General features: G+C 34.8%; 3 protein-coding genes and 1 long non-coding RNA gene across 4 annotated transcripts in view; 2 read left to right on the forward strand and 2 right to left on the reverse strand.

Annotated features, from left to right (window-relative positions):
- The window catches only part of LOC121773772 (serine/threonine-protein phosphatase 7 long form homolog), a 1,868-nt gene extending 1,101 nt beyond the window's left edge, over window positions 1–767 (forward strand). Inside the window, exons 4-5 of the mRNA XM_042170690.1 lie at window positions 1–628; window positions 704–767. The exon at window positions 1–628 is cut by the window's left edge and continues 100 nt beyond it. Of these exons, the coding sequence (XP_042026624.1) occupies window positions 1–617 (617 nt within the window). The 3' untranslated portion in view covers window positions 618–628; window positions 704–767. The remainder of the gene's footprint in view (window positions 629–703) is intronic.
- A 7,963-nt stretch (window positions 768–8,730) lies between these two features.
- On the forward strand, window positions 8,731–15,021 carry LOC121773637 (pre-mRNA-splicing factor ATP-dependent RNA helicase DEAH7-like). The gene is made up of 13 exons (XM_042170531.1): window positions 8,731–8,880; window positions 9,231–9,396; window positions 9,568–9,741; window positions 9,836–9,951; window positions 10,102–10,199; window positions 10,859–10,967; window positions 11,227–11,404; window positions 11,509–11,738; window positions 11,828–12,004; window positions 12,373–12,444; window positions 12,543–12,719; window positions 13,016–13,077; window positions 13,164–15,021. The coding sequence occupies exons 2-13, from the start codon at window positions 9,279–9,281 to the stop codon at window positions 14,914–14,916; spliced, it is 3,264 nt and encodes a 1,087-aa protein (XP_042026465.1). The 5' UTR covers window positions 8,731–8,880; window positions 9,231–9,278; the 3' UTR covers window positions 14,917–15,021.
- Window positions 15,022–25,203: 10,182 nt separating this feature from the next.
- Window positions 25,204–34,832, reverse strand: LOC121773928. The gene is made up of 5 exons (XR_006044883.1): window positions 33,938–34,832; window positions 32,840–32,926; window positions 28,018–31,534; window positions 26,918–27,004; window positions 25,204–25,590 (listed from the first exon to the last, which is right to left on the reverse strand). It is a non-coding gene; the product is annotated as an uncharacterized LOC121773928 (long non-coding RNA).
- Window positions 34,833–51,884: 17,052 nt separating this feature from the next.
- LOC121774244 lies at window positions 51,885–52,786 on the reverse strand. Its single transcript, XM_042171151.1, has 2 exons — window positions 52,408–52,786; window positions 51,885–52,165 (listed from the first exon to the last, which is right to left on the reverse strand). The coding sequence occupies exons 1-2, from the start codon at window positions 52,784–52,786 to the stop codon at window positions 51,885–51,887; spliced, it is 660 nt and encodes a 219-aa protein (XP_042027085.1).
- Window positions 52,787–72,089: the final 19,303 nt, after the last annotated feature.

Consider the following 72,089-nt stretch of genomic DNA (forward strand, 5'->3'; position numbering starts at 1 on the left):
CGAACAACACGGATGTCATGGAGTACCCCGCTTCTCAACATCAGGATGTGGTCATGCCTTATGAACCAGAAGTAGTTCCACGGCGTCGTGGAGTGCCTGGTGTTCGGACTGGGGGACACGGCTACACAAAGCAGTTCAGGATGTCCCAGCCGGTGCCCGATTATGTAGCACCAGAGACGCAGTATCAAGTGCATGACCCACCCCAGTGGTATTCATACCCGGCGCATGAGTCACAGTCACAGTGGGAGCGTCCCCAGTATTCTCCTAGCCAGCCTGAGCCCGATTGGCATCGTCGCCCATATTCACAAAGCCAGGACGCGCCGCAATGGAGTGGGGCCCGAGCCTCGGTCGATTCATTCTTCCAGAATTATCAGGTAGTGCCTCCTGTACAAGCTGAAGAAGAGGATGATGATGAAGGAGTAGAAGAAGATGACAACATTGTCGAGGCACATGAGGAAGAAGACGTTCAGAGCATCTGTATCCAACCTCGACCTGCTGCAGAGGGTTCATCACGAGGCGGGGTTGGGAAGCTCGTGAGCAAAGTGTACAAGAGATTGTCCTCCAGGAAGAATAAGGGGGTTGAACCGTCAAAATATACTCAATCAGCGTATAAGTAGCAATTTTTCAGGTACTTTGTTTATTTAAGTTTTCATATCTATGAATCTTCAATTGGTTACTAATTTCATTAGTATCTCCATTCCAGGAAGTCGGGCAGTGAAGAATGAGGGTGGAATTGTCCCAGGCATGATGGTGGAGTTGCTCGAATTGATGGAACTGATTGTGCATTTGTTGCATATAACATGATATTTGGATATGTATGTTATGGTTTGGTGCTCAAATTCATGTTATTTATGTTTATCTTATATTCTTCATCAAATGGAAATTATTTATATCAATTCCACTGAATAAAATAAAAATGGAGGTATAGTTGAAGTACCTCCCTTTCGTACTTCACCACATGAATTCTGACATGATCCAAAAACCACTCCCAGCTGTCGCCAGTTTCTTCATCAACAATAGCATATGCAATAGGCAGACATTTCTTGTTTGCATCAACACCACAAGCAACAAGCAGCTTACCTTTAAATCTTCCTCGGAGGTGAGTTCCGTCTATTGTCAAAACTGGTTGGCACTCCTGGAAAGCATGTATAGCAGGCCCAAGTGCCCAGAACACGTAATAGAAGACTTTAGTACGGCCCTGGCTCAACAACTCGTTATGCCTCCACTCAACAATGGTGCCTGGATTCCTATACTGCAGTTCAAGCATGTAGCTTGGCAAATCCCTAAATGACTCCTCCCATCCACCAAATACAATCTCTAAAGCCCTCCTCCGTGCATACCATGCCTTCTTATAACTGACTACCACATGAAATTTGTCATGAACAAAATTTCTTACGGCGGCGGCACTAAACTCAGCATTTTTTAGCAACTGATGGCGAATACACAAAGCAATCATTGGTGATGAAAAGTTAGCATGTCCTCTATCATTACGATGACCTTCACAACTATGGCGTCCCCGCCACTTCCTAATCTCCCACATCATCATGGGCCATGTGTGTAACAGACACTTCCCACCGACATTCATTCGCTTTGTCAGCGTCGGTCTCGCTGATAATAGCTGTCCCATCTTCTGTCCTCCCATTTGGATATTTGCACACGGCATGCCACCTTCTTAATTTACTCTCAACCACCCTAAATTGCCGGTGTTGCCTCAGACTCCACATATTAATAGCAGTCTTCACATGCAGCTTGCTATCAAATTTTGTTCCACCATTAATCCGATATGGGTGTTCTTCATCCCAGTACATGGTACTGCGTTCATTACCAACTTCAGGTACCTCAGTACGACCACTTGGCAGTTTGCGAGTGTGAACATATTCTGGAAGTGGTTGTTCACCTTGTACGACGGGTTTATACACTACCTCCTCATCACTAGAGTCAGCACCGGAATCATCACTTAAAATATCATCAGACGATGATGACGACAATTCTGGATCTGCAAGGTCTCCTCGTACAACATCAACATCAGCATGTTCTTGTACATTCTCTTGAGTATTCAATCCAACATCTGCAACGTCTGTTTGCTCATTCATACCGCAGTCGATGCTCATAGGTTCAAACCTCGTAGATGAACCAACACCATGATCAACAATTGGTGGGATTAAGGCATTTCCAACAGACGAATACTCAACAAATAATTCAATATGCCGAGTAGAATTTAGAGCCGCATTGAACATATAAAACACACTTTGATCACTGTCAACCGCAGTACATACATAACTCGTACCGGTACCCAAGAAACAATGCCTCCAAGATATTTCGATGAAGTGTTGGTTGGAATCTATTCTTATCTTAGCACATATCATTCCTACTAATTCAGATAATGAAACACATGAATCCAATACGATGGAAGCTCTCGCACGAGGAGGATCATAACAAATGCCCACATGAGGAAGTTGATATATTCTACCACCCCAATATAAACTCACGAATACTTGCATGATTTCTGCAAAAATAAATATACAAACCAACAACAATTAAAGATAAATTTTTTCAATAAACCCTAAAATAGTAAGTTTACATAAATTTTTCAAAAACCCTACTAATATGCAAATAAACAACAAATAATGGAGCAGTGTTGAAAGATTGAAGGAAACTTACCGAAATATGACGGGAGTCGCCAAGAAATCGCCAAGGAAATCGCAACCTTTGCTGTCTGCGTGCGTGAATGAGGAGCTACTGCCTTCGCAGCTGGTTTAATTCGAAGTAGAGACGCATGACGCTCATGCGTCTCTCTCTAAGACGCATGAGCATCATGCGTCTCCAGTCAAATTTTAAAAAAAAAAAGACGCATGATCGTCATGCGTCTGTTTCTAAGACGCATGATTCTCATGCGTCATCAAAATAAAACGGAAAAAAAATGAGAGACGCATGACCCTCATGCGTCTCTATAAAAGACGCATGACAGTCATGCGTTTCATTAAAAAGAGACGCATGAGGGTCATGCGTCTCTCCCAAATCCGGAACAAAAAAAAAACGCAGTACAAACGAGGAATGATTAATGTACTCTAGAACTAAAGAAGAAAAAAACCCAAATATTTGGGATTTACTCTAAATTCTTACTTAGTACTCCCTCCCCGGTGCCCTAAGCCATCCGCAACGACTTCTTGTCTAACTGTCTCATCTTTTTACTATTTATAGGCCACATGGTACTTTTCATCACTTCACTTAACGAGACAACACATGCAACCTCTCATCTTTTTACCGTCTTTTAACCATCTAATCCCTTAACTATTAAATAAAATAAATTTACAACTTAAAATTTTAAAATTTTTTAAAAAAACACATAATTAAAGTCCTAAAAAATATTCAAAATACATAATTTAATTTCTACTGCGCACTCTACTGATTGCCAAAATTTGTCCAAATATACTCCATCAGATCATCTTAGAGTTGGGCGTGGGCGGTAGAATAATGTGTCCTTGCCCAAATAGACAACCGATCTTGCATAGACGGATGCACTCCACTGCGAGGCGGACTACTTGTGGTAGATCTTCCGGGGGTTTCAGGGTCGAACCAATTTCCCGCCTCAAGTCCTTCGTCGGCGACAATCATGTTGTACAAGATTATGCACGTATACATGTCGACCATATTCTCCATAAACCATGTACGAGCCGGAGCTTTGATAATGTTGAAGCGAGCTTGGAGAATCCCGAACGCCCTCTCCACATCCTTGCGAGCAGCTTCTTGCTTCTGCGCAAAAAGAGCTTATTTTTCATTCACCGGCCTGTTGAACGTCTTCACGAAGGTTGGCCACTTCGGGTAGATGTCGTCGGCAAGATAGTACATCATTTTATACCGCCGGTTGTTAGCGATTAAGTTGATGGTCGGCGCTTTACAATTCAAAACTTCGGTGAAGAGGTCATATTGGTTGAGCACGTTGACGTCGTTATTCGATCCGGGGACCCTGAAATAAGCATGCCAAATTCATAGCCGATAGTTAGCAACGACCTCGAGTATAACGGTGGGGTGGGTGCCTTTGTGGCCGCGCGTGTATGACCCCCTCCAAGCCACAGGGCAATTATTCCATTGCCAATGCATGCAATCGACGCTGCCAATCATTCCGGGGAATCCGTGCACTTCTTTATGAAGTCGGAGCAGAAACTGACAATCAGCCGTGCTTGGCCTCCGGAGAAATTCGTCGGTGAAGGATGTCCGAACGCCTTTGCAGAAGTTTATCAAACACATTCTCCCAGTGCTTTCCCCAATGTGCATGTATTGCGTCAGCGTGACGACGCCCACTCGCAGGCCGGCGAATGGGCGTCACTCCTAGCGCCAGCGTGCGCCACATGGCGCTGGCGCGCCAACCGTCTCGCTGGGACAAGGCGCTCACCGAGACCGGGACAAGACGCGGGGCTGCAACGCAGTCTCGATGTCGTCTCGTCTCGCCGAGACGAGATAGAGATGACAATGACACGCGTTGCGGATGGCCTAAATGTACAATATTTGACCAGGTGGGTTTTAAGAAATAGTTTGATTTTGTAAGAGCATTCACAGTAGGACGGATGTCCCGGCGGACATTCCAAAGGACTTCCCAAAAACACCTCCTGCTACGTTATAAGGACATTTCACTGCACTGCCATGTCATAAGGACATCCCACTGCACAATGACAGACATCCTCAGGGACATCCCGATGGACATCCACAATAACAAAAATTCACAACTTTATTTTACTAATTAAATAGAGCATCTCATGGAGATGCCCTGCCATACGCATTCAGCCTCCAACCAATTCTCATCCACCTCATTATTCACTTTATTTTATACGTCAGATCACAACTTCGATTTTAAAAAATACAGTATTAAAAAATTTTTGAGTTAGGGTCTGGGTCCGGCTGAGGACCCGCAACACAGGGACGAGCCACAATCGGGGCGCGATCTGTGCTCTTGCAACTTAAGGCCGGAATGCAACTGGGCGCAGTCCTGGGCCTCCCCACCAGCCCCAGGCGAGTCCCAGACCTGTCCCAGACCACTGCGCGCGGCCCCGCGTCGAACCCCTTGGTGCGGCCCGACTCCATTTTTTCCACCTGTGCTGCAGATGGCCTAAGCTTGCTTTACATTTTGTACTTCTCTCTCCTATTTTAACCTCTCAAACTTCATGAATATTACTCCACAATATAAATTCTATTTAAGCTAATGAGATTGGTTTTGTAAATTAATCTTACTTAATAAATGATTTTGTGTGTAGGGATTGTAAATCCAATTCATATACTCGTCTCATTTAAGATGTCCATATTATTGAGTGACACGAGATTTTAAGAAGATTTATTAAGTGGAGTAAGTAGAGAGAAAAATATAGTTAAGTATTTTAATAATGAGAGAAGAGAGAGATTTATTTCCAAATATAGAAAGTGATCATTTTTAGTGTGACGGTCCCTCTATCCCACAAGAATATGCACTTTATTAGACATGAGTTTTAATGCATACTTAGAAAAATAGTATAGATAGAAAGGAGTATTAGATAATAATGAGTCCCACCTCAGTGAAGAGTTTTCAAAATTAGAAACTGTATATTATGAGACAGACTAAAAAGGAAAGACTATATACTCTAATGGGACGAAGGGACTAAACCGGATTGGTAACTTCATGAATTTAAGAAATAAGGAGATTGAATAAAAAAAATTAGAGCATATAAATTTTATTTAAATATATTATTTCTAAATAACATAAATTAATGGAACATGAGTCTCCATTCTACTACCATTTATAATAAAGTAAATTTCATATATGAACATGAATATAAGAAATAAGGAGATTGAATAAAAAAAATTAGAGCAGATAAATTTTATTTAAATATATTATTTCTAAATTTCATAAATTAATGGAACATAGAGGGAGATCGCCCAATCTGGCACTCAAGCTGGATATGGCAAAGGCGTATGATAGAGTCCAGTGGCCGTTTTTGCTCAAGGTCTTAGAAACGATGGTATTCTCAACAGCCTGGGTGAGTATGATTAGTAGATGCATCTCTTCATGCTGGTTCTCGGTCCTGGTGAACGGGGGTCCGGCGGGTTTCTTTCAGTCCTCAAGGGGGCTAAGACAAGGGGATCCCTTATCGCCCTCCCTCTTTGTGTTAGCGGCTAATTACCTTTCAAGATGTGTGGATAGGCTGATCAAGGGGGATAGAGAGATGATATACAGATGCCGGAAAAAGGCCCCCATTATCACTCATCTCTCCTACGCGGATGATATAATCATATTCTCGAGGGCACATAGAGAGGCAGTGGAAAGGTTGGTTGGATGTCTGGATCACTACATTGCTGTGTCTGGGCAGAAGGTGAATAATGGGAAGACACATTTCTTTTTGGCAACTGAGCACATGGAGTTTGCTAGCATTGTTGAGGAAGTTGGAGGCTTTCAGAGAGGGGTGATACCTTTCACATACCTTAGGGTACCGATCTTCAGAGGAGCAAGGAAGGCTGATCATCTTTTGCCCCTCAGGCAGAAACTCATGGATAGAATCCACAGTTGGTCCCATCGACACCTTGCTTTTGGGGGTCGGCTTGATTTGATTAAGAGCACCCTCACCGCCATCCCGCTTCACATCTTACAGGTCATGAACCCTCTGATTGGCTTTCTGGACGAGTTGGAGCAGATTCTGGCTAGATTTTTTTGGGGTACAGTTGGACAAAAGAGGAAGCTGCACTGGATTTCTTGGAGACAGATTTGCTTGCCTTTTGATGAGGGTGGCTTGGGTATTCGCCGCTTCAGGGAAGTGGCAGTGGCTTTTGGGTTCAAGCTGTGGTGGAGACTGCTAGCTCAGGATTCTCTTTGGGCCAAGTTCATGACCCAGAAGTACAATATCCTTCCTTGTCATTTGCATACATCTCCTTGTGGGTCGCATGATAGTCCTACTTGGCGTCGTTTGCGTCGTATTTGGTCATACATGCATGAGTATATTCGTTGGTCCTTGGGTGTGGGGAAGATCAGCTTCTGGGATGATGTATGGCTGGGGGCTAGCCCCATCCGGAGTCTGTGCGTCCCGGAAAATGATCCTCCTCAATCTCAGGCCGTTGCATCTTATTGGCATGATTATGCATGGGATGAGGATATGCTGCATAGTTTATCTTTCAGGTTTGGCGTACCTCCAGATGTGATAGACCAGATCAGAGCCACGCCGATCGAGTTGGGGCGAAGGATGATCGGCGGTGGAGTCTGACTAGCCATGGCGAGTTCTCTGTGACCTCAGCCTGGGAAAGCATCCAGACTAGATTCCCGAATAGAGAGATTTTCGGGCTTATCTGGAACCAAGGGTTGACCCCTACCATCTCGGTATTCATTTGGAGGTTGTTATTTGGTAGGTTGCCGGTGGATGAGAAGTTGCAGAGGAGGGAGATTGAGTTAGAGTCTAGATGTCAGTGTTGTCGGTCTCCTTCAATCGAGTCTCTTAGTCATGTCTTTTTCTTGAGTCAGTAGGCTTTTTCTGCATGGGAATATTTCGATGCCTGGTTTCCTTCCTCGCACACACCGATTCACACGAGTACTGATATTGCACTTAGACTAGGTCACTGGCAGAGGTCCTCTTTCTAGAGGGCTCCCGCCTTACATATTAGTTTTCTTGTACCCTGTTTGATTGCTTGGTTTCTTTGGACGGAGAGGAACGGCTGCAAGCATGACGGTCGTCCTTTTCGTCACTCTCATGTTATTTGGCAGGTAACTCACCACCTGCACGTGCTTGTCTTGGCCGGCAAGATCACCCCGATCCACTAGAGGGGATGTTCGCCGTCGGTTGATTTCATGCCTTCCTCCCCCAGACAGCGTGTTCTGCGGTAACTCATGGTCCTATGGCATCCCCCTGATGTCCCTTGGGTGAAGCTAAACACTGATGGTGCCTTCTCTACATCGACAATGGAGGCGGGGGAGGGAGGATTGGTTAGAGGCTCTGATGGAGGACTCCTGCGTGCCTTCTGTGCTCCGATAGCCGCATCATCGAGCTTTGAGGCGGAGCTGTTGGCTCTGATTCGGGGGTTCGAGATGACTATGGAGCTTTCGACACACATCTGGATTGAGCTTGACTCAGCGGCTCTGGTTACCTTGTTGTCATCTGGACAGCTTGGCGCTGCGGAGTTCAGACATCACATGGCTTTGATCCGGAGTATGACTTTTCAGCGGCATGTTCGGTTCTCACACATCTACAGAGAAGGAAACCGAGTTGCTGATTTTCTTGCAGGTAGGGGGGTTCAGACTCCTACCCTTACTTACTATGATCCAATATCTGCGCCTCGGTATCTAAAGGCGTTGGTTAGGATGGACCAGCTGAGATATCCTAACTTCCGTTTCCGACGTAGAGATGTGGGTTTATCTAGCTTCTTTGGTGGCTGGTTTTGATAATTTTTCGTTTCTCCCTCATATATATATTGTCAGTTCTTTTCCACTTGATAGTATGGAGGATCTCGACCCGTGGGACCTTTATTAGGCTTCTTCATGTTCTTGTTTAGATCCTAGTCACTTTGGGCTAAGATCATGTTGGTAGAACATTTTATTTTGATATTATTTACGGGTTGGAGGTCTGCCTAAACCTCCCGCCCACAAAGGGCATTTTTGATTAAAAAAAAAAAAATTCATATATGGAGATTAGGAAATAAAGCGTAGGAATATCGCACAGAAATAACGGATTCTTTTATTGAAATTGGAACGAAATAGAATAGGAAAATACTAGCAAAAAAAAAAGGAAAGAATTGAATTAGGGCAAGACTATTAGTAAAATCGAATGAAATTCTTTAATTGAGGGTTTTTTATAAACCTAAATAACTGCACCCAATCCGTGCGCTCCCGCCACCCTCCGGCGCCCCTGAATCCCTCGCCCCGGCCTGATTATGGTAATTAACTTTGCTTCTCATCTGTTCACGTTGATAGAATATACTTATCAGATTTTAATTCAGTTTACTTGCTCTAATCAGCTGGTTTAGTGCAAGATGAGTTAGTGATTGGGTCGCTGATGGTTGGACCTTGGGTAGAAGTTTCAGTTAGGGAGGGTTGTGCATTATGTTAAATTGATTCGAATAGAATCGAACTGAGAAAGTAGGATACTCAATGCTGAACCGGATTGGTTGATTTGGTTTCGATTTTAACCAAGCTTATGGAGTTCATATGAAATAGTTTTGAAATAGCTAGATGCCCATTAGTGTTATCCCTATGATTTATTTGATGAATGTTTGCTTTAATGCAGATAAGGTAATTAAGAGAGCCGTAGTCGGAAAAGTTCAACCAAGTAGATATGGGGGTTTGTGCTGACAGGAAAGGGAGAACCCCTAAAGAGTCATCTCAAGAAAAAGAGCACAATGGAGAGTATGGGAGAAAAAGAGGTAGATACAACAGGTCTACGAGAACACCTGGTATGCATTGTTATCTATTTTCACTGTTTATTGCATTTTAATATATTATATCCATTTTCTGAGACGTCTGAAATATAATCTAGTTCACTTCTTCAAATCCTTGCATCGAATTTAAAATGAACTATTTAAGACTAAGTTTTTTCCAACATAATGTGATGCATATCATTGTAGGCATGTCTGATTGGGATGATGGAAGATGGGAGTGGGAAGAATCCCCACGTCGTGATGGTCATGATTCTAGTAGCAGACATTGTCGGCCTTCTCCATCCCCTATGCTTGTTGGGGCCTCGCCTGATGCACGGCTTGTTTCTCCATGGTTGGGAGGGCGTACTCCCAATTCTTCAGGTAAGTCCTATAAACCTCTCATAACTCATATGCTGAAATTTGGAATCGTATTGTATAGTACTTGAGCTAACCTTTTCTGCATGCACTGCAACAGCTGCGTCTCCTTGGGATAGCTATGCTCCTTGCCCTACTCTAATTCGGGCACGTGGGGTGTGTTTTAGGTCTGCAAGTTCCCAATCTGGTGGGAGCTCCAATCAGGTTGACACTAAGGTATAAAGGCTCTCTTTCTTTTCCAACTCTTTCTTCCTATCTCTCTCTTTGAATTCTCTTGAACCCCCTCCTAACAGTTACAAGTTATTGTTTGCTGTAATTTCTTATTCTTACGTATTTCCATTTTCTATGTTTCTTTTCTTGTTTTAGGATGGAGAAAATGGTCCAGAAAGCACATCCGCAGACCAGAATCATGAGATAACAGAAAGTATGCGTTTAGAGATGGAATACAGTTCTGATCGTGCCTGGTAATTTAATCTGGACATTTTTTTATATTAGTGGTTTAAAGTATATGCTTGATTTAGTCCACTTTGTCTAGGATAGCCCTAGATGGCTATAATTGTATGTGTGTCGGCAAGAATGATGGACCATGGAAAGATATGAATTTGTGTTAATATTTTAATTTGAAGAAGGTAGTAGAAAAAGGGGAGGGTAGTGAACTCATATTTTGTTTATGTAATTACAGAAATAAGTTATCTATATCAGGAAGGTAGTGACAGAAATAAGTTATCTATATCAGGAAGATTTGTTTGGTCACATTCTTATTACTCCCTCCTTCCCAGAAGAATATGCACTCTGGACTATGCACGAGTTTTAATGAACAATTGGTAAAGTAAGAGAGAGGTAGAAAGAAAAAGTAATTAAAGTGTTGTTAGTGGATAAGCAGTCCCACCTTAATAGAGAGAAAAGAGTTTTCAAAATTAGAAAGTGCATATTCTTGTGATACGGACTAAAAAGGAAATAGTGCATATTCTTATGGGACGTAGGGAGTATAAATTACCATGAGAGCATTGTGTTTCCGCCTAGTAGTTTTTAGTTTGCCAATCGCTCTATGGGATTTTGTTGTTTTCAGGTTGCTTCATACATAATCTGGATGTTTCTCATAGCAAATGAATCATGTCTGCAGGTATGATCGAGAAGAAGGCAGCAGTGTTTATGACGCTGATGGCTCCTCTGCCTTTCTTGGTGACGAGGCATCTTTCAATAAAAAAGAAGCAGGGTTGGCTAAGAGACTGGTATAGTTCATAATGGCTTTGATCCTAAACATGTGAAAAGTTTTTTGGCTTTTGTGTGTGTGTATGTGTGGGTGTCTAATGTAACTCAATCCTTTTTGGCCTATGTTTTAAGGGCAATAAACTTGAAATCTAATTGCTTAAAATTGTACTATGTGCTCATGTAATGTGGAAAAGTTTAGAACTAGTATAAGTACTGATGTAGTTTTTTCTAATTTCTCATGCTTCTGTTAAATCCAACGGATTCTGCTTTGGATTGTAGGTGAGAAGAGATGGGACTAAGATGACTTTTGCACAGAGCAAAAAACTTTCGCAGCTCACTGCTGATAATGCTCAGTGGGAGGATAGACAACTTTTGAGATCAGGTGCTGTCAGAGGAACCGAGGTGCAGACTGAGTTTGATGATGAGGAAGAACGAAAGGTTATTCTTCTTGTGCATGGTATGCCTGAATCTTACACTTGGATGGTCTATGATGTCCTCATTTTCACTTTGAAGCAAAGCTGTTATATTTGTTATTCAGATTCTAAATATTTTGTTTAACAGATACAAAACCCCTTTTTCTCGATGGGAGGATTGCTTTCACGAATCAAGCTGAGCCAGTTGTGCCATTGAAAGACCCTACGTCAGATATGGCTATAATATCACGGAAGGGCTCCAATCTGGTTAAGGAAATTCGTGAAAAACAAAGCATGAACAAGTCCAGACAACGGTTTTGGGAGCTTGCTGGTTCTAATCTTGGCAATATTCTTGGTGTTGAGAAAACTGCAGATCAGGTATGCAACATTCAGAATTTAAATAATTTATTTCTTGGTCTTTTGGCATAACCATTGAAGCTCTGAACTCTTTTTGCATTGTTTACTAGATTGACGCAGATACTGCTAAAGTTGGCGATCAAGGTGAAATTGATTTCAAACAGGATGCAAAATTTGCACAACATTTGAAAAAAGGAGAGGGAGTCAGCAATTTTGCTAAATCAAAAACATTTGCCCAACAGCGACAATATTTGCCCATCTTCTCTATACGAGAAGAATTACTGCAGGTATGAGTTGTTTATTGAGCTCTTTTCTAATGCTTAATTGATTGATGTAGAAACATTAAAGCATTCCCCCAATACATGAAGCTTTGAATGGAAAATAAGATTGGTGTTCTGTAATTTTACTGGATTTTCAGTTTTGGCTCATAAACCATTTGTTCTGCAGTGACGTGGTAAATAGTTCTGACCCAAATTTACCCTAATTTCTTTCTTGCTTGTTTTTGGGTCCTTTGAGAAAGAGTTGTGCATTTCAGCATTTTCCAAATTTGATTTCCCTGCCAAGCATAATGGTATCATAATGGTTTTCTGGAGAAATCCACATTTTGATAGTTTTCGGAGTATTTGTTATTCAATCTCATCTTTTATAAATACAGGTAATCCGCGAAAATCAAGTGATCGTAGTGGTTGGTGAAACTGGTTCAGGAAAGACGACACAATTAACACAGGTATGTTCAGAGTCGTATTTATAAAATGATTTGTCGGAATTTGTGTCTGTATATCCTGAAGACATTGTTTGAATCATAAAAATACTTTCTCTGCACAGTATCTTCATGAAGATGGGTACACAAACAATGGCATTGTTGGCTGCACACAACCAAGGCGTGTGGCTGCCATGAGTGTTGCAAAAAGAGTGAGCGAAGAGATGGAAACTGAACTTGGTGATAAAGTTGGATATGCCATACGTTTTGAAGATGTCACTGGGCCTAACACTGTTATTAAGGTAGTGACTTCTTGTCCCATCCTCATTTGTACTCAATTTTATACTTTTGTTGATTTTCTTGGCTAATAGTATTTGTTTGATGTGAGAGTATATTCTCTACAAGTACTTCAATTTCTAGTTCACTTATGAACACCAGCTGCACTATGCACAAACTGCTGCAACTGGTGGTGCATATGAGTGGATTGTCCATCTATTGGCTTGATCTGCGAGTACATTTGTCTAGAAACTGGAATACTCAGTTCAAGTCTCTAATTCTCAGTTAACAGTTCTCAAACAAGCTATATGTTCTCTTGCAGTACATGACTGATGGTGTGTTGCTGAGGGAGACTCTAAAAGATTCTGACCTGGAAAAATATCGGTATGCATTTCTTGAATTTCAGGTTGTTCTGAGCAGTGCTTGTTGTGACAATAGTTGTGTTGACTCTTTTTATCTTCGTCATGTAGCATCATTGTGATGGATGAAGCACACGAGCGGTCCCTAAGCACAGATGTACTTTTTGGTATCCTCAAGAAAGTCGTGGCCAGACGTCGTGATTTCAAGCTCATTGTGACTTCTGCTACTCTCAATGCTCAAAAGTTTTCAGATTTTTTTGGAAACGTACCTATATTTCACATCCCTGGGAGGACATTCCCGGTTCAGACATTGTACAGTAAGACACCTTGTGAAGATTACGTCGAGGGTGCAGTAAAGCAGGCTATGGCGATTCACATCACTAGTGCTCCTGGCGACATCCTAATCTTCATGACTGGTCAAGATGAGATTGAGGCGACATGTTATGCTCTTCAAGAACGTATGGAACAACTCGCTTCCAAAAAGGAAGCTCCAAAGCTGTTAATCCTTCCCATATACTCCCAGCTTCCTGCTGACTTGCAAGCAAAGATTTTTGAGAATGCTGAAGATGGAGCTCGCAAGTGTATTGTTGCTACAAATATTGCTGAGACATCGTTGACTGTGGATGGGATCTTATATGTCATTGACACGGGTTATGGTAAGATAAAAGTCTATAACCCCCGTATGGGTTTGGATGCTCTCCAAGTGTTTCCAGTTAGTCGTGCTAATGCTGATCAGCGTGCTGGACGAGCTGGAAGAACTGGGCCGGGGACTTGCTACCGGCTTTATACAGAGAGCGCTTATCTGAACGAAATGCTACCCAGTCCAGTCCCAGAAATCCAGAGAAGCAACGTGGGAAATGTGGTTTTGCTGCTCAAGAGTTTAAAAGTCGACAACCTATTAGATTTTGACTTCATGGATCCTCCTCCACAAGAAAACATCCTCAACTCCATGTACCAGCTGTGGGTGTTGGGTGCTCTGAACAACGTTGGGGATCTGACAGATATAGGTTGGAAGATGGTTGAGTTTCCCTTGGATCCCCCATTGGCCAAGATGCTCCTAATGGGCAAGCAGCTCGGATGCATTGACGAGGTTCTAACAATTGTGTCCATGCTTTCAGTGCCCTCCGTTTTCTTTCGACCCAAGGACCGTGTGGAAGAGAGCGATGCCGCAAGGGAAAAGTTCTTTGTCCCGGAATCTGACCACCTCACGCTCCTAAACGTGTACCAACAATGGGAGTCTAACCACTGCCGGGGGGATTGGTGCAACGACCATTTCCTGCATGTGAAAGGTTTGCGCAAGGCTAGAGAGGTACGATCCCAGTTGCTCGACATTCTTCAGACACTCAGGATCCCACTCATGTCGTGTGGGCTCGACTGGGATGTAGTGAGGATGGCCATATGCTCCGCATACTTCCACAACTCGGCTCGCCTGAAGGGTGTCGGGGAGTATGTCAACTGCAGAAATGGGATGCCCTGCCACCTCCATCCTAGCAGTGCCTTGTATGGATTGGGGTACACTCCAGACTACGTCGTTTATCATGAGCTGATCCTCACAGCGAAAGAATACATGCAGTGTGCCACGGCTGTTGAGCCGCAGTGGCTGGCTGAGCTCGGACCCATGTTCTTCTCGGTGAAGGACTCGGATACGTCGATGATCTACCACAAGAAGAAGCAGAAGCAGGAGAAGACTGCCATGGAGGAGGAGATGGAGAGTTTGAGGAAGGTTCAAGAAGATAAGGAGAGAGAAAGGAGAGAGAATGAGAAAAAGAAGAGGCAGAAGGAGCAACAGCAAGTTTCCTTGCCTGGATTGAAGTTGAAGGAAGGGGCTTCAACGTATCTCAGACCCAAAAGGCTTGGGCTATAATTTCATTTTCGAGATTATAGATATTACTAATAATGTAATATTATACATTTGATATTGTGGTCCTAATTTAATATTTATGCTAGCTAACGATGCATGTAAAATCAAAATATCAATCTTCCTCACCTTTCCTTTCCAAATCTACAGTTAGTTCACTTTATATTATGTGAAAATATTTTTTATTAGAAGATAATTCATTAAATTTTAATGGGAGGCAGTGAATTGTAATTAATTAAATTTTGACAATTATTTACATGATTTTCTTTAACTTAAGTTTAAATACTAAAAGTTTCTTTATAAAAATATTTAACATTTTCTTGTACATAAGTAACACATCTTATTTTCCATTTCTGATCAGAAGAAGTATGAATATATTTTTTATTAGAAAATCATTAAATTTTAGTGGGAGGCTGTGGATCAGACTAATAATCAATTAAATTTGACAATTATTTGCACATTGTTTTTCAAAAAGTAGAAAAAGGTTATTGTGATTAGAATATTATAAAAAAAATATAGACATCTCCATAGTGGTTAAAATTTAATTGAATTTATTTTTTAATTATAACAGTGACATGATCATGCATCGGTAGACAAATAAAAAAAAACTAGTGACAAGTAATGATGGATATCGTACTTTTATCACGACCGCACTTTTTAAAAGTAGAATATATAATTGATTGTGACTAAGGAAGAGGATTAAAGAAGCGGATAGTAAAGGGAAAATGAAACAACTTGACTATATCTTGAATAAAATTAGAGTATCGTCTTGACAAGTACATAACATCGACTTTAATAATGTCTCATGTAGGGCTGACAATTTTTGGCAAGACACGAACCCGCACGAAATTAATGGGTATGCGTCAAAGCTTATTGGGTTCGTGTCCTTATCGTGTCGACACGACACGAAAATTTTGTGTCGTGTTCTTGTCGTGTTCGTGTTACAAGTTAAGAAATAATATTAGTATATTATAATAGTATTATTCTTTTATTTTTAAATTTTAAAATTTTAAAATTAAAATTTAAAATTTAATAATTAGAAATAATATTAATATATTATAATATTATTATTATAGTGTCGTTATTGTGTCGTGTCATATATGTGTTGTTATCGTGTTGACTCGAAGTGGTTCGTGTCGTGTTCGTGTTTGAGGGTAGCGGGGTCGTGTTCTTATTCGTGTTTGAAGTTTTCTTAACGGGTTGTGTTCGTGTTTGTTGTTATCGTGTCAACACGATAACGACACAACTCGCACGATTTGTCACCCCTAGTCTCATCAATATGTGAACTAAAAAGAAAATTATTATTTTAGTGGAAGCGTTCAAGAGCGAATAACATCATGTATGGAGACACAATATCCAAGCATTGTTTTATCAAAGACACGTATCATCTCTGCTCAACACCCTCCATCGTTGTTGCCATTCAACCTAAATATTTTTGAAAAGATGTGTAAGGATAAATACTTGATATACTCAGTGGACACATGCCAAAATATTTTCATAACAACTGGTTTTGTCAAGCCATCACCGAGTGAGCTAGGAGTTTTACCTTTAGAAAAACTCAAGTACACTAAAAACATTTTTTTAAAAACTGTGACTCCTCCGATCTATTTTCCTAAGCATCTACTACAATATTTGTCCTACTAGTTCAAGATCCGAAAAGTCGAGCCTCGGCCGCATTGAGATGAGAAAATGCCATATGGGAGGTTTGCCTGTTTCACAGAGGCACGGGCGGAGCCAGAAATTTATAGGAAAGGGGGCAAATTTTATCTATGAAGAAAATTTAAGAATTTGAGGAGGGGCATTTGTCAGAAAAATTAAAACAAATAAATTATATATATATATATATATATATATATATATATATATATATATATATATATATATAGGGTTTTGATCCATGCAAAAGCATTCTTAATACAAAAATGCAGAACCAAGCATACAAAAGTCATTTTTAGGTCATTGTAAGCTTATTTTTACGTCATTATAGTAAGGATGACATGAAATGGTCTTAACATGACCTCAAATCCAAAGTTTATAATATGACCTAAAACTGCTTTACAATGACCCTCCGTGTTTTAGTTTAATTATTGACCATTGGATTGTCAAATCTCATGGTCAGGATTTGGTCTGGATTTTGTATTGAGATCAAGTTTTGTATTGATCATTTTCCTATATATATATATATATATATATGGGAGCATTAATCTCCTTTTCATCTATTAGATCCTATTTTCTTCTTAATTTTATCCGTTAGATCTAATGCATTAACGGTTCAGATTGATTCTACAAATCTATATTCGTGTTGCATTATAGATGGTGGTTATATGCATTACAGGGGTAATGTAGACATTTGACGGAAACATGAACCGCCATATTTTGGTATATGCGAATTTTACGGAATTTGAAAACATCCGCATCTTCTTCTTTCCTCATTCACTCCCTCCACTACCGCAAACCACTCCATCCACTCCCTCCACTACCGCAAACCCTAGTTTTCACTCCTTGCCGCAGCGTTCGAAGAAATAGCAGCAGTGCACCAAAATTTCTGCGACAACAAGCTACCGGCGTTAACAGCTGCTCCTAAACACCGACTCCTATCGACAAGGTATGTTTCAAAAGGGATGTGGGCATGTTTTTTTCGCGATTTAGCATACCCAAATTGTTAAAATTGAAACTTTTAGTATGCGGAGGTGCAGAAATTTCTGAAATAACTTGTTCTTTGTTTATGTTTTTCTCTGAATCTGTAGTGTAGATATTGGGTTCGGTTCAATAAACATCAATTCCGGTATCTTATGTTTTTTTGGTGTCTGTAGATCCAAAATGACTAAGAGGGGTCGACCGCTCTCTCAAGCATCAGAGGCCGCAGGTAAAAATTGCATCGGGCTTAAACAATTCAGTATCTTATTTGTCGATTGTGTGAAAGGATATTAGCAACTCTGTTGAATCTGCATTATCCATGTTGTGTGGTGTGGTGACTACACACACGAAAGAGTTCATAAGTGCATATCTATTGAATGCATTGTGGAACTGTAATCATGCATTTTTTTGTAGTAATGGCTGCATTATTTATACAGTTTAATACATTGTGTGTGTCACACATGTACGTTTTCATTCTGGAGCATAATTTATATAGGCTATGGTTACCAAATTTTGTATTACACAGGGTATTTGCTTTGTCTTATGCATTATGGAGCAAGTTTTATGCATTACTTGTTCTGACTGGTGCATTATTTGTTGTGGTATATGTATTAATCCTCATTACTCTCAGTTCATGTTGCCTTTTGAATATGCAGTGCATTATGTAGCTGTATACTGGCATAATTTGCAGTATTTCATGCATTTTAGGGCCATGTGTAGGGTATTGTTTGTTTTAGATACTAAACTAAAAAAAAAATTTTATGTGCATTATTTAAACTGGACTGGGCATTATGTACAATGATGTATGCATTATGTTCAGTATATTAAGCATTATGTTCAGTATATTAAGCATTATTCATGGTATTACTTGTTGTTATTGGAATATACGTATGTGCATTATTTGGTTTAGGTAGTGCATTATGTAGCTGTTAATTGTCATTATCTCAGTATATTATGCATTATTAGAGGTATTGTGTGTATGGGTTAATCAACGCAGTGAAGATTACATATGTGCATTATTTGGTTTAGACATTGCATTATGTAGTATGTAATTGTCATTATGTGCAGTATATTATGCATTATGAGAGATATTGTGTATATGGGTTAATCAACTCAGTGAAGATTACGTATGTGCATTATTTGGTTTAGGTAGTGCATTATGTAGCTGTTAATTGTCATTATCTCAGTATATTATGCATTATTAGAGGTATTGTGTATATGTGTTAATCAACGCAGTGAAGATTACATATGTGCATTATTTGGTTTAGACAGTGCATTATGTAGTATCTAATTGTAATTATGTGCAGTACATTATGCATTATGAGAGATTTTGTGTATATGGTTAATCAACTCAGTGAAGGTTACATATGGACATTATTTGGTTTAAGCAGTGCATTATGTATTATCTAATTGTCATTATGTGCAGTACATTATGCATTATGAGAGATATTGTGTATATGGGTTAATCCTTATGAAGCTCATATCGTGTTATCTTTTGATTTAGTGATAATTTTCTGATGTGTTATGTTGTTTGTTCCATATCAGAGAAGCAGATTAGAGTCGACATAGACGATGCCCTCGACGTCGTTATTCCCGTTGCTCTGGCAAAAAATTCAGCGACAGGTTGCCCAAGATAGGCCCTAGTACGTTTGGAAATAAGGGGGAGCCGAAACACCAACAAGGGATAGCGGATCTGTTGTTTACTTAACTTCTTGAAGCAGTTGAATCCACGATAGAAAAGGGATAACAGATATGTTGTTTATTTTTTTTGTTAATTTCGTAATTTGGAGATTAGCCAACACTTTGCATATTTATGTTCTGTGATACATTGTTTGTCAAAAGTGGATGAAGCTAAGGGATATGGACATGTGCATTATTTCAATTAAACCTTTCATTATTCATCGAGAAATTATCATTATTCAGCAATATACAATGTGCATTACTTTTTTTAAGTTGTGCATTATGTGTTATTAAATTGTCATTATGTGCAATATACTATGCATTTTTAGAATTATGGTGTATATGAGTGAATTGGTTTGATATAAATTATCATGCGTGTGTATTATTGTTTCTTAAGTACATTTGTAATTAGACGATTAAAGTATTTAACTACCACTGTGATCATCAGATATGTGCATTTTTTGATTAAAACGTTACATTATTTATCGAGAAATTGTCATTATTTTGATTGTTGTAGGGCATACGAACTATCAACGGGCTGATGAGTACTTCAATGAGTTAACCTCACAGTTATTAGAGTAATTCAGTGTTATATAATCTAATAACGAACAAAAAATTCGGTACATTATTCGTATCAGTTTAAACGTTGTTATTATTGAGTGTGTACTACACCCTAACCCCTATACTTATTAAATCCTTATGGGTAACAAGAAACGTGTGGCAAACATCGAAACACGGCACATCTTATTCGTATACATTGCAGTTCAAATATAGTGCATTATATAGTCAATAAAACCCATTATTCGTTAACATTCGGTGCATTATTCGTATCAGTTCGTTTCCATTCGGTGCATTATTCGTATCGGTTTAAACGTTGTTATTAATGAGTACGTACCATACCATAGCCCATAGGCTTATTAAACCCTAAGGGGAAACAAGAAGCGTGTGCCAAACATCGAAACACGACACATCTTATTCGTATACATTGCAGTTCACATATGGTGCATTATATAGTCCACAATATCCATTACTCGTTACCATTCGGTGCATTATTCGTATCAGTTTAAACGTTGTTATTTATGTGTACGTACTATACCCTAGCCCCTAGACTTATTAAACCCTTAAGGGAAACAATAAACGTGTGCCAAACATTGAAACACAACACATCTTATTCGTATACATTGCAGTTCACATATGGTGCATTATATAGCCAATAATATCCATTGTTCGTTAACATTCAAAGCATTATTCGTATCGGTTTACAAATTGTTATTTATGTGTACTTACTATACCCTAGCCCCTAGACTTATTAAACCCTTAGGGGAAACAAGAAACGTGTGCCAAACATCGAAACACGACACATCTTATTCGTATACATTGCAGTTCACATATGGTGCATTATATAGCCAATAATATCCATTATTCGTTAACATTCATAGCATTATTCATATCGGTTTAAACATTGTTATTAATGTGTACGTACTATACCCTAGCTCCTAGACTTATTAAACCCTTAGGGGAAACAAGAAACGTGTGCCAAACATCGAAACACGACACATCTTATTCGTATACATTGTAGTTCACATATAGTGCATTATTTGTGATATGTAATGAACAATTATCCCGAGCCGTTTAATTTAAGTTGTGCCCGTGTTTCGATGTTTGGTTCACGTTTCTTGTTTTCCCTAAGGGTTTAGCAAGCCTAGGGGCTAGGGTGTATTATGTTCTTAGTCTAAAAAACATAATACCGAAATTAAATGGTGCATTTTGCCTCAAGCACTCATGACATACTGTTGGAAAATATGATTTTAGTGTAAGTGAACAAATAATTTATAGAAATCAATTATTCTAAGACATTTAATTTGTCTTAGATAATAGATACGCTAATACTAGGATACGAAATCTTCTTGATCCAATTAAATTTTTTTTGAAGATACCAAATATCAAATATTGAAGTGTGTAAAAAACCGATTAGTTTGGAAGAGAAAATCATGGGATTTTCCATAACTACCATCAACTTCAATTCCCTAAAATATCCTTTTCGCATTTTTTAATGAATTAATTTAACATAAGTTAGCATTATTTGGAGCCGTTAGATCTTTAGAATGAATGGCTGAGATCAAGAAGAAAATAGGAGAAAAGATGCAAAAAGGAAATGAATACATCCCTATATATATATATATATATATATATATATTGATGCCTTTGTGTATCGTTTGTGTATCATTTTTTCTATTGTTCTTTTTAATCATCCCCACGATTTTGTCATCCGACGGTTAGATTGATGCCACGTGTCATCTAATAATGCAGATTTTCAGTTGAATAATGCACACCGACTAATAATGCACACCGACTAATAATGCAGATTTTTCGCCAAATAATGTAGATCATTACAACCATCCAATTCAAGGATCCAAGGGCTGTGATTAAAAAGAACATTGGACTGAAAAGCTGTGAAGTACCTTAACACATTGGCCCGAAACAGTCAATTGAAACTTAAATCCGTAGGCTCATTAACAAATTTATGAAAGACCCAAATAATAAAATGTTTTAGCCCATTACTAGGAGACATGGCAGATTGATCTCCAAGTGCAGTTTAAAATAAAATTGAACTATGTGTGGCATCTCATTTGTAAGAAATCTTTCTAGTCCCCGGTCATTAATCCACGATCGGAGGTGAGCCCATTGATCTGAATATGAGACCAAAGAGCATTTTTACTTCGCCTTGTCCCCCTATATTTAAAGCCGTCCCATGGAATCAATCTAAGGCGGCGAAGAGAAAAGCCAAGGAAAAGAATCCGAGCACCGAAATCTCATTTGTGCACAATACTAGACCTAGATACGACATCGATGCCTGATCTTGTGCTGGAGACGCATAAAGAGGTGGTAGCTCAAGTGCTCAACTATACGAAGAATTAAGAAAAAAAGTAATTTAGAATTAATTAGTTTTGAGAATTTTAAAATACAAAATACTATTAATAAATATGAAATAATATTAATAATTCTAATAAAGCTAAAAAGAAAATAATACTGTCGGAAAGAAGGATATGAATTGAAGTATGAGGAGTATGGGATGCAATGGCAGAGCTAGGTGAGGTTGAGAGGGTTCGTCAACCCCACCATTGGCCCTAGTGTGCCACTGGTAAAGGTTTTCGATCAACCTCCGACCTCACAGCTTGCGCTCCTATGCCCTTCTCTAACCAGAGGTTGTTTTCCCTTTCGTACATGCGTATTAGAGATCACAAGAGCATTTCAAATTAGATTTATTGGGCTCAGTTTTTCTTACTACTCCATCTGTCCTAGTTTAGGAGTTCCGGTTGGGATAAGCTAATAAAAAATGCCTATAAAGTAAGTAAAAAAGTGTTAAAAGTGGGTTCCAACATCCACTACAACATTCATTTATTACACATTCAATTAAAAGTAGGTCCCAACATCTACTACAATATTTATTTATTACGCACTCAAACACTTTCTTAAAACATGTGTCCGATTTGACTTGGACTAATATGTTCTATCCTTTTATTCTTTCTTCCTAGTATATATAATTATGCAATTAAAATTTAAAATATATAGCAAAACTATTTATAAAAAAAGTTCAAATAAATCCATGTGGGATTCTAACTCATGATGAAGCAAGATACCACTAAATTCCTTCAACCAAAACACATGGACAAACGATCAATAGCATTTATTAGTCATATGTTTTTCGAAACATGTTAATTTAATCGTACTACTCGAATTGACGTTTTGAAGGACATCAATGCTTTGCATTGAAAAAAAATAGAAATGACAATCCGATGTATATAGGGGCGGATAAAAAAAATTGCACTAGGGGTTGCAATATATATATATATATATATATATATATATATATATATAGACGGTTGCGTTAAAGATAGAACCATTCTTAAGTGTAGAACCTAGAACTCTACATATTTTATTCATTGGATGAGGAAAAAATGATGGTCAAGATTAAAAATCATACATATTAGACTATGTTTTCACGACATTCAGGACTCAACATGTGAAAAAACTCACATGTTGATGGAAGAATGAATGAAACGAAGAAGAGTCCATGCATGCTTTATTTTTTCACTTATCTGCATTCACCCATTAATAATAGTTTTGGTTGTAATGGGAAGTTGTTGTGCAAATCAACACCATTGGATTAAAAGATCTAACGACCTCCGTTTGGCATTTGTTCTATGTTTAAGAATGGTTCTACGTTTAAGAATAGTTCTATCTTGATCACAATCCTATATATATATATATATATATATATATATATATATATATATATGGAGATGATCAAAATAAGTATGTGTTTAAATCCAGAAATGCAGACCAAATCTTGGCCCTAGGATTAGATGATCTAATGGTCAATAATCAACCAAAAACACGGAATGTCATAATTAAGCAATTTTAGGTCATATTATAATATTTGGGTTTAATGTCATGCTAAGATCGTTTTAGGTCATGCTTTGTTAGCATGACCTAAAAATTACCTAATTATGACCTAAAAGTGACCTAATTATGATATTGTTCTGCGTTTCTGTATTTAAATCTAGTTTTGCATAGATCAAAACCCTATATATATATATATATATATATAGAGGGGTGCATTATAATGATAATTCCAATTTGTGTGATAACCCTATAACTAAATCACCACCACACATTTTTAAAATATGCGGTCTTGATTTAATCTAACAAAACTATCATATTTCGGTTATATAAGGTCAAAATTATCATTTCGTTATAAAATTGGGCGCGTAGACGCTGCATTCAATTTCTCTCACACTCAAACCCTCCGAATCGCATTCAAACCCTTGCTTCTTCAGTTTCGAAGAAAAAACCATCCAAATTCTGGAATATGACGACGGAAAACGATCAAACATCATCGAAGAAAGGGTGGATGAAGTTTTTTACTTATTTCACTTTTGTTTTTTCTCGATTTTATCATTTTGCCAGCGATTCACGTTTTTTTAGATTCTATAGTTTTTTAGTGTAGATTTGGAGTTACATATCACAGCATGATGAATTTACTTTGAATTTACTACACACTTGGTTTTGTATCATCAATTCATACGTTATTCCATATTATTGTGTACAACAGTAATGCAGATTTGAAGCAGTTTATTTGAGTGCTGATTTTGTTAGTAGTGTTTTGTTCTACTTAAGTGACAGGTTATGCTCTCTCTGCTGTTTTGAACTCATTGAAATTTAGTAAATGATAGTTTCAGTGGATAAAATGATAGTTGCACTTGATAAAATGATGATTTCAGGGGATAAAATGATAGTTTCTGAAGGTAAAATGATAGTTTCAGTGGATAAAATGATAGTTGAATTTGATAAAATGATGGTTTCAGGGGATAAAATGACGGTTTTAGGGGATAAAATGATAGTTCAATCCTTTAAAAGTTTGGATTTGTCAACAATTCAATCCTTTCAAAAGTATCATTTTGCAGTAAACCTAACATTTAGAAGCAAAAACTATCATTTTATCAACTCAAAGTATCATTCTATCGGCAAAAGTATTATTTTATCAACTCAGAGTATCATTTTATCAAGCAAAACTATCATTTTATGCAGTAAATCTAACATTTATAGCAAAAACTATCATTTTATCAACTCAGAGTATCATTCTATCGGTAAAAGTATCATTTATCAACTCAGAGTATCATTGTATGGGGCAAAACTATCATTTTATCAACTCAGAGTATCATTCTATCCGGCAAAACTATCATTTTATCAACTCAGAGTATCATTCTATCGGCAAAAGTATTATTTTATCAACTCAGAGTATCATTCTATGCGGCAAAACTATCATTTTATGCAGTAAACCTAACATTTATAAGCCAAAAGTATCATTTTATTAACTCAGAGTATCATTCTATCCGGCAACAAGTATCATTTTATCAACTCAGTGAAGTAAATAGATACAACACAACAGTGAATTAAATAGTAAACAAGATATTAATGTACAATAAGAACTTGTTATTGAATTTAAATGAAGTTTTCTACAATAGTTCATGAACGCTTGAAGTTTACAATCATTTTTTCCACATCTATTTTGTAACACCCCCTACCCGATCGGCGGAGGGTCGAATAGGAAATGTCACAATTACGGTACCATAAATTATGGTCACTTAAAAACCAAACTTAATTCATTAACCTATCAGCAAAAATTCCAACACCATTTACAAACACAGCAGAAGCTATTACAAATATTCAAATACTATACATGCCACATCTAACAGAAATGGACACAAACGCAGCAAGCAGTGATCAGTGACCCACCGAGGATGCAGTGCTGGCGAAGAAACGAAAGAAATATCCAAAGGAATCCCCGATCCAATTAACCTGTAGCACACTCAACACTTCAGCCACAATTCTCTAACAATCAAATAATCATACAACTTAAATTCTTATTATTATATTTACCAATCATTACTTCATATATCATATTATTGTCTTATTAATTTCTAACATAAATTGGGCAGCGTCTCCTCTATAACCAACACATACCCAGAACCCAACAATAGGCAACATCAAACCCAGAATTTATCAACAGTCATCAACATTTATATGAAGCATCTAATATTCCAAATGATATCCATACATTAACATAGACAGATCACAGACGTCATCACACGTATCAACATACCCGTACCAGTAGTCAAATCTTCGCCCACGACTTCAAATTTCCAAACTATGTCATCAGAGGGATATAATAATACAAAACCTCACATATGTCATAAACTACATCTGTAAGTCTTAGATTTTCAATATTTATAACAAAACTCAACAGAACCATGTAACAGAATCCATTTTCACGTAAAAGATATTATGGTATCAAATTATAACAGATGTTTCACATAATATCATATTATAACTCATATGTTGTCATACACTTATTGTCACATATATCATCACGAATATTATGGTCAACACATCACAGAATTTCACACATGGCCCCTTAATGTGCTTGGTGACAGACTAGAGTACGCGGACCAGATCAGAATCAGATACAGACGCGGATTTTGTCCTCGAGAGGACTTCGCACAGATTACCCAATTAGGGTGCAGACAGATAATCAGACCATCCATTTTGGATGCAGACAGATAGTCCCGGGAACAGACCACCCATAGGGTGTAGATCAGACATATCAAATAACAGACGATCCTCGCTTCGGTTATCCAGAAGACGAGAGATCACAAATGATGCAGCGCTGCTGTCCTATGGCATGCCAATTGTACCCACAGAATACACTCAAGCACGGGGTGTAAACACCATCAAATCTACTCCTTTTCATCTCAATACATATTCTCAACTATTTCTAATATAACACATCAACAACTTATTTTCACACCATATCATATCGAATTTATAGATTAAATTCCGACATTCTCAAAACCATACCAGATTTCCAACAACACAGACACATCATACCTCATCACAGATAGATAGATCAGATCATGCATCATCACATTTATTTCCATCTCCTCAACGTATACTCTTTTCACATATTTCATTATCAAATCAATCAACAATCCATCATATTCTTATATTTTACTTCAAGAATATTTTATCACATAATTAATCATAAATTATTTAGACAATAAGTCACGTAATAATCCCGAAAAAAAAACGTAAGAGAATTAGGCCATTTAAGTGTTGAGCATGCTACCTGGATGACGTTATTTCCAAACCTTTCCATTCGACATTTCTTCTTTCGCCAATCCTTTATCCTTTCATTTGCTACATTTGGGTGTAGCTACCTCATAGAATTATAACACAAATTAATTTATCGAGAAATAACATTACTATAAGCTAAAAATTCTCCCCTTTATCCTCATCTAATATCCTACATGAAAGTAATTCCATGATCTACCAATTTACTTGTAATATGTCCATTACATTGGACTGTTTTCTTGTTAATGTTATGTAATCATTTAAAAGGCTTTAGAGGCGCAACTTAGTATTTTCAAATACCCTTGGAAGTCTAGTTTACAAAGCAACAAGATTCACTCGAAAATTCCTAATGGATCGAGAGATATTCTCCTTTCACCACAGACTACCAAAATCGAGCAGTTTCTGGCAATAGTTTCTACACAATTTTTATAAATAGTATTTGTACTCTTTAATTAATCACAAAATTCAGAGAACAACTAAACACCTTATAGTTAAATTAGAAAGTATGCAATCAAGTTTTCATCGACCTTAAATTCCCTGAATATTTCGGATAACACATACCAAAACATGACAAAGTACCAGAATTTTGACAGTTCGTAGCTGTGTTGTTATAACAATTTATACACATAGTAAACGAACTCCTAAATTCTCCATAAATTTCAGGGATCCTCTAGACTTATTATAGTATTTATAGAAATTGTTAAACCAAAGTTACCACTATTCTACTTATGCCAAACAATTCGGATCAGATCACTGAAAAACAGGGGATTAAACCTTGTTGAACAAATTCTATTTCAATTCATGTTAACTCAAATCTTAAATCATTTATTTCATCTATCATGAACATCTAACCACCAAACCATAAACCCTAAGGTATATTTCAGTCTCAACATCAAGTTCATACCATAGCAGTTTTACTTTGAAATTACCCATCAAAACGTGGCATACGACGTCCATACACTACGTATTCAACAATTAATCGAACATAAAACCATGTATCCATCAACTCCTATGGAGCTCGAAATTTTCAGATTTTTAACCTCAATATGAATTGAATTTCATGTTATAAAAATAGTATAGGAAGAAAGACCTTACTTGATTTGCTATGTTTTATACGATTAAATCCCCGATTTGCCGACGAACGAGCCAAATAAATGAGAAAGAAGGTTTTTGGCTATGGAGGTTGTGGGGAGCTGCTCATGGACGAAAATCATGAGGGAGAGAAGATAAGTCTTTGACTTTTAACTTTTATCCAACAACTTCTAGATTTTTCTTTAAAATTCTAATTATTTATTTAATTAAGTTAAATTTATTTCCTTGTACTAATTTATTTTCATGTCATACGATCCCATATCTATGAATTCTATATACCATCTCGTAGCACATTAATTCTAGTTTAATCTAAAACTATTCTCGTCCGACACCTTAAATGTTTCGACGATCGATTTTATGAAAAACCGAAATAATCGGCGATAAAAATTCTAATTACCCTCAAATGGCCCAAAATAATTCCTCACATTATTTACATACATTTTAGGTCATTTTCCATAATTTATAAAATTATTAGCCTGAAATTCTGATTTACGATTTCACGCGGGCAACGAAATCGTCGATAATCGGTTAAACGACTCCTCGTCTAAATTTTCTACCAAAGGGTCTGACTTAACTACTAATTCATTTCACATATCTAGAAATTTTGTTAAGCCCTACAATCCAGAATACTACACAAATCCTAAGAATTTCCCAATTTAGTCATCGAACAGCCTTAATCGACGACTTTTCTCAAGAACTCACCAAAACTCTTTAAAACTCAATTCTTCGCTCACATATCTTTTCTAACAATTATTTAAGACTTATATATCATTATTCCATGATTTATCGAATTATCAAAATTTATTTTGTTATTTATTTCGAATTATTCGCTGAAAACCCTAATTTCGACGATTTACAGCACCAGAAATTCACTTTTCCGTCTAGGGTGGATTTTGGGGCATTACAACTCATTCCCCCTAAAAAGAATTTCGTCCTCGAAATTCCTTCAGATTTTCTTACTCCTGAAGCGCCATGGTTTCTCTTATGTCATTTCATGGCATTACGTCATGCTTTTTAACTTGTCACAAAATCGCACTTATAATCACATAATCCAACTTCCACATATAATGCCACATAAGTTCATATTTCACCCTAATATATCATATTAAGATTATTAGTTCCATCATGTCACAGATTCAATAATACACATAAGCATACTTATCAAATTATATTGCATACTTCTTTACATTTTATTATCTGACAGAATTTCGCATACGTTCCAACGTGAAATCCATAGCTCTTATTTCAATAATCATTCATCAAATAGCATGTAAAATCACATAATCAGTAATTTCACATTTAGGTTCCTCATATCGCTCAATTTCAAACTCATATATTTATTTCATATATATTATAGCTCACTTAGAGCACCTATTTTCGTTTTCCATTTCATTTCTAAATCATCATTTAAATTTCCATATTCGCTTAGCTCGTCTTCGAGCGCACACATAGTTCTTACGGAGTTAACATTCTAATCTGATCACATTTTGTATCACATATCTTATATCATGTACAGTTACTTAGCTTATAATTTTATTGCATCACATCATATTTCCTGTTGCCCAATTCCGAGCACACATATAATCCATATAGAATTCATACTTCCATTCACATCACATAGTTCGATCTCGAGCGCACATACAGATTCAGATCCTGTCATTTATTTCTCATTTTTCCTATAAACAACAAGATGCAATGTTAATAATAAATTGTCAAATCAAACCAACAATTCACAACAAAGTTAAAATAACAAGCTAACATTCGTCAACAACCATATTTATTTTCAAATCCCATCATGTATCAATCATAAAAAATTTTGCATTCTCATAGCTCGTTTCAAGCATATAATTCATATGAATTTCTTACTTTCAATCATATCATATTTCATCTCATATGCCTTAACTTCGAACATGTTCCTTTATCACATGTAGCGCACGAATTTCTCATCATATCACATTATATGCTAATAGTTCATTTTTCATTTTTTTTTGCACCGTATAATCCATTTAGGGCACGCATTTACATATATCACTTCATCTGAAAACATCATATAATTCCATACATTCCTATGCATCCTTAAATATCATCAAATATAGCGATTACTAAATAACCCATCTACATTTAAGCTAATTTATTAAAGGTAACAAACATGGCCTAATAATTTCTACATAGGTCTCAATGAGCCATCCATCGCCTTCACTTGGGCACACATATCAATTATATCACATTTCTCATGCATATAGCTAGATCTCGAGCACACAAGTGCCCCGTTCAGAACATACGTATCCAACTCATATCACATCACATATTCATACACTTCATCTTCAAGTACACATAGCTCATTTAGAGCACACATATTCATCCATATCAGGTATCAATCAATTCACATGTTCACATTCAGATAGCCCGCTTTCGTCGTATAAAACTTAACATCATATATCCATACGATTTATCAAAATCAAATACAAAGGATAGATCTCATTCTTATCCATAACCAACACATTTACAGATCACAGAACACATGTTATTCGTAGGCTAATACGCATTATCATATACACATCATCACATATCACTTCCTCCCATCACACCAATCATCACATCATATTATTTCCTCCCATCACACCATATATCATATAGCAGTTCCACCAACGACACTATGTATCATATATCATAAATAATTTCTATACCCAATGTTAACGCATAAGCAAGGGCACAACACTTATATGACCATTCATTTATTATCCACATCACTGTCGTGTTCAACATATATCAAAATCAGATCTCAAATCATAATTAGCAAAAATTTACTTACTAATCATTTTACACTTTATAATCTTTTAGCTGGCATCATGAATCCCACAATGCCTATGTGCTCGTTACTTTCTCTTTATTAGAACACATTTCTTATCGACCTTTCTAAACTTAGTTCACTCGACTTATAAATTTTCTTGTCCGACAATGACGCTACCGAGATTCGAGTTATATGGGGTGGCCAGTCCCACATAACCACTTTCTCAGTCACATGGAAATTCATATCCCATCCTTTAGCGACCTCAAGACCATATAGTGTGTCAAATCCCCTTCTGACAACCTTCTGTATCAACATATGGTAGCAGCTGCATCGGGTCACTGATAGCGATAACGACTCAATGTCCTATATGACGTGTGTGCAACTAACTTTAACCCAATCAGAAACCTAGGAACGCCTAAACCTAGGCTCTGATACCAACTTGTAACACCCCCTACCCGATCGGCGGAGGGTCGAATAGGAAATGTCACAATTACGGTACCATAAATTATGGTCACTTAAAAACCAAACTTAATTCATTAACCTATCAGCAAAAATTCCAACACCATTTACAAACACAGCAGAAGCTATTACAAATATTCAAATACTATACATGCCACATCTAACAGAAATGGACACAAACGCAGCAAGCAGTGATCAGTGACCCACCGAGGATGCAGTGCTGGCGAAGAAACGAAAGAAATATCCAAAGGAATCCCCGATCCAATTAACCTGTAGCACACTCAACACTTCAGCCACAATTCTCTAACAATCAAATAATCATACAACTTAAATTCTTATTATTATATTTACCAATCATTACTTCATATATCATATTATTGTCTTATTAATTTCTAACATAAATTGGGCAGCGTCTCCTCTATAACCAACACATACCCAGAACCCAACAATAGGCAACATCAAACCCAGAATTTATCAACAGTCATCAACATTTATATGAAGCATCTAATATTCCAAATGATATCCATACATTAACATAGACAGATCACAGACGTCATCACACGTATCAACATACCCGTACCAGTAGTCAAATCTTCGCCCACGACTTCAAATTTCCAAACTATGTCATCAGAGGGATATAATAATACAAAACCTCACATATGTCATAAACTACATCTGTAAGTCTTAGATTTTCAATATTTATAACAAAACTCAACAGAACCATGTAACAGAATCCATTTTCACGTAAAAGATATTATGGTATCAAATTATAACAGATGTTTCACATAATATCATATTATAACTCATATGTTGTCATACACTTATTGTCACATATATCATCACGAATATTATGGTCAACACATCACAGAATTTCACACATGGCCCCTTAATGTGCTTGGTGACAGACTAGAGTACGCGGACCAGATCAGAATCAGATACAGACGCGGATTTTGTCCTCGAGAGGACTTCGCACAGATTACCCAATTAGGGTGCAGACAGATAATCAGACCATCCATTTTGGATGCAGACAGATAGTCCCGGGAACAGACCACCCATAGGGTGTAGATCAGACATATCAGATAACAGACGATCCTCGCTTCGGTTATCCAGAAGACGAGAGATCACAAATGATGCAGCGCTGCTGTCCTATGGCATGCCAATTGTACCCACAGAATACACTCAAGCACGGGGTGTAAACACCATCAAATCTACTCCTTTTCATCTCAATACATATTCTCAACTATTTCTAATATAACACATCAACAACTTATTTTCACACCATATCATATCGAATTTATAGATTAAATTCCGACATTCTCAAAACCATACCAGATTTCCAACAACACAGACACATCATACCCATCACAGATAGATAGATAGATCATGCATCATCACATTTATTTCCATCTCCTCAACGTATACTCTTTTCACATATTATCCATCATATTCTTATATTTTACTTCAAGAATATTTTATCACATAATTAATCATAAATTATTTAGACAATAAGTCACGTAATAATACCCGAAAAAAAAACGTAAGAGAATTAGGCCATTTAAGTGTTGAGCATGCTACCTGGATGACGTTATTTCCAAACCTTTCCATTCGACATTTCTTCTTTCGCCAATCCTTTATCCTTTCATTTGCTACATTTGGGTGTAGCTACCTCATAGAATTATAACACAAATTAATTTATCGAGAAATAACATTACTATAAGCTAAATTCTCCCCTTTATCCTCATCTAATATCCTACATGAAAGTAATTCCATGATCTACCAATTTACTTGTAATATGTCCATTACATTGGACTGTTTTCTTGTTAATGTTATGTAATCATTTAAAAGGCTTTAGAGGCGCAACTTAGTATTTTCAAATACCCTTGGAAGTCTAGTTTACAAAGCAACAAGATTCACTCGAAAATTCCTAATGGATCGAGAGATATTCTCCTTTCACCACAGACTACCAAAATCGAGCAGTTTCTGGCAATAGTTTCTACACAATTTTTATAAATAGTATTTGTACTCTTTAATTAATCACAAAATTCAGAGAACAACTAAACACCTTATAGTTAAATTAGAAAGTATGCAATCAAGTTTTCATCGACCTTAAATTCCCTGAATATTTCGGATAACACATACCAAAACATGACAAAGTACCAGAATTTTGACAGTTCGTAGCTGTGTTGTTATAACAATTTATACACATAGTAAACGAACTCCTAAATTCTCCATAAATTTCAGGGATCCTCTAGACTTATTATAGTATTTATAGAAATTGTTAAACCAAAGTTACCACTATTCTACTTATGCCAAACAATTCGGATCAGATCACTGAAAAACAGGGGATTAAACCTTGTTGAACAAATTCTATTTCAATTCATGTTAACTCAAATCTTAAATCATTTATTTCATCTATCATGAACATCTAACCACCAAACCATAAACCCTAAGGTATATTTCAGTCTCAACATCAAGTTCATACCATAGCAGTTTTACTTTGAAATTACCCATCAAAACGTGGCATACGACGTCCATACACTACGTATTCAACAATTAATCGAACATAAAACCATGTATCCATCAACTCCTATGGAGCTCGAAATTTTCAGATTTTTAACCTCAATATGAATTGAATTTCATGTTATAAAAATAGTATAGGAAGAAAGACCTTACTTGATTTGCTATGTTTTATACGATTAAATCCCCGATTTGCCGACGAACGAGCCAAATAAATGAGAAAGAAGGTTTTTGGCTATGGAGGTTGTGGGGAGCTGCTCATGGACGAAAATCATGAGGGAGAGAAGATAAGTCTTTGACTTTTAACTTTTATCCAACAACTTCTAGATTTTTCTTTAAAATTCTAATTATTTATTTAATTAAGTTAAATTTATTTCCTTGTACTAATTTATTTTCATGTCATACGATCCCATATCTATGAATTCTATATACCATCTCGTAGCACATTAATTCTAGTTTAATCTAAAACTATTCTCGTCCGACACCTTAAATGTTTCGACGATCGATTTTATGAAAAACCGAAATAATCGGCGATAAAAATTCTAATTACCCTCAAATGGCCCAAAATAATTCCTCACATTATTTACATACATTTTAGGTCATTTTCCATAATTTATAAAATTATTAGCCTGAAATTCTGATTTACGATTTCACGCGGGCAACGAAATCGTCGATAATCGGTTAAACGACTCCTCGTCTAAATTTTCTACCAAAGGGTCTGACTTAACTACTAATTCATTTCACATATCTAGAAATTTTGTTAAGCCCTACAATCCAGAATACTACACAAATCCTAAGAATTTCCCAATTTAGTCATCGAACAGCCTTAATCGACGACTTTTCTCAAGAACTCACCAAAACTCTTTAAAACTCAATTCTTCGCTCACATATCTTTTCTAACAATTATTTAAGACTTATATATCATTATTCCATGATTTATCGAATTATCAAAATTTATTTTGTTATTTATTTCGAATTATTCGCTGAAAACCCTAATTTCGACGATTTACAGCACCAGAAATTCACTTTTCCGTCTAGGGTGGATTTTGGGGCATTACATATTTTATTTGTTTTCCCATATTCTTCATAATGCTTTGATGCTAGTGACAAGATATTCAATGCCTCATGGTTGTTTTCCGACAATAATAATGCGCTGCAATACTTTGCTCTTAGTCTTTGGAGTATTTCCTTACTTCTTGCAGTTAATCCACACTTCCAATCTTGTTCACGCTCACCATAATAACATTCCAAATGTCGCATCAAAAAAACTCCACAATTTTCTACATTTGATGTTGTTCTCCAAGGCATTTTGACCCTTACTATGCTCACATCCTTTATTGATTTGCTTTGGTTGTGATACCCCATTTTTGTCAAATAATGACAAAAAAACAATATCTGCAATATATCATTATGAATATTAGATGTAGTTCAATATAAAGAGTACTATACTTCACTGTAATCACAAAAATACTTCACTATATATCATGTATACTTACCACATTTGCAGGGATGTTATCATATTTGATTAATACGTCCTCATCGTCAGCATTCTTCGAATTGTCAATCACCACTATACTTTTAGTACTAAATCTGAAGCATATGGTATAGTAATGTTCTGCAGCACATATTGGAAAGAACACCTACATAGATAATAATCATAATTTCAGAATTAAAACAATTAGTGAATATAACAAAGAAACAATTGAGTTAAGTATTTACCAAATCTACATCGCCCCATTTGAAATACGGAATTTGTTCAACCTCAGTTTGTAAATTGTCGCAGAATCTATCAATTAGAGTCATGAGGTCGACCCTATCAGGCCGGTCAACAATTGTATACAGCTGAAAGATGAGACCAGTCAAATCTGGATGGAAATAATTCACTTTGTGTCCTGTTTTATAGAACTAATGAACTGTGTATTGTGTACAATAGTGAAGTGAAATCAAAATAAGAGTGAAGTGTTTTGTAAATAAGAAATAAGAGTGAAGTGTTTTGTAAACAAGAATGAAGTAAAACCGAAGTAAGAGTGATGTGTTTTGTGAACAAGAGTGAAGTGAAATCGAAGTAAGAGTGATGTGTTCTGTGAACAAGAGTGATGTGTAAACAAGAGTGAAGTGTTTTCTGAACAAGAGTGAAGTGAAATCAGAATATAGTGCATATATACTTATGAAGTTTAAATATCATATAGTGAAATGAATATGACTAGTAGTGAAGTAAACATGCTTTATAATGAACATATACCATGCAATTAATTTTTCAAAATTTATATTATTCTTACGGATAGGTATGTTATGAAAAAGAGGCGCCTTGATGAAGATAGAGCCCTGTATTCTTCCATATTATTCTAATAAGAAGCCCATGCATTGATGACACCCACTTCTATTAGTGAACTTGGCAATAGTGAACTGAATTCTTTTTTTGTTACCATTATGACATTATCATCATACACTATGGCGTCCCTGTTCAAATATGTGTGTGTTAGCACATCTTTTGTATATTTTTCTTCTAAATCAGAACTATAATATAAATCTTACTCATTTGATTCATATGTTGTCATAATCCACAAAAAGATTTGTGATCCCTTCAAGGTAAACTTGGTTTTGGTCTGGAGCACCCTTTCATGGAATGGAGATTTCAATGAAGCTGATATTCTCTTCTCAGCTTTTGAACGCATGTCCATTTGTTCAATCCTAGCAGTTTCCTGTCAGGGCAAGAATGATATGAAAACTTCACTATATAAGACATATAGTTCACTTGATGTTTGTTAAAAGTGTTGGTGAATGGATGAGATATATCATTGCTTAACACTTACCATGTCTGGATTGTAAACTACTATTTCGGTTGAAGGATTTTTGCCAGATACATTCAAATCTGATTGAACACAATCATTTGTCTCCTGCAAATAGTGAAATGTGTTATAAAATAAGAATAAAAACTCAAAAAATAAATAAATTGTTTCCCAAATCTTCAACTTACTGGTTTATTTCCCAAGTTAATATCAGACAAAATTGATGTGCCTTCATTCATTAATTTGCATTTTTCATCATAAGCTTCCATCATTTTTTCCATAAGCTGAATCCATTCTGGATCATCTTCTTGATCCTCTTCCATAGCTTGTGTCATGTTTTCAATTGGCTTAGACACAGCTTGGTCCCCTTGATCAACCTCCACACCAACCATCTTTAGTGCATTTATAGCTGCAACTTTGAAGCAATTGGTGTTATTGGTATTTGCTGGAGCATCCTTTATATACCTCATCATTTTACTAATAGCATCTGCAGCCTCCCTAATTGAACTTTTAATTTCATCAGACGAAGGAACTTGATCAGTTGAAGGGGGGCTTCATCAGGTAAAGGAGCTTCATCAGTTGAAGGGTCAGAGGTAGTGACAGTTATTGAATCCTTGTTGGCATATAAAGATTCAATGGAGACAGGATCAATGATACTTTCTATGCATCCTCTTCCAATGGTGCCTCCATTATCGAATTCCATCTGTCCTCTCTCCTTAAGAATGGATTCTGTCCAGTTACGGACAGTTGGGAATCTTCTAACCACCAGTCTTGTTCTGTAGACAACCCTATCTACATAGCATGCCTGCAAAAACAGATCAATAATAAAATGCATTACAAGGACTTCACTCTTATTATGATTTTACTTCACTCTTGTTCACATAACACTTCACTCTTGTTCAGAAAACACTTCACTCTTGTTCACAGAACACATCACTCTTACTTCGATTTTACTTCACTCTTGTACACAAAACACTTCACTCTTATTCACATTGACTTCACTCTTGTTCACAAAACACATCACTCTTATTCTGATTTTACTTCACTCGTATAAAAAACACATCACTCTAACAATGCATTTACTACTTAACCGTGTAAAACATCACTCTAAATATGATTTTACTTCACTCTAAGCATGTTTTTACTTCACTATAAAGGAGTGGTTAAAATAGAAAACTCACCAAGAGGAAAGTGATTGGTCCAGTGAATGGGGTGGATTTGTTCTTGAGTTTCCAGCTATCATGTGCTGTGATTAGCGTATCCAACACGTAGCTACATTTGAAATATTGCCAATATCGTCCAAGATACGGCCAAGACATTTTCCGTTGGCAGTTGGTCAGATCAGAACATTGTCCAACAGAATAAGAAATATTTTCTTAAACCACTCACCACCTTCTAGATCACTATCAAGCTGCTCTTGCAAATCAGCTGGGGTTATTGCTTTGTTCTTCTTATCCTTGACAATGGTCTTCATCACATTATTCATTTCATGCTTCTTTTCTCTTTTAATCATCAACTCTCCTCTTGGCAGTCCCAATGTAGCATACACATCCTCCTCAGTGATGTGTAATGGTTGATCATCAATAAGTTTTATTCTGGAGCAGTTGTCATAATTAAAATTCTCAAGTAGTGAAAATGCCATGTCAGAAGGAATACATCGTATCTTCAAATGAACAAGCTGTCCAAAACCCATCTCTTCCAGAGAAGCTATTTGTTTGGAGTTCATTTTCTCAATGGCATCAACCAGAACTTTCACCCCTATCTTTACGACCAATTTAGGTCTTCTAATTTTACAACTCATATCTTTAACACTCTATCTTTTATCATGTTTCTTTCTGGCAAGCATTTCTTCTTTATCGTTGGTTTGTGACCTCCCACGCTTTGAGGCTGTAAGATATACAAAAAAGTGATCAAATTCATGAATAGACATTTAATATAGCTCAAAATTATTCACTGAGATAATTCTAAACATGCAAACATAATACAAAGGCTATACGATTTTCATAATCAGTTAACATCAGTGAAACAAGTATAAATCTAACCACAAAAACTATGGTTTTCATAATCACTTAACATTAGTCAAACAACTATAAATCTACAGAAACTACGGGTTTCATAAATCTAAACAAAGAAACTATCGTTTTATAATCTGAAACTATCATTTTACCTCTAAATATGAAACTGTCATATGTAACTCTAAATCTACACTAAAAAACTATAGAATCTAAAAAAATGAGAATCTAAAATCGAACAAAAACAAAAGTGAAATAAGTAAAAAACTTCATCCAACCATTCTTCGATGATACTAGAGCGTTTTCAGTCGTCATATTTCAGAAGTTGAATGGTTTTTCCTTCGAAACTGAAGAAACAAAGGTTTGAATACGATTCGGAGGGTTTGGATGCGATTCGAAGGGTCTGAGTGTGAGAGAAATTGAATTCAGCGTCTAGTTCACGTTTTCTTTCGAGGCGCCAATTTTATAACGAAATGACAATTTTACCTTTATATAAACTAATTATGATAATTTTATTTGATAAAATGATAGCTTTGTTTGATTAAAATGATACTCTGAGTTGATAAAATGATAGTTTTGCCAGATAGAATGATACTATGAGTTGATAAAATGATACTTTAACTGATTTGTAGGTATGTACATTCCTGCATATAATGATACTCTGAGTTGATAAAATGATAGTTTAGCCGTATAGAATGATAGTTTTGTTTGATTAAAATGATACTTCTGTCTGATAAAATGATAGTTTGCAGGAAAGAATGATACTTTGAGTTGATAAAATGACAGTTTTGTCGAATAGAATGATACTCTGAGTTGATAAAATGATAGTTTTATTTATTTGTAGGTATGTACATTCCCGCATACAATGATACTCTGAGTTGGTAAAATGATAGTTTTGCCGGATAGAATGTTACTCTCGGTTGATAAAATGATAGTTTCAGGGGATAAAATGATAATTTCAGGGGATAAAATGATAATTTCACAAGGTAAAATGATAGTTGCACTTGATAAAATGATAGTGTCAGTGTATAAAATGATAGTTTCACAGCATAAAATGATAGTTTTAGGGGATAAAATGATAGTTTTAGGGTACAAATTGATAGTTTCAAGGTATAAATGATAGTTTACAGGATAGAATGATACTCTGAGTTGATAAAATGATTGTTTTGTCGAATAGAATGATACTCTGAGTTGATAAAATGATATTTTTTGCCGGATAGAATAATACTATGGGTTAATAAAATGATACTATGCAGTAAACCTAACACTTGTAAGCCAAAAGTATCATTTTATTAACTCATAGTATCATTCTATCCGGCAAAAAGTATCATTTTATCAACTCAGAGTATCATTGCATGTAGGAATGTACATACCTACAAATCAGTAAAAGTATGATTTTATCAACTCATAGTATCATTCTATTCGGCAAAACTATCATTTTAGTGATGCAGTAAACCTAACATTTATAAGCCAAAACTATCATTTTATCAAGTGCAACTATCATTTTATCAAGTGTAACTATCATTTTACCTTCTGAAACTATCATTTTATCAAGTGCAACTATCATTTTTCCTTCTGTAACTATCATTTTACCTTCTGTAACTATCATTTTATCCCCTGAAACTATCATTTTATCCCCCTAAACCATTATTTTATCAAGTGCAACTATTATTTTACCCTCTGAAACTATATAAGCTGACAATTTAACCTGATAAAATGATATTCTAAGCGTATAAAATGACAGTAACCTTATAAAATGATATATAAGCTGAAGAAATGGCATATAAGCTGATAAAATGATACTTTAACGTGACAAAATGTGTTACAAGTTACTATTACAACTACTAGCTATCTTTAGGGGGTTCAAATTCTCTAATCATCTTTTAAACATCGATTGCCCCTTTTTTGCTATCATTCTGAAACTTCTGCTGTATCATTGAAAACGTCTGAAAAGCCTTCTTGTTAGTATCTTCAATAAGCAATGCTTCAGTATATTTGGCACGGAGTTTTATGAAAGCGCCTGTCCCTTTCTTCGTTAAACCTGAATTCCAGTTACGAACTGGACCACCCATGTAAGTCTCCATATGGCGCATCACATAAACTCCACAGTTAACTTTATTTGTATCGTTCTGCCATGGAAGAGTCATGTGTCTGATTTTTGACGTTTTGACAATTCTCTCCATTGATGGATTAACTCCATTTCCAAGATAAATTCGGAAGAAATGTTTCTATTCAAATAACACAAAACATACACGAGGTTGATTAAAAATGATATTATGTTTCGTACTAAATGATATTGAATGCATTTAACTAAACATACCAGCATACTTGGTGCAACTCCATATTTCTTCTTAATCAACTCTTCAGTAATCAGAGCATTGTCAATCACATCCATCATTTGCATTTTGAGATTGAAGCACATGATATAAAAATGTTCGTGCGCCCAGATCGGAAAGAATATCTAATTTTCAAAACATTATATACAAAAGTCATTTTCAAAAATATAGGTACGTTGTTGTGAGTTATGTGAGTTAATGTGATTAAGTTTCCAATGTGTGAATTAAATTAAGTGGGATAATGCATAATTATTCTAGTCATTTTATTGAAATTTTCGGCCCTCCTATTTATTGGAAATAATATTTTCTTTCTTAGATTTAATTAATTATTTAAATCCAAACCAAATTGTTCCTATTTTATTCTTCATGATTTTCGACTCCTTGTCCATCCCTTGAAATTTTCGAAATTCTCCTATTATTTAGGAGAATGAATTATTTTGTAGATTTAATTGGTACTTTGTTTATTTCCTTCCTTGAATTAAAATCCAATTAACTCTTACCATATCTTGCCAAATCTTTCCATATCCCATTCTAATTAGGATTTGACTCTTTCCTTCTTTGAGACCTCTATTTTATTCTTCCACAATTTTAATTGCTTTATTTAATTGTGGGATTTATCCTAAACTATAAATTAAAAGAACCCTAACCCTAGCCCTCATATTTTCGCCTCCCTCTTCTCTCCATACCACACGTCTCTCTCTTCCTCTCCTTCTCCACTAATCCTTCACCAATTCCTTGTTCTTGCATCATTGTGGATTTGGAAATTCAAGATTCATCGAAAAATCGCATCATTCGTCATTCCTACCTATTGTTTTTCTAGAGAAAGGTATACTTTGATTCATCTTTCTCCTTCTTACCATTGAATCCATGTTTCTTGATCCCCTCATGCATATAGTGAGTGTAGGAATCGTAGATCTCGGTTGGGAAGGATGCTTGCATGAGAAAGTATGTGTATGTGCGTGTATGTATGTGTGTGTGTGAGTTTGTGGATGATTCATTGGTGAATGCTATGTGTAAATAGGAGAACATGGCTGTGATATCATTTTTGAAGCATGAATATGTATGTGTGGATGAATGATAGACAAACCCTAGTTTGTAAATGTTGAGCATGAAAACTTTGGTGTTCGGACAGTAGGTCCCGATGAGTGTTTGGCCGACCAAATGATCTTATTTTGGCACGAATTTTTAACTGAGTGAAATTTTAAGTGTCTTCTGTGTTGTGTCAAAATTTCAGCCCCTTTTGACGAAAGATGAATTTTTAACAAAATTTTCAATTGAACTGCGCAGTCCTGTCAGAATTTGTATTCTCGTCCAGTGAGTTTCGTTTTTGTTTTGACCGACCTAATGATGTGATTTTGGTGTTGATTTTTAACTGGATGAACCGTGATGTGTCTACTGTGTGGTGACCGAATTTTAGCTTCAAATAATATCGGATGGATTTTTAATGATTTTTACAAAACGACTGCGCTGTTCTGCCAGATTCATGTCTTGATTGAAATAGTCTTGTTGGCAAGTTTTGAATGAAATACATGATACATGTGTGAGTAAGAACTTATCCTATGATGTGATTATGTGTTGCACGTTGATGTATGCCAAAGGGTTCGTTTCGTGTATGATGGTGAACATTGGGATGGGCACTATAAGAAAACGGTGAAAAGAACGATAGGGCATGCATGAGTAATGTGTTGATAGAAAACTGATTGTGTTGTATTATGTGGTTATGATGCTGATAAGGGTTGTTGTGCGTACGTGGGTACGAAGAGCAAGGATTTCAATAAAGTTGTGAACCGTGTTTGTAAGCAATCGAGGTGGGCTTTCTTTACTAAACTCTTTTACGTTTCAAAAATATGATTGTGGAGCTACAAGGGTGGTTTAAAGTGTTATGTCATGCCATGATATGTGTGATGTTGAGATTGTTTCCTGATGCCTAGTTCGTTTGAGCTTGCTCCGTTAGGCTATAGGGCTATGTGTGATGTTGAGATTGTTGCTTGATGCCTAGTTCGTTTGAGCTTGCTCCGTTAGGCTATAGGGCTTGTGTGATGTTGAGATTGTTGCCTGATGCCTAGTTCGTTTGAGCTTGCTTCGTTAGGCTATAGGGCTATGTGTGACGTTGAGATTGTTGCCTGATGCCTAGTTCGTTTGAGCTTGCTCCGCTAGGCTATAGGGCTATGTGTGATGTTGAGACTGTTGCCTGATGCCTAGTTCGTTTGAGCTTGCACCGTTAGGCTATAGGGCTATGTGTGAAACGAATTCGGATCTGAGTAGGGCCGCAACCCTATCAGGCTGTGTACACAGGTGGGATCGGGAGCTGTCCTTGCTAGTCGGCTGGTCTCGTGGGCGAATTGTGTGGCCACACTTTCGTCGCACTATGGTAAGAGGATGTGATTGATTGATTGATTGATGAGAAAGTGGGGAGGTTGTTTTGACTGGCCAGTCTACGAAAAATGTTTTGTGATACTCGATGATATTCTTTTCTAAAATGTTAAATCGAGTTCACTATGGTATGGATGACATAACGTTTATCAAATATTTTGGCGTGTGTCCACTGAGTATATTAAGTACTCATCCCTGCATTTCTTTTAAAATGTGCAGGTTGAGCAATGATGTTGCGGCGGATGTTGAGTCGAACCTTTAGATTTCCCGGATGCGTCATGTCTTCATACATGGGCGTCATCCTGTGACTCTCTATAGACAATTGATTTCCGCTGCCTTGTTGAAATTGCTTTCCTTCTAAAACTCTTTCGTTTTTCCCCACACTATGTTATGACATTATTCACCTTGAGACATTAATCCGCTGCTTAATTGTTTAATCGATTAAAACTTTTCTTTTGAAGCTTTGTTTAAGATGTCGTCTTTCATTGTTTTCCCCTTCTTCTTCCCCGCTCCTTAGTCCATTCCCTAGTCACTATTTCCCCGTCTTTACTATCCTTAGTGAGGGCGGTCGTGACAGGAACTCATTCCTATTTTTCAGTATAAATGTCCTCTCAGTAGCTTTAGTTAGCTCAATCATGATATCGATCCATTCAGGATCATCAATTTCATCGTTGATCATAGCATGTGACATTGTTTTCTGACTTTCTGTAACATTCTGCACACCTTCCTCTCTCAGTCCCATAGCATTTCTTGTTGTGTCACAGATTATCTTAAAGCTATTAAGGTTCCTGAGTTCATTCGGCGCTGCTTCAAGGACATCAAGCATCTTCGACATTGAGGCTTTACACTCCCTGGCAGCTTCCTTCCATTGATCTATGAAAGTCTTTTCTTGACTTCCACTGGTTGTCCCCTCTTCATCCTGATCATTCATCTTCAAAGCTTTTACATCTTCAGGATCATCATCTTCAGATTCAGATTCATCATCTTCATCGTTCTCTTCATGTGGTTGCTTTTTATATCGGTCATACTTATGACCGAGACCAAAATCTGAACCATACATTTCTGCTATTTGTCTTTCTTTCAGCAGTTCGACAGTCCATCCCTTAACTGTTGGATAGCATCTTGGCACCATTTTTTTTCAAACACAATTCAGTCGACATAACAAGCCTACATTAACAAAAACTAAATATTAGTTTTTCTGTAAATAGATTCATAGACAATGAAAAAAAAATATTCTTACCACTACAAAGATAACTGGTCCGGTAAATATCTTTGCTGTGTTTCTTTTCCATCTCTTTTGTGTTTCAAGCAATTTGGATATGACATAGCTACACAAATTGTATTCTTTGATCTCTCAACATCAGCTATGTAATCTAAATTTTGTGGGCTCAGATTTCCATCAGCAGGAGTGTTAATCAAGGCATACTCCACGAGAATCATAAAATTCCATTTGAACCACTCACCACCTTCTTCGTCGTTCATCATCTGCTCTACAACATACGCTGGAACCATATTTTTTTCTCCACCTTTACAGAATCTAGCAATTTGAGTTTTGATGTTGATATTTTTCTGAAATTTGATCCTACTCATAGGTGAAGATCCAATATGGAACCCAAGAGTTATATGAACATCTTCATCATATAAAAATAGTGATTCCCCGCTGCTCAATTTAATTGAACAACTTTTATGGTTAAAGTTGTAAATCAGATAATATGCCAATGATCTTGAGAAACTTCTTATTTTGAAGTTTAGGAGTGCTCCAAACCCAATCTCTCAAACAACTCTTTTTTTATTCTTGTTTAGAGATTCGAGCATGTTAACGAAGAAGTCAGTATTCCTTCTTCCTGCCAAAGTCGGTGACTGAATGGCTGTATCATCTTGAACAACTATTTTCTTGCCCTTCTTTGAAGCTGCCTTACTATTACTTGCATCATCATTCTTTCTTTTCTTGTTATTTCTTATACGTTCTATTTCATCTGCCAATAGTCTATCATCATCAGCAGCAGCAGCATCACCAATGTTTTTTCCTAATACACAAAAGATCCAGTGTGTTAAACGGTTTATGTCATTATATAAAGTCAAAGTATCATTTTATCCCCTGAAACTATCATTTTACCCACTGAAACTATCATTTTACCCACTGAAACTATCATTTTATACTCTGAAACTATCATTTTACCTTCTGAAACTATCATTTTATCCCCTGAAACCATCATTTTATCAAGTGTAACTATCATTTTACCTTCTGAAACCATCATTTTCAATTTAAAGATTTATCATTAATACACATGAGATTTATTATTTTACCTTCTGACACCATCATTAATTGTTTATCATCATCATCAGCAGAAGCATCACGAAAGTTCTTTCCTAATACACAAAAGATTTTAGTGTGTTAAACGGTTTATGTCATTATATAAAGTAAATTCATCATGCTGTCATATGTAACTCTAAATCTACACTAAAAAACTATAGAATCTAAAAAAAACGAGAATCGCAGGCAAAATGATAAAATCGAGCAAAAACAAAAGTGAAATAAGTAAAAAACATCATCCAACCATTCTTCGATGATACTAGAGCGTTTTCCGTCGTCATATTTCAGAAGTTGAATGGTTTTTCTTCAAAACTGAAGAAGCAAGGGTTTGAATGCGATTAGGAGGGTTTGGATGCGATTCGGAGGGTCTGAGTGAGAGAGAAATTGAATTCAGCGTCTAGTTCACGTTTTCTTTCGAGGCGCCAATTTTATAACGAAATGACAATTTTGCCCTTATATAAACTAAATATGATAATTTTATTTGATAAAATGATAGTTTTGTTTGACATACAATGTACTCTGAGTTGATAAAATGATAGTTTTTCCAGATAGAATGATACTATGAGTTGATAAAATGATACTTTAACTGATTTGTAGGTATGTACATTCTTGCATACAATGATACTCTGAGTGGATAAAATGATAGTTTAGCCGTATAGAATGATAGTTTTGTTTGATTAAAATGATACTTCTGTCTGATAAAATGATAGTTTGCAGGATAGAATGATACTTTGAGTTGATAAAATGATAGTTTTGTCGAATAAAATGATACTCTGAGTTGATAAAATGATAGTTTTATTTATTTGTAGGTATGTACATTCCCGCATACAATGATACTCTGAGTTGGTAAAATGATAGTTTTGCCGGATAGAATGTTACTCTGGGTTGATAAAATGATAGTTTCAGGGGATAAAATGATAATTTCAGGGGATAAAATGATAATTTCACAAGGTAAAATGATAGTTGCACTTGATAAAATGATAGTGTCAGTGTATAAAATGATAGTTTCACGGCATAAAATGATAGTTTTAGGGGATAAAATGATAGTTTGTTGAAAAAAGTTGTTCAAGATGATAAACCCATTCAGACACCGACTTTGGAAGGAAGAAGGAATTCTGACTTCATTTTGTCACGTGAAAGTATCAATTTATCACCTTATATGCCATTTCCTCAGCTTATATATCAATTTATAAGCCCAATGTATCATTTTATTAAACAAAAATGTCCTTTTATACACCAAAAATACCTATCATTTAATCTGCTAAAAGTATCATTTTATCGCCTGAAAGTGTCATTTTATATCAAATGGCTTCAATCCGCCTTCTCATTGAATCTACCACAATTTCTTGAATCATGACAACCCATCTCAACACATTTACCACACCGCCCATATTCTCAACACATCTATCCTTCAATCTAACGCAATTGCTCCTCACAAGGTTATCCTTACCTCGTCATTTCATCATTCCTTGGAATTCGCGCCTTTCTGCGCCCCATTCGCTCTTTCACATCGAACATGCTTCATTTCAAACTTTTGCCTTCTTTCGTGTTGAGCGCAGTGAGACGGAGTGTTGAGCTTTAAACGGATACTCTTTTAGTCTAGCGAAACAAGTCTAGACTAGATTGAATAAATGACTCTCGATCCAGAGCGGAAGGAAATAACCTGGCTCTGATACCATTCTGTCATGGCCACACTTCCTAAGGATAGGAAGCACGGGAAATCGTGACTAGTGAGGGAATTAAGAAGCTGGGAAGAAGGGGGAATAATACAATTCAAGGCAATACAACTTAACAATCAAAGATGAAATTCCATTTAAATTAACCAACGTTTCCAAACCGAAGTTTGCATAATGAGACAACAGAGTTTAGCAATAAAGAAAATAACAGAGTTGCTTAAGACATTGAATAGCGGAAGCAATTTGAGAGTTTAGCTACTACTATGTATGAAGACATAATAGTAACCGGACCAGTTCTTAAATCATCACTCAACATCCTCCGCCTCCCGACCTCGCTCAACCTGCACATAGAGAAAACATATGCAGGGGCTGAGTACTTGATGCACCCAGTGAACTCATGCCCGAAAACATTCATCGTTAAGATATGTCAAGCCATCATCGAGTGAATCCCGGGTTTTACTTTCAAAGGCCGAGAAACACTAAAGTACATTTCCTTAAAAAAAGTGTCCGCGCGGACTAACATCATCCTCCATCATATACCATATCTGAACCATCATGTGAAACGAGACTGTGGCCACAATCTCGATCACTGGACCGGCCGACCTAGGGGACGGCTCACGATCCCCATCAGTGCACTAGTCTAAGTAGGGCGTACACCCTAGTTAGACCCGAATTCGTTAACCATCAAAGTCTAGTAGAGTTTTATTATAGTAGACAATCAGATAGGCAGTTTCAAAACATAAACACGGCATGATGATGCGAAGCATATTTCCTATATTTTTCCCCTTAGACTACACATTTTTATGTAAACTATAACTCATCAAATCGTGCTTTTGTTGTAGTTTAGGATGTTAGAAGCTGGAAGTTCGTCGGAAGTGCTCACTTGAGGAGTCCAGAAAGTTCGCCCGGTCGGGCGATTCTTTACGACACAAAACGCCCGGTCGGGCGTTTCCCCGCGAACCATCCAGAGTCTTTCGCCCGGTCGGGCGATGTGCTCCTCTATTTTCGCCCGGTCGGGCGATTTCGTAATGCGTAGTGATTCCAGTTTCTTCGCCCGGTCGGGCGACTTTGTGTTTCTAATTCGCCCGGTCGGGCGTTTGGCCCCCCAACCGCAAATGGGCAGTTTTCTTGTCAGTTTTGCTGTGGAGTTGGGGGAATTAAAAGGAAAAGAGAAGGACGAGACGGGGGAGGACGGCTGATGAAGAAATAAGGAGAAGGAAGAAGAGGAAGGGAGGATCCATACTCCATCCCGGAGGAGATCATCCATCATCTAGAGTTGGAGAACACCACGGAGTTCACGGTTCACGGTTCTTTTGGTGTAATTCATTTTAGTATGTTTGGCTAGATTTCCTTCGTTGCTCCGAATATGTTGTAGGGTGAATTGTTGGATACTTAGATGATTATTATGGTTTGATTTACGTGTGATTCTTGTTTATGAATTGTTTAATTATTCTACTAATCTTGAGAGGTCTAGATAGGTAGAACTTTGTAGCCATTATTCTATTGCCTCTTTAGCATAGATTTTGGTTGTACTCATATGCAAGGAACTCGAGATTTGATACTTGTTCAGGGAGATAATCTCGAGTGGATCGATAGTTTTCTTCTATATTTTTGGTTTAGTGTCTGCTGCGCTTCCGCGTGGGCATTAAGTTAAAATGAGCTAATTATCGTGTTTGACAATCATAGAAGCTAAACTAAAGCTTACTGCGCGACCTAGCAAGAGTGATAGGTTAGTGACTAGAACTTGGGAGACGTGTTCAGCTTATCCTAGGTATACAATTCTCTTGAAGTGTTCAGCGGATAGGGAGCGTAAAACAAACTTAATCCCAATTCGTATGCCCAAGACATATAGGAGCAATGATTTCTTCTTATCCTATTTTCTAGTTTTGTATTTTATTTATCTTTGTTTGTTTTATCCTTTCTTTATTTTTATCTTTCTCTAATTAAATAACCTACGCCTCCCTGTGGTTCGACACTCTTTTACTACAACTACATCTGTACTCTTGCAGAAAGTTGTAATTTTAGAGCTATTTTATTAAACTTGTGTGAATCTTGCACTTGATATTTAAACTCGAAAATTACACATCACATGACATACTTTTTGAAACCATCCTTATTACATCATAACATATCAATTTAAAATAAACGTTAAAGAATAAAGCCCACCTCAAAAGCTTAGGATTTCCGTAAAATTCCTCGTTCCGACTTTTAGCGTGCGTGCGAACCACCTTTTCGGAAAATACATAAAATTCATATAAATTCTCGGTAACGACGATATTTAGAATGCATGCACTCTAATTAAAATCTTTTAATTCTCTTTCTCAATTTTCGTGCATTTTCGGTTATTCGGCGGCCGCCCAAGGCGTCGCGTGCGACGCCGGTCGGCCGCTTACGCTCGTTCTTTCCTTCGTTGGCTCCTCGTATTTTCCATAACGTCGGAAATAATTTCTAAAATTTTTTTAGCGCATACTTAAATTTTCGTAATTATTTACCGTTGAAAAAAAAGTATTATTTCATACTTAGGTAAATTATTCATTCTTCAAAAAGTCTTCCGGGAATTAATTAAATAATCTGCCACAATTAAATTTTTATTACCGGCCCAAAGATTAAGCTTAGCCCACCTTATTCCTCCAAAAATTAATTAGGAAACCCCTCAATTAAAAGAAGAGCCCAAAACTCAACTTAATCTTCCAATCTATTATTAAAAGGGGCCCAACCACAAAAATTAAACCAAGGCCCAACTAAAAAAAGTACATGGCCCAAATCTCTCTCTATCTTCTTCCTCTCTCTCTTCCCTCTCTCTCTCCTCCCTTCTTTCTCTCTCCCTGTCTCCTCACTGCCGTCTGCCCTTCGACGAAGCCCCGCCGCCGTCGCCCTCTCTCCGCCTCGACGCCATCGACGGGGTCGTCGCCACTGCACCGTCATCGAGAAGTCGACGCCTTCAGCCGGTCGCCGTCGTCCATTCAAGTCGAGCCGCTGCTGCTGGAGTCGCCGATCGCTGCCGCCGCCGGATAGCACAGCCGCTGTCGTCGGCTGCGGCTCCGCCGCCGTCGGTCGTCGCGCCTGGAGCGGAGACAAACCCAGCCACCGGATAGCCATCCTCCGGCTATCGCCGAGAGGTCCAGTCGCCGGACAGGCACCCCGCAGCCCCGAACACGCCCGAAACCACCCCAAAACCTCCCGAAACACGCATTTTCATTAAGAAGTTAAGTTCTTTCATAGTTTCGGTTACATACGGCGATCGTTTGGTTGATTCTTAGTGGTTTGTTATTTGTTTTGGTTATGGAACAAGAAGGTATAAAAACATATATGCAAAGCTAAAATAAACTCATGCTTTGGTAGGAATGGATTATACCTCCAAAATGGTTGAAAATGGTGGAAGAATACACAAGATGGTGGTTCAAGCTTCCTCCTTCCCTCTCGGCACTCTCTATCGCCGCTTCTCCTTCTCTCTTCTCTTTGATTTCTTTGTTGTGTAATGTGAAGTGTTTAGGGAATGGTTTAAAGATGTAATGGTTGTCTCTTGAGTTGTGGAAGTAATGGGGGAAGATAGAGGGGTGGAAGAATGGAGAGTCTCCTCCATGAAGGAGGAAACCGTCGGTCACCTTGTGAGGAAGAGGAAGAGGAAGAGGAAAAGCTTTTGGGCTTGGAAATAATTAAATCCTATGTTGTTGGGCTCAATTAAATATATTTTGGTTTGGGCTCAATTTAAATTGGAAGCCCAAGTTAGAATAATACTATTACTTGGTGGATTAAAAGAGTGATTATGATCCAAATTATTTTGTAATTAATTGGACTCTAATTTATTTAGAAAAAGTCCAAAATAAATTCATACTTTATTTTTCGTATTTTTCCTTCGTTAATTAAAATTCACGGGTCTTTATTTTATTTTGTTATCTTGTTCTTCATAACCAAAAATTAAAGTACGTTTAACGGCATTAATTTATATTTGGTGTTATCCCAAATATAATATCCCTTCGACCATTTCTCGATTTACGCGCATCGTTATCCAAAAACATATATTCCTTTCTACATAAATTCATTTGTCTTGCTAAGAATAGCAATTTCATCGTCATTCTTTCAACGAGACCTTCAACATGTCTCCCAACGTTCACAATTAAACAATTAAGCACGTTCCTTTTCACATTTAACACATAAACCATAATTTTTCCCATATCACATTTATCGAGATGCATAGCATCTCGGAATAATTTTATCAATTATTTCGTTACATAACATTAATTTCTTACTTAAGGTACGGGTGTTACAACATCACTCTTATTATGATTTAACTTCACTCTTATTTGCAAAACAACTATAAATCTAACCATGTAAACATAATATAAAGGCGATACGATTTTCATAATCAGTTAACATCAGTGAAACAACTATAAATCCCACGAAATGTCATTTTAATACACCAAAAATACCTATCATTTTATCTACTAAAAGTATAATTTTATCTGCTGAAAGTGTCATTTTATATCAAATGGCTTCAATCTCCTTTCTCATTGAATCTACCACAATTTCTTGAATCATGACGACCCATTTCATGACATTTACCACATCATCGTAGAGGCTTATTTGCTTTCCTTATTGCACTCTACCTCGTTGATACTCTGTCACTAGCTGATCCTTTGGTTCTAACAACACCCGGAGGATGTACATCAATTACATCAGGTACTGCCATTCCATAAAATTCCTCAACCATCTTTTTCTTTTCAATAACTGAAGGTATTGCACAATTTCCAAATATTTGCTCTTCCAAATCATCAAGACCAGCACATAACAAAGACAAATGATCCATACTTTCCTCAGACTTTTGGACTAATCGATAAAAGTTGGAGAACAACTTTTTCTTAACTTTCTGCTTTTCATCCAAATCTGCAAGGTAAAAGATAACATTATTACAATAAATACTATCATTTCTCTGACTGAAAAATAGAGTTTTTACAAATAAGGTTAAAATTGGAGTATACGTTCAAATGGTTGTATCTCCTCAGATGGTAGACCATTGGCTGCCTTTAGTAAAGAGCTCTTCAACCCCCTTCGACCAAAATATTTCTCAGGAATGAGATTACCAGACTTATTCTTCAACAAACAAAATATATGACAACATAACAAACCAATTCTGGAAAACTTCTTACAACCACAGTCGAATGTGTCTTGCTTACAATCATACTTAACATCCCATGTTCTACCATATTGGTCCTTGACCTTATGCATCTTGATGTTATCCTCAACAGTTATTGAAACACTCTCACATACCGTACTTATTTCCTGTTGTACATGCTTGAAAATAGAATCAGTGTAGATTGTAGATGCATGCTTCTCAATAGGCAATTGGGTTGACAAATCAGGAATAGTTGAGTAATCCAAGTAGTTCAATCGTGAATTAACATTCCTTTGATCTCCCACAACACAGTTAAAGAAATTGATGAACTGTACAAGATTTGCAGGAGGCTTTGTGTAGTTTTTAAAAAAGCTATTCTCTGATTCAGACATCGATGTAGTCCTAAGAAGCGACCCCATGGGAAAATCTCGAAAATAAGCAGGAACCTAGAAATCTCTATCTTCAAACATCGATCCAAACTAGTGCACGTCTTCTAATCCATACCGTTCCATTATATCATTCCATATTATATCAAACTCATCAGGCTCTAACAAATCAGACCAAAAACATGCATTCAACTCTTTTTTGAAATCTTCATTACCAAGCAAGGATTTGGGTAACTTATCTGACACCTTAACCATAATATGCCACATGCACCATCGGTGCCTTGTTTGTAAAAGTACTTGTTGAACAACAAGTTTCATCCCCCAATCTTGATCAGTGATAATCAATTTGGGTGCTACCCCATACATCGAACAAAACAGCCAAATAACCAAGAATATGAGTCTCTACCTTCACTTGATAACAATCCAGCTCCTAATGTAACTGCTCTGGAATGGTTATCTTTTGCAGTGAATGGAGCAAAAATCATGCAATACCTTCAGAACATAACATAAAAATGAATTATATTTTCATACATACAGAAAAATATCATTTTATCAGCTAAGAAAATCATTTTATCAGCCGAAAGTAATATACCTGTTAGTGTTGTATGTTGAGTCAAATGAAATTACATCTCCAAACATATGATAATTTCATCTTGAAATAGCATCAGCCCAGAAGAGTTTAGTTAACTTTCCATGAGATCCTATCTCAATTTCATAATAGAAGGCATCAGATAATTCCTTTTGAGAACGCATATAATCAAAAATCATTTGAGCATCTGAACCATCATTATTGGACATAATATCGCGATAACCATTTCTAATATCAATAATATCACATCCAACATTTTCAGGTCCACCCATTATCTCCTTCAAAAGTTTGAATGTGAGAGTGGGACCAATATTACACCTGCCACAATCCTCCATAAACCTCCGATGGATAGGATCCAGACTGCGATTGGCCGTCATAAAATGCCTATGCTCATCCGCAACCATTAAGTGATTATGATACTCAACAAACTGATAAACCTCATACCCTTTGCTCATGCCATCTGAAAAATATCTCAAGTTGAGCTTAGCAAGACATTCACACCTAAATGACCGACACCTACGCTTCTTAACAGACACTTCAGTTGATTTGGATGAATCACCAGGTATAAAATTCTTAGTGCCTTGTCTGCTGCAAGACAAATACTGCCACTTAATAATACCATGAACTGATTTGTTGCCCAGTTTACGAATGCCAAAACCAACTGAACGAGCATAATGTTCATAGAAATCAGATGCTTCTACTAATGTTTTGAATTTTATACCAATCATTGGCTTCAAAGCATCATCACAAACAGGAATGTACATACCTACAAATCAGTAAAACTATCATTTTATCAACTTAGAGTATAATTCTATACGGCAAAACTATCATTTTATTTATGCTGTAAACATAACATTTATAGGCCAAAACTATCATTTTATCAACTCAAAGTATCATTTTATAGACCAAAAGTATCATTTTATCAACTCAGAGTGTCATTCTATCCGGCAAAACTATCATTTTATTTATGTAGTATACCTAACATTTATAAGCCAAAAGTATCATTTTATCAACTCAGAGTATCATTCTATCCGGCAAAACTATCATTTTATCAACTCAGAGTATCATTGTATCCGGCAAAACTATTTTTTTAACTCAGAGTATCATTCTATCGGCAAAAGTATCATTTTATCACCTCAGAGTATCATTCTATGAAGCAAAACTATCATTTTATACAATATACCTAACATTTATAAGCTAAAAGTATCATCTTAACTACCAATCATTGGAATCAAAGCATCATCACAAACAGGAATGTACATACCTACAAATCAGTAAAACTATCATTTTATCAACTCAGAGTATCATTCTATGCGGCAAAACTATCATTTTATAAAGCAAAAGTATCATTTTATCAACTGAGAGTATCATTCTATCCGGAAAAACTATCATTTTATCAACTCAGAGTATCATTCTATCGGCAAAAGTATCATTTTATCAACTCAGAGTATCATTCTATGAAGCAAAACTATTATTTTATGGAGTATACCTAACATTTATAAGCTAAAAGTATCATCTTAACTACCAATCATTGGCATCAAAGCATCATCACAAACAGGAATGTACATACCCACAAATCAGTAAAAGTATCATTTTATCAACTCAGAGTATCATTCTATGCGGCAAAACTATCATTTTATAAACCAAAAGTATAATTTTATCAACTCAGAGTATCATTCTATCCGACAAAAGTATCATTTTATCAACTCAGAGTATCATTCTATCCAGCAAAACTATCATTTTATCAACTCAGATTATCATTTTATGCAGGAATGAAAATACCTACAAATCAATAAAATTATCATATTGTCAACTCAAAGTATCATTCTATCCGACAAAAGTATCATTTTATCAACTCAGATTATCATTCTATCAGGCAAACTATCATTTTATACAGTACACCTAACATTTATAAGCCAAAAGTACCATCTTAACACTACATAATATAATTAAATAAGAAGTTCAATATATCAGAAACATAAACCAATTGACAGCTAATATTAATCTAAAATCAAATTCAATACATGAATCAAAACAATCAATAAATTAAAATATGAAGACAATCAATAAGCTAAATAATAGATAATGATTGTTACATTCGTTATTTGCTACAGACTCCATCGAAGCGAATTTGACAACAACTGAATAGGTAATCAATGAAAATAAGAACTCAAAATTGAAAACATCTCACCGGTCACAATTCACAATTATGCGAGAAATATGGAAAGAAAATCTGGATATTATGGAATAATGAACCAAATCGGATTCAAATCTGGGAACAAAATCGATGAGAAGAGGAATATGGAAACAAAATCGCTGAGAAAGAGGAGAGAATCGATCTGAGAGAGAATGAAAGAATGGAGCGAAATTCAGAAATTAAATGAGGGAAATGACATATTTACCCTCTGCGCCTTTTTTGTGAAGTAAATTTAAGTTTGAATCTCAGCCACAAGATTAGAAAATATGTGTGATCCAGATTTGGTTATAGGGTTATCACACAAATTAGTGGTTATCATATGATCACAACTCTCTCTCTCTATATATATATATATAAACTTTTTTGTCTAAGAATTATTGTCTCTATTTTCTCGCTCGTACGGAAAAATAATCTCACTTATCCTTTTAATTACTTGTGGTAAGTGAACTTCACATTCCATTAACTCGTCTCACTCACATTTCATCATAAAACTAATATTAAACACAAAACTCATATTTCACTAACCTTTTAAATTCAGTTTTCATTATAAATTTACAATCCGGACCGAGTTAAAGTAAGACAATTAATTGAAGACTAATGAAATATTGTTTTAGTAATACTCCCTCCGTCCCCGATTAATTGTCACTCTTTTCCATTTCAATTCGGCCTTCAATAATTGTCACACTTCATTTTTACCATAAATGGTAAGTAGGTCTCACATTCCATTAACTCACTTCACTCTCATTTTATTATAAAATCAATATAAAAAAGTGAGTATTACATTCCAGTAACTTTTTCAACCAACTTTTCTTTATATTTCTTAAAATCTGTGTCCGGTCAAAGAGTGACAATTAATCGAGGATGGATGGAGTTTAATTTGTATGAAATGATATATTAAATAAAAGATTGACTCCAATTGAATAAATTAAATAATGTCCTACAGTAGTTGTTAAAGATGGAAACGAAAATGAAATAGTGAAAGATTCAATTTACATATAAAATCACTAAAATAACCTTTATTCGATTAATTAATTAGAGACTAGATCCATTATTAAAATGTGATATCTCTATTTTCTATTTGAAGATATCAGAAGACTTTTCTCTCGACACTACTTCCAAGAATTAAAACTATCATTACAATTAACTTTCTAATCTATTCCATATAATTATTTACATTGGGATTTTGGTCATCTTCTTCCCCAAAACAACCGACTACCATATTTTTGAATTTGCATATTCATATTTCAAATTTAGTTCCAGCCCTTTTTCAATCATTTATTTTAGGTGATTTAGTGTTCAATCGAATTGATTCGGTAAGGGCTCAATATTGTCTTTTAAAAATTTTGTAGTACGAAAAAAAAAATTGGTTGAGGGCTTAAGCCCTACCATAACTCCATGTGTGTCCGCCCTCATATACATATTGATATCCTCAATATGAACAAAAGCTTGAACACTCATATTCCTCGTTGGGATAGGAAAATTTGATAAAGATCTCTACTTCAAAATTTAAAAACAAATAAAGATATTATTCTTGAAGATGAAATAAGATGCTCAACCAATTTACTCTAAAATTACATTTGCCTTTCAAAATACTATGTTGTTTTGGACCTCTTACAAATTTTTTTGTGTATGTATGTTCATTTATGATATGTGACATAATTAAGGAAAATTAAACCTAAGAAAAATTTCATAAAGTGGAAATATTATTGTGCAGTGCTGCAATATGAGAAAATTTCATAAAGTGTAAATATTATTATGCAGTGGTGCAAGTTCTTATTAGACATATAGTACTATTTGTGGATGTGATCACATTGGGCTAATAGAAAATAGAAAGGAAAAAAAATATTTCATACAATTAATATAAAAATTAAACTTAAGGAAAATTTTATAAAGTGGAAATATTATTGTGCAGTGCTGCAATATGGGAATATTTCATAAAATGGAAATATTATTGTGCAGTGCTGCAATATGGGAAAATTTCATAAAATGGAAATATTGTTGTGCAGTGCTGCAATATGGGAAAATTTCATAAAATGGAAATATTGTTGTGCAGTGCTGCAATATGGGAAAATTTCATAAAGTGGAAATATTATTGTCAGTGCTGCAATATGTTGCAAATTTTGCCAATTATTTTCTCATTTCTTATTAGACATGTAGTACTATTTGTGAATGTGTTCACATTGCACTAATAGAAAATAGGAAAAAGAAACAAATTCATACAATTACTATAAAAATATAAATGCGATAAAAAAATTAAAATACAATAAAATGTATAAATTAACCACATAACAATTACTCCCTCCGTCCCCTAATAGGAGTCGCTCTTTGACCGGGCACGAGTTTTAAGAAATGTAGAGAAAAGTTGGTTGAAAAAGTTAGTGGAATGTGGGACCCACATTTTTATATTGGTTTTATAATAAAATGTGAGTGGAGTGGGTTAGTGGAATGTGGGGCCTACTACCATTTATGGTAAAAATGAAGAGTGACTCTTAATAGGGGACGACCCAAAATGGAAATTAGCGACTCTTATTCGGGGACGGAGGGAGTACTAAATAAAACGAAAGAACATAAAAACTAGAAGTGCTTAGAGAAAATCAACAACCAGTGATGCTCTTTTAAAAAGTTGATCTCAATAGTAGAAAAAGTTAATCTCAATATTAGACATTAATTTGGGGCATTAGAAATTCCCTTCCCTATCTATTTATGTATCTTGCGTCTCTGATGTAACAAATACTCCATCCGTCCCCAAATAAGAGTCGCTAATTTCCATTTTGGGCCGTCCCCCATTAAGAGTCACTCTTCATTTTTACCATAAATGGTAGTAGGCCCCACATTCCACTAACTCACCCCACTCACATTTTATTATAAAACCAATATAAAAAAGTGGGTCCCACATTCCACTAACTTTTTCAAACAATTTTTCTCTACATTTCTTAAAACCCGTGCCCGGTCAAACAACGACTCCTATTAGGGGACGGAGGGAGTATTATTCTTGTTCACATTTCTTATTAGACATATAGTACTACTACTATTGGTCAATGTCTTCACGTTGTACTAATAGAAAATAGAAAAAAAAAATCAAATTCACACAAATACTAGTATAAAAATATAAATGAGATCAAAACTAAAATACAATAAAATGTACTATAAACTACTCCCTACATGATAGTTACAAAATATAAATGAGAGAACATAAAAACCAGCTAAGTGGTTTGAGAAAAAGTTCAACAAATGCTTTTTGCAAAGTTAAATCTCAATATTAGACATTTATTTGGGGGCTCTCATTTTCTTCCCCCTCTCTCTCTCTCTCTATATATATATATATCTCGTCTCTGCTGTTTTGTTATCATTCTCGTCCCACTGTCTATCTCTCGTCTCTGCTGTTTTGTTATCGTTTAGTTGTGATATTCATTGAAATGGTGCGAAGCTACCTCATTTCTTGAAATCTGAAAATCACCTAAAACCCCTTTTTTCATGATTTCAACAAATTGTCAATTTTTATCTTGAGAGATGTGTTTTTTTTTTTTGGTTTTGGAGTGATCATCTTTGCAATTTGTTGCCTTTGTTCCTTTAAATTCGGTTTCTTGTCTCTCTCTCTTTTTCTCTCTATACATGCAATATGTCTATGTAGTGTGAAATTGATGATATATCTTGTTTTGCATTAAGGGCGATCCAGTTTGGTTTTAATTATATGCACAAGGCCTTTTATCTCTCTATAACAGTACTGGCCAAAATGCTGTTTGGTTAATTACAAAAATTAAATGGTTTAGCCACTATTTTATGTTCTTTCTCTCTCTCTCTATATGCCTACTGCTGTACATTAATTAATAGTTCTACGTGTGATATTAATAATTTTTTATTTTTCTTATGAAATTTTAGGGTTCTGAGTGGGAGTGTATCAGTGACTTCAAAATTATCAAAACAATTCGGCTAGAACGTACAGTTCTGTTTAAAGTTGATGAAGCAAAATATCTTGTCGGAGAGATGATAGAATCTGCATTCCAAGTCCAAAGCCAACACACTAACGCCTATTATGAGGCAAAACTCTGGCCGCATTGCATCTACAGTAACAAGGTTGGTTCGACCATTGTTGCCGGCTATGAATTGCACTGGGATGACTTCGTCGAAGATCACCCACAGGCCGTGGAAGGAGCCAAGGTTCTCTTCACAAGCAACAATGCTAACATCGTTAAAGTCAGATTTGTTTAGAATTAAATTTCTGAATACGTAGCCTAATTAAGTTTTATATGTGGATGATGCATATTATTAGTACTTCAATTCTATATCGATGTCGCATATCATAAAGGATTGTATGTTCTATTGGAAATACTAATATACGTATTTTATTATATCTTAAATTTAATATATTAACATGTGTGTGTTTAGTTGCTTATTTTTGTGCTATTGATAGTAAATTTAACCTGTAAATTGATTTTATGCTATTGGTTTAGCTTTAGTAAATCTAAGCAAATTCTGTTAATTAACCAACGTGGTTAATTGGTTTAATTATATTTGTGCCTTTTTTTATTTATAATCTAAGCTAATGTGTAAATCATGAATTGGCAAACGTTAATTTACGAGAGGGGAACGTGAAGAAAATTCTTTTTTTGAAGGGATTTTCCAAATTTGTGTGTGTCACATTTGGTTAACATTTGTATCTATAGTCTACTCAAATGTAATTATCGCTTAATTATATAGTACTAGTATATTAGTAACTGTCCAGATTTTATGAAAAAGGTAAACACATTTTGGACTTAAATCTTTCGTTTATTTTCTTGGTCTTTTACGGGTCAATTTTTTTACTTTTCGAATTAAAAATCCATTAAAGTGAATTATTAAGGAAAAAACATTAATTGTATGCTACCAAAGAAAAAAAGAGAGAATAATTAACTATCATCACAGTTTAATTATAAATTATGTCTTAGTTATTGTTCATAAAAAGTGCATAAGTGACAAACTATCTACACAATTTATAGTCGTACAAGTTGAACCACAAAATGATTGTCCACAATATGTATTTTTCATAAACTAGATTTTTCAACAAATACTGTATTTTCGTGATCAACCTTAATAATACAGTGTGGCACATTAAAAACAAATCGCGTTCATCATCTGCAGTCCTGAAATCAAAGCATCCTAAAATGATACTATTAATAATAACTTTCTGAAAAGTCTATGATCGATATAATTTTACTACAATACAAGTAAAATTATACTACTATAATTTTTTCCTTCTTTGTCTTCTATGTAGTTCATTTGTACTACCATTTTCCCCTTCTTTATCTTCATGCTATGTAGTAGTTCATTTCAATGTTTTTCCTTTCTTTATCCTAATATTAATTTTATGAATGTATTTCTTTTTATCTTAATTTGTACTCTTAGTGCTTTGTCCAAATAATTTAGATGAATGAAATATTTGTCCATCCTTTCTTCTTTATATTCCATTTTCTTTTCTTTTTTTTTTATCTAAATTTGTATTTTTTAATGTTTACGTCAAATAATTTATATGACTGAATAATTTGTCGATTATTTTTTCTTCTTTCTATTCCATTTTCCGTTGATATAAATATATAGACAGTATATTTTTTTAATTTGTTTTTAGACAAATAGGATTATCCCAATTGTTATAGAATGAATTTATTCTAACACAAATTGTTAGTTTAATTGTGCTATAAAACGTGTTATTTTGTATTAAAATGTGTGGTTTTAAAGAGTACTAGTATCACTCCCGTGCATCGCACGAGTCATTTTAATTTCTTCATATTTATTTCATTATGCGAAATAAAATTTATGAAATGTTAAACAAAAGAATATTCGACATTATCTTACGTTGGATTATACTTTCTCAATTACATTAACCCCACATGGCCACAAGAGTGCGTTTAAATGCTAACTTTTCTTAAAATGTCATACGATCACATTAAAATTTCAACACATATTTGTGTTGACATTTTAATAAACTGTTTTGACATTTCAATATCAGACTTAAAATTAAAACACTTTTTAATTATGTGAAAATATGAATTAACTGTTGAGTTATAACTGCAGGAGCAAGTTTACGTCGCAATAATTTAAGATTGCACTGGTGAGACACTTCCTAGTCGAGTTTCATTTCACTCCAATATAGTGACCCTATACACTAAAAACTCAAACCTTGAAACCTAAATCCTAAACCCTTAATTTTAAAATATACTTATCATGATTAACAAATGAGCCAACTATCAATAAAATTCTCCTTCCGTCCCAGTTCAATTCTACTTTGTTGATTTATTATTCTATTTTGGGTTGAAAACAAAAATATTTAAGCTCCAAGATTTTATTCGTTCATTTCTCCTCCAATAATCAACAATTTTTATTTTTTAAATTAAAATGGCAGTTTTGTAAATAATGCCAAAACTCCCCCTTCCTTTATATATATGCATAGGTAAGAAATGTATAGCACACTATAAAAGCAGATTGATTACATTTTCATGTGGCAGAAGCTAATTAATTTACGTGAGAAAATGACGGCCGAGCAGAGGATATGGCTACAACCTCACGTTTGTAAAATATACTCCTAATCCATAAAATAATTGTTGCTAAATATATAGAGCCTCAAAATACAAAATGTGGCCAAGCAATTAATATGTAAAATCAAATCCAATATGAAGAATCTTCAAAAGAACGTAATTAGACGACCTGTCTTACATATTTCACCGAACGAATCAACCAAGATAGCCCTAAACCATAAATCAAACTTTGGCTAAAAATTTTCATAAACTGGATAATGATCAAAATTGGAACACTGTAGCTATAACTTCGAAAAAAAATTAAAAGCACACACCTCTATTGTATTCTTGTTACACCTATTCTTTTCTTCTTCTCCTTGTGGCAAGTTCTCCATTTGTTAGTTATAGATTGCTGCAAAAAAAATATAAAGATTATGTAAAATTGTCGATCATCTTCTTTGTATTGTCTGTAATAATATGTAGATTGAATAGGATAAAAATACATAAACAACAAAGAAGTATATGAAGCTTAATAAAGAATATATAACACACACAAAGGATAGAATAAATTTTCTGATTATTGAAATTGGTATTTGTACAAGATTTTTGTAGTGTGTGATATTTTTAATGACTTTTAGTGAGCTAAATGACATTTATTATAGATTAAATAATACTATGTTATAATTTATTTGACATTTCAATATTATAACTGCAAAATTTAGATATCCATTAATAAATAATTAATTTTAAATCATGGAAAACGGTTCAATTCATACTAATTACTCTAGAAGCGTTTATTAATTAATAAATAATTTTCAATCATGGCATACGGCTCAATTTATACCAATTACTTTGAAACATCTGCCGAAATTAAATTGGTTCAACTTGCAAGGAATTTAATGATTTTACTTATTCTATAATTCTATAACTAAATGCTTATTATAAGTAATTTAATAATATGTTAAATATGACAGTTACTGAAATTAAAATTTAATAATTTTCTTAATTGTATTTACATCCCTTGCATAAAATAGGTATTCAGTAGAAATTATAAATTATCGAGCTTCATTTCATTGCAATATAGTGATCCTATACACTAAAAACCCAAACCTCGAAACCTAAATCCTAAACCCTTGACTTTAAAAATACTCATCATGACCAAAAACTAAGCCAAATATCAATAAAATTATCCCTACAATTTTACTTTGTGATTATTTCAAAATATATTATAAGTGACCAGAGTTAATAAATACTCATCATTTTAATATAGCTACTATAAATTAAAGAATAAAGCTATGCGGCCACATTATGGCCGGCCATAAATTAATTAAATAACATAAAAAATTGATTTTTTTTTGAATTTTTGGTTTAATACAACTTGATTTTACTTTTATATCATCTTCATTATTTGTTGCTCAACATGTTAGTGTTACTCTTTCGTAGTTTTTGCTCAACTTATTACTACTGTCATTTCTTGATTGTTTCTCAACGTATACACTAATTCGTGATATTAATGTGTTTTACATAATGGAATTCAAAGATAAGTATCAACTCACAAGTCCATTCACACACATATAAGTTTATATCGATAATTCTAATTTTTTTAAACATTTAAATGGACTAAATTAACTTTTTATGGCCGGCCACATTATGGCCATTTAGCATCACTCTAAATTAAAAGGGACTATTTTTTTAGAGGAACCAAAATGACAATAAATATATAATAAAGTTTTGTAGTTATATTGTGTTTAGCCATAAAAGAATATATAATTTTAATAAAAATAAAAATAATAAATTAATGATTAATTTAATGCTCAATTTTCTTATATTTTTTCCTTTTCTGTTTGTACTATAAATGATTATTTGAATCAAAGTAAGGTACAGTAATCTATACATATATAAAGGGTGAGTTTTGGCCATATTTTGATATATTTAAAAGTTATGGGATAAATTTGAATATTTATAAAATACTTTGTAGAAATAGTTATAGTGTGGAATTTGTATGTGGCCGTTATAGTTATAATTTCGTCCCTTTATGTTTATGAAATTATATTAATGTGGCTGTTACAATTGTGGTTGACCCTCCTTATTAGTTTGACAACGTGTTATGCTGTTAGAATGTACTACATTAGATTACTCAATAGAATGTAACTCTCATAATCTCATGAATATTTATTTAAATATTTTAATTAGCACTTTGGGAGCATTCAACAAATTTGTAACGTCTATTCTATTAATTTTATAATTTAAGATATTTTAATTATATGATCTCTCATATCTTAATTTTGTGCCTATAAAAGGCATAGAGTGTAGATGAATTACTCATCAACAAAAACATTCTCATTCTCTCTCAAGCTCTCAACATTTTATTGTATATTTTAGGAACATTGTATTGCTCAATTTTTGGAACTCCATCGTGTTCATCGGTCCCTAGCAGGTTTGAGATGTTATATATGTTAGGAGGAAGTCGTTTCATCTTTGAGGATAATACGTCAATTTGAGAGCACTAACCGTGATGTAATTTTTCTTGTGGAAAGAGGATTTTTTTTTCGACCAGACTTATAGTTCAGCTTATTTTATAATTTTCATTGTAATTTCCATTTCATTCATTGTTGTCTTTTTCTTTATTACAATAGTTAGAGTACCGCGTGTATATAGTTCGAGAATTTTTATCCTAATATTTTTTACAATTCTTAGATATAAAAGAATTGTAACATCCTTAACTAAACATGCATAATATTTATCTTCATCTTTACACAATTTATTATGAGCATATGTAAAAGTAATAAACATAAGAAATACGTAAATAACATTATTTATTTTCACTTTTTATGAAACGGCGATCACGTATGAAATCGTGACATTCAATTCAAGAAATACCTTTCAACAAATTTAATTTTAGTATTATCATTTTGTGTACAATTTTTTTTGTAGTTTTAATTTTCCAAACAGCCCGTGCAGCCCGGCGACGAAGCTGGCATGATTTTGCTTGCCCGAATTTAATACAATAAATTTGAATGAGAAAAAATATTTCTTTATTGTGTTTGTCAAACATGAATAGTGGATATTATCGTATTTTATATGAGTAAAATATTTCATAATATAGGGAACAATTCAAAAGCTCTATTGAGATTTGATAGAGGTGAAGATAGATTTATTTGTGTTTTCGTGATTCTTTGTATAAGGAGTAGTTTATGCAATTAGTTAGTTAATTAGTTACGTACGTATTTTAATTTGATTGATCTAATTAAATTATTAAAATAAAGTCTTCCAATAAAATTATGTTAGACTTTATCTCTAATATAAGGATAAGGCGTCTTAAACAAAAGGTTAGTATTATTCGTTTTCGTATTATAAGTTGTCTTTTCAATAGCAAATGGCTCTCCTATTAACTCACTTATGACATATTCAGAATTTGAGGTATAAGGTGTGACAAAAGTAAAATTGAACGGGGGCGGAGGGGGAATTTTATTGATATTTGGTCATGATTAGTAAGTATATTTTAAAGTTAAGGGTTTGGGATTTAGGTTTTAAGGTTTGGGTTTTTAGTGTATAGGGTCACTATATTGCAATCAAATAAAGCTCGACTAGGAAGTGTCTCACCAATGCAATCTTAAATTATTGCAACGTAAACTTGCTCCTGCAGTTATAACTCAACGGTTAATTCATATTTTCACAGAATTAAAATGTTTTTTAATTTTAAGTCTGATATTTAAATGTCAAGACAATTTATTAAAATGTTAACACAAATATGTGTTGAAATTTAATGTGGTCGTATTGACATTTTTAAGAAAAGTTAGCATTTAAACGCACTCTTGTGGCCATGTGGGGTTAATGTGATTGAAAAAATATAATACAAAGTTCATTTCACAAATTTTATTTCGCATAATGAAATAACCCCCAAAATAGAATAAGTGATCAACAAGGTAAAATTGAACTGGGCCGTAGGGAGATTTTTATTGATATTTGGTTCATTTGTTGGTCATGACGAGTATATATTAAAGTTTTTTTTCTTTTTTTAATTTTAATTATTTGATAGTATTATATTTATTTATTTATTTTTATTTTTTAAAAAATAAACTCCTATACTATAGATATGAAAAAATTACAACTGATGTCAAGAGGGCTCGAACTCGGCACCTCATGCAATAATGCCTAAACTCCTTTCCGCTAAGACAAAGGCTCTGGACTATATTAAAGTTTTTTTTTTTTAATTAACTTCATATATTTATATCATATATATGAAGGAGAAAATTACAAATCAACTCCTATAACAAGGAGGAAAGACAAATTACGCCACCCATGGTTCGAACTCGAGACCTCCAGGATGGACGCGGTATCCAGCACCCTTTACCGCTAGGCCAAGGGGCTTGGATCTGGACTATATTAAAGTTAAGGGTTTAGAATTTAGGTTTCAGGGTTTAGGTTTTTATAGTATAGGGTCACTATATTGCAATGAAAAGAAGCTCGACTAGGAAGTGTCTCACCAGTGCAATCTTAAATTATAGTTTTGGTTAAGCAATATCTTAATTATTTTACATTTCATATGCTACAAAGTTGGGGATTTTAAACATTAAAATTGATGATGGTCAATTTATTTAAGACAATTCTTCAGTTATAATTTACAGCCAAGCTTCAAGTAAAAAAACCTCTACTACCAGTAAGGATTATCAAGTAAGCCGGCTCAGTCTAATGTATTGAATACAGATCTAAAACCCTCAAAATAGAATAAGTGATCAACAAAGTAAAATTGAACTGGGACGGAGGGAGATTTTTATTGATATTTGGTTTATTTGTTGGTCATGATGAGTATATTTTAAAGTTAAGGGTATAGAATTTAGGTTTCAGGGTTTAGGTTTTTATAGTATAGGGTCACTATATTGCAATGAAATGCAGCTCAACTAGGAAGTGTCTCACCAGTACAATCTTTAATAATTGTTTTAAACAAAATTGCATATATGCTTATGCAAAAAAAATTGCCTTGAGGAAGCTTCATAAAGTAATAATTCCATACATCAATAGGAATCCACAACCTCTTGGTTTGGAAAAGTAAACATTAATCATATGGTGAGAGTCTGGAGATCTGAGGCTATTAATCTGTATGACTTAAGAAAAATTAGTTTTACTTTTACAGAAATTTCAGTAAATGCGTAAATACGAAGAAATGAGGATAAGTCTTTATTTTCGATGTTAAGGGGAAGATCATTGTTATATTCCTAAACATTATTTGAATTCAAGAATTTATACAGACATGAGAAGTTTGGTATGTTTGATTATTAAAAATCGATAATGATTGCATAATATAAGCATCGGATATTTTTTCCAAGTTTGTATAGGGAACTAATTGTATGAGGTGAATATGTGAAGCAAGATAAGATAACTTACCTTGGAGATCATTATTTAGATGAGATTGGTCAACTAAAATGGTTTAATTTCTTGGTCATAATGTTTCTCAATAAATTGTTCATTTTACGATTTTGGTCCTAAACACTGTCTTTTGAATTTTCGCATCCCTAACATTTCAACTCGGATCACAATCTTTCCAAAACTAATTTTTTTGGCAAATTTTAACGGTCAACGTTTTTAATCCTGATTTTGACCAAATTACACCGTTAAGTATGATTAATTAACTCCTTAATTCATCACCCCATTTGCATATGTTAGGAAATTTATCTTCGTCAAATTATGGAATCCAGCCACCTCTTGATATAATTTACTCTTTTCTTAATTATACTGCTGTTTATGTATGTTTGCCGGTTTTGTTGAGTTTTGGCCATTATTTTAAATATTTATAAATTTGAGGCAAGATTTTAAATAGTTAGTAGTTGTGGACCTTTTGAATGAATTCAAGAATCATAGTAGCAGGATTTGATGTAACTGCCAATCGTTATTATTTAGCATCTTATTGCTTTGCCACCATATTTAAAAAAAACTCCAAACTAATGTTAATGCTACAGCCTACGGTTACAAATAATTATTGGTACCATCTCAAATCAAAATAAAAATTAAAAAACGTCTTAATTGAAAAAAAAAACACATTAGTTGGAAAGAAACTCGTATTGTCATCACACGATTTAGTATTGCAAAGTGATGAAACATTCATTATCGCTTTAATTTATAATAAATTACAATAACACACACTAAAAATCGTTCATTTGAGAAGAATGCCAAACACTACCAAATCTACTATAAATATCAATCCCAAAATGTCATTCTCTAAAAAGGTGCGGCTCTATAAATTCCTACCGAAAGAAAAGAAAATATTTGATGAGATATTTCGGGTTAATAAATTGGAAAATGGAAAATAGATAAAGAAACTTAGTCGGCGATTGCATGGCGACGATTCCCCAAAGGAGACAAAGTCAATATAGGAGTGAGAGAAGATGCATTTGTTTTTCTGTTTGTGCTTGGAACCAGTTTGGGAGGCAAAGAGAGCAAGCGACTTTGGGAGGCAAAGAGAGCGTTGATTGCTAGAACCAGTTTTTATGTATTTTGAATGGGTTTTAATGGATTGATGATAAGCCAGTTTTAGTTGTAATTATTTTTATTTGTGTTTTTACAATTAATATTGCATCTCTGGTAGGTGTGTTGTGTTTTGTAGGTTTTTATTTTATTTCTCACTTTTTTCTTCTTCTTCTTCTTCTATTTTCAAGTGAAGCTATTTTATTTTGTTATTTAATTTTCAGGTACATTTATATCCAATGTGTTTTATTCACCTAAAAATATTAAACCATTTCATTAACTAATTGTCTTATTGACAAATCTAATTTCAAGCCTTTGAGGATCAAGATGACAATTTCGCTTTCACTATAAAATATGATCAAGAAAATATAATTATATATATGATTCTCTAACGAGAAAAACAATTTAAATGTATGGAAAAATATATTTCTTTAAAATGAAATTATTCAATTTTTATATGCTATTATTATTACAAAATTTAAATTAACTAAATAGATAAAATGTTTCCTTTTATTCTGTTTTTTAGTGTTTTACCATCGGAAAAAGGGAAACCGTTATCGATTTTTTTAAAAACAAAAAATAACATAAAATAAGGTAACTTATCCAAATTTATTATTATTTTGCTGTATATTAATGTTGTTACATATATTTAATATTATTTTGTGTGGCGTAGTTGCCTAATCATTTTTAAGTAAATTTTAAGTAATATTTTCAATTATTCTTTTTACTGTTGTTTTTTTTCAAGGTTCTTACTTTTATATATTTTCAGAATTGCATTTTGTTATTAGATATTCAACAAATTTAAATCAGTACAAATTTTAATAAATAATAGTATTACTACTCAATTTAATTTCAAGTAATGCCGTTACTAATGGGAAGTTATATGGTTTTCGGCACTAATTTAAATTAAGTGAATTTATTATCATTATTGTACAAATTATAGTATGTATCAATGTATAATTCCATTCATGAAAAATTATTTAATTTAATTTAATTACTATCAAGACTTTGTAACGTAAGTAATTATTAGTGAAATGCCCAAATAAGTTCATTAGCCTAATTTGGTTGAGAGGTTGTAACTTAATATATACCCTAATCCCTCTATAAATATGTCTAATTTGCTACCTAGGAATACTCAATCTGTCACCAAAGTGGGATACGTACGCATTTTTGAGATGGCCAAGCCCCACGACAAATCAATTGTCATTGGTGTGTGTTCCATGACAAAATGGCAGGGTTATAGAAGGCAAGTTTTATTATTTTTTGTTTGAAGTTCGTATATAGCATGAGTCAATCCGACATGATGGAGAAAATGACATCGACATAGGGCGATGAAAGTGTTGAAGATGATGAATGGACAAGGAGGCTATTGGAGATAGAGAGAAGTAGATAAAAAAGACTGGGAGAGATTAGAAGTAAGATGAAGGCATATTGGAATAGAAGAGAAGATCGCAGATTAATTCTTAATAAGTAGTAATAAACTTTTTTAATTGATTCCAATCAGTTTATCTTTTTATTTTATTGAGAAATTGTTGCTGAATTTACTAAGCAATATATTTTTACAAATTTGTTGATTTCAAATGTTATTTGATTTTAAATATTTATATAATGAATTTTTAGTATATATTTTATGCTTTTAGATTTCGTATGATGATATGTATATCATTTCGAGAATTATTTAATGTAGGTAGGGTAATATTAATTGTCGAATTTAAATGTTGAATCACAAAAGACATTTAAATGTTTTTATGATAATAGAAAATAATAAATTATTATTATGAATATTTCAATAAAATTAGAAATTGGAAATATTTTTTTTATTTTTATGATAATTAGGCGAAGAGGAAGTCAGAAAGTTTATGAAAATTAATACTAATACATATCTCCATATAATTGAGATGAAGGTAACGGTTTAGATCCAGAGTTCAATATTTAGCGTTTAGGGTTTATGATTAATGGTTTAGGGTTCAAGTGTATCGAGTCATTCTAATTGATCTCAAATCTAGAAGTTAATAGGGTTCAGGGTTTAGAGCATCCACAATGGGGCGGACGATGGCGTGCCCGAGGGAACGCAATTATTTTATATACCCTCCATCCCCCTAAAATAGGGTCTTAGGGATAGCACAAGTTTTAATTCAAAATTTGTAACGTATAAAAGAGAAAGAGCATATTAATTGAAATAGAGACACAATTTATTAGTAATGTAATGTGAGGTGAAAAAGTTTTCAAAAATAGGAAAATGGATTAATTTTGTTATGACTAAAATGACAAAATGAGACAATTTTTTAAGGATTGGATGAAATACAATTCAAGATACATTTCATTAAAAATATAGTGAACTATATAAATGGTACTTGATATTTCACTTTCGCACTTAAATGGTACCTGATCTTTATTTTATATCGTTGTTGGTACCTCATGACAAAAATAACCTTAGGTACCAAACATGTGGTTTTTTTGTTATGGAGGATATTTTTGGAATTCAATTAAATAGTACCAAACATGTGATTTTTTTCTACCTTTATTATATCTCTTTTTCTTCTTTAGTTTCTTCTTCTTTCTTTTCTCTTCATTTTCATCTTTTTTTTTGTATTTTATCTTCCTTTCTTCTTTCTCCTTAGTTTATGTTTCCTCTTTTTTTCTTTTCTCTTCTTTTTCTTCTTTCTTTTTAGTGTTTTATACATACATCAAATTGCATTCGTAATATAAATCAAGAACAAAATAACTAATTAAATAAATTATTTATAATAATTAAATCAATTAAATATTTTTATACTCATTTTAGGGTTGAAACAGTTAACTAAAGATATTCAACTCTTTATATCATTATGAATACAATTCACAATTTTAAATTTTAATCAAGACTATAATTAAACAACATGTTGGACACGCACAACACCCTCATGCAATGTCAGGACCCGGCCAAAGCCGAATACCTCCAGGGGATGATCGATGAGCTGCGCCGCAAGTTGGGACTTTTGTAGAGTGGTCAACTTTTTTTCATTTCTAACTCATGTAAAACTTTTTTTTACTCAATGTAGGATTTGCTGTTTTTAATTAATCGTGGTATTTTTAATTATTTTGCATTGACATATTTGAAAACATTTAAATTAATTAACAAAACAATAGTGAAACTTAAAGGGCGGCCTTTAGGGCGGCTTATAGGGCGCCCCACTGCAGGTGGAAGGGTAAAAGGATAAAATGTTAATGTGGCGGTGCATAGGGCGGGCTTTAGGGCGCCCCACTGCTAATGCTCTTAGTATTTATGGTTTAGAGTTCAGAGGTGTTTATGGTTTATGATTCAAATGTATCGATCGAGCCACTCTTATTGATCCAAATCTCTCTTTTATATATGTATAGATTTGCACAAAAAAAAAACAGAATGTCATCATGTTTTTTTAAATTAAAATTGCACTTTCTTGATATGAGCATATAATCAGATTTACAGCCAAGATTCAGGTAAAAAAACCTCTACTATCAGTAAGGATTATCAAGTAGGCCCACCCAATGTAAGATATCGAATACAGATCTAAAACCCCCAAAATAGAATAAGTGATCAACAAAGTAAAATCG

This window comes from Salvia splendens, chromosome 17 (assembly GCF_004379255.2).
Source record: "Salvia splendens isolate huo1 chromosome 17, SspV2, whole genome shotgun sequence".
Taxonomy (NCBI): Eukaryota; Viridiplantae; Streptophyta; class Magnoliopsida; order Lamiales; family Lamiaceae; genus Salvia; species Salvia splendens.

Excerpts from the sequence above, each read along its gene's own strand:
- LOC121774244 (XM_042171151.1), bottom strand. The coding sequence starts at position 52,786 with ATGTCTGAATCAGAGAATAGCTTTTTTAAAAACTACACAAAGCCTCCT. Across the intron at positions 52,166-52,407 it reads TAAGAAGTTTTCCAGAATTG|ATTTGGATGAAAAGCAGAAA; the intron begins GTTTGTTATGTT and ends TTTACCTTGCAG.
- LOC121773637 (XM_042170531.1), top strand. The coding sequence starts at position 9,279 with ATGGGGGTTTGTGCTGACAGGAAAGGGAGAACCCCTAAAGAGTCATCT. Across the intron at positions 10,200-10,858 it reads TACAGTTCTGATCGTGCCTG|GTATGATCGAGAAGAAGGCA; the intron begins GTAATTTAATCT and ends TCATGTCTGCAG. Across the intron at positions 12,005-12,372 it reads TACGAGAAGAATTACTGCAG|GTAATCCGCGAAAATCAAGT; the intron begins GTATGAGTTGTT and ends TTATAAATACAG.